Consider the following 72,089-nt stretch of genomic DNA (forward strand, 5'->3'; position numbering starts at 1 on the left):
ATATGTTTATGTACTTAAGATCGGATAAAACGGGGAAGTGAATTTGCGCGACAGCCGAGGTAAGTCACTGTTTTTGTTCCTTTTAACTTGATTTTTCTCCGTTTTTTGGCAATTGATGCCAAGAGGGAATATCAATTTGCATTTTGGTCGCGTGAATTTTCAAAATTTTTACTCATTAAAGACAAAAATTGAAGAGCCCCGACGGGGGGATTTTGCATTGCAAGTCCCCTAATGGTGGCTGCACGCTAGCGAGCCGTCTGTGTATGAGGAGAAATTAAAAAAAAAATAAAATGTTAAAAAACTCCTCGAAACAGACGGCTGCCAGCTGTCTAGTTTTTTCGTTGCGCTATTTTAACCCATTTTATGAACCGACCACCCGCCCTCTATTGATTATGCACGCTTAGTGAACGTGCGGTGAACGTGGTTCTTTTTTCATATACTTTTTTTCTTCACTTCCTACTTCTTTTCTTTTCCACTTTCTTCATTTTCTTTTCTTTTCCTCTTCTTCTTTCTCCTTCCTCTTCTTCTTCTTATTTTTTTGTCATCTCTTTTTATTATTCTTCTATGTCTCCTTTATTTTCTTCTTCTGTTTCCTTTTTCTTAATGTTATTATTTTCAGAATCATTATTATCATTTTAGTTTGTCATTTTTGAAAACTTTTTTTTTTATATCATCTGTGTCATTGTTATCATGCCCATTATTTTTTCTTTAGTTTTGTCATTAATTTTACTATTATTATCATAATTATCATTATTTTTAATGTTATTATTATTGTTATTATTATAACATCATCATCATCATGTTATTAATGTTATTATCGTATTAAATTCAGTCATTCACGCTCTTTTTTTTTAAATCAATTGATCTAAATTTTTTTTGCACATTTACTCAAATAAACACACGCATCAAATCAACCACCCACACTCACACACACTCATGCATACACAGGGGCTCACTAGTTTGCTGTAACTGTATTTTTTTCACTGTCTTCACACTCTCCCTTAATTTTTCTCTGTTTATATACATGTTCAACAACTGAGTAGTCGAATGTATTATTCCACATTCATAAAAGTGCTCTCATGCCATTTACAAATCCTCAAACAACATATCAATTGTCTCTGTCGCATAGCTTTCAAACACAATAAATGATTACTGAACACGATTTTGAAATTCAACTTTTATCTGATGTAGATATATTTCTTGAATTTATTTTTCTTTTTCTTTTTTTTTTTTCAATGGCAAGGGCACATATATACATCGTCTTTTCCAAACCTCCGGCTTGACCCCGTGCAGTACTTTTGATGGACCCAGTGTGTGCAACCCTTGCTGTCGCAAGCCACCCAGGAGAAGATCTCGACATGGTCTTGAGGAGGGTGAGGGGGTGTGTTTCTCCTGCACACACAGCATGGATTTTCATCTTCTTCATCATCTGTATTGTTGCTGGTCGGAAGATTAACGAAGAGGCGCCTGCTTGCTGCTGCTGATGATGATGGTCCTGCCTGACTGGTAGCTTTCTTCTGCTTCCCTTTAGACAGCTTCGCTGTGCTCCTCTCCTCCTCGGCCCTGATTAGCTTGAGAAAGATGTTGTTTTCTGTTATGCTAACTCCTGAAGCCCTGTAGTATTTCTTGCAGACTGCTCTTTTCTTCTGTGTTGCTTCAGGAGGAGATGGTGTTCTCGATGACAAGAACAGATCTGCTTCACTGGGTGCCTGGTTCGTCCTTCCTTGGGTTTCGCCCATGTCACCCATAGGACCAATCTGATGTATTTCTCCTGAAGAGGTAGTGGGTGACTTCGGTGTCACGAGTGTGCTCGTCCTCGATACTTCACCAATCTTTACTGCATTCAGGTCAAGTGGAAAGATCCCTGTCTTCCGGAATGCTGCCTTAAGATTATCTTCCTTGAGAGCTCGAAGGTATGCTGCTGAAGAGAGCCGAGCGATTTCATATCTCGTTATCACCTGTCCGGGGTTCTTCTGCATGTACAGGGCACACTCTTGATTATATGCTGATTTCATTGCAGAAAAACAGGCGACGTCAAGGGGTTGAGTGATGTGTGATGTGTGTGCTGGCAGCACAAAGAGAATGACTTGATTTGCCCTGGCGAAGTCAATGACCGTGGTGCTGATATGAGAGGTGTGGCCATCGTACATGAGCAAGACATATTCACCATCTTCTCTTGGAGGCAGGGATGGCACAAAGTGCTCCGTCAGGAACTTGGAGAAGACGGCTCCATTACTCCATCCTGTCTCCGTAAGTGTCATCTTTGACCCAGGTAGTGCACCATCCATCAACTCTGGCATCATCCTCTTGCCCTTGAAGACGTAGTATGGAGGAAGAGCCCTACCAGCAGCGTTACCACAAGCCAGGACTGTGGTAGTGGCAATCCGATGCGATGTTACCGAATTTGTTCTGGATCCTTGATCTACACAAACAACCTTCGGCGGCTTATGCTCCGCATTGATGTTGGTTTCATCAACATTGTAGATGTGGTATGGCTTGTCTCGGAGATTGTACCTGTCCATGACCTGACGGAGTTCCTCGAAGTATTTTGACAGAACAGCTTCCGTCGTTGATTTTGCCCTACTCATCTGAAGCTTGCTGGGTGCCACAAGACGAAGGTCTGGCCATCTTTGCCTAAAGAGACAATACCAAGTGTCTGATAGTAGTCTTCCCTTGGCCTTTTCCTCTCTTCTTCCAAGTTCATCTGCCATATTGGTAGCTAGATGAATAACCTGTAGAAAAATAAGCAAAAATTGCAAAGCATAAGAATAATGCATTCATTTTTATTTCAATTTATTCATACATCGCATATCTTTTATCAAATCATGGTTTAAAATATGATTGAAATAAAACGAAACTAATAAATTACCTGGGTTTTAGTCAGACCATAGCCATATGATGAGAGCTTGTGCAGATGCTCAACTAGAGCCCTCTCGTCCTCCTGGGTCAAAATAGAGCCCCTTCCAAGATCCATGCTTGATTTGGTTCTTCCCCGTAATCTGTCAAGTAATGTCGTCTTGGGGATTCCATACTTGAGCGCTGCCCTCCTTACGGAGACCCCTTTCTTGACCAAGGCTAGAGCTCTCTCAAAGTTTTGTCGAGGATAATTCCTTCGACGGATACGCTGGGGTTTTGCCTACACAAAAAGAAAAACATTGATAAATGATTAATATTCTGAGAGAAGTCTTTTGTAAATAATTATCATCCAATTAAAATATTTTATTCTATGAACAGCTGTTTTCGCTTTCATCAACTACTTCTATGATTGGAACGCATTCAACAGCATCTGTTCTCGGCACTTTCGTCACCCTGTTCTCGGCACATTCGTCACCCTTTTTCTCGGCACATTCGACGTCATCCATCCTATTTTCAACACGTTCGTCACCCACATTCCTTTCTCTAATACAATCAAACTTTTCTTTCTTCTCTTATTTAATTTGTAAATGTTCGATTAATATCATCTATCTTTATTATTATCAATTATATATATCATCATCACCATCATCATCAGATATCATTATCATCATCGTCATCATCATTTATCTCTTCTTTGAGACGCCTCATAACGTGTATGAAATATATGGCATATGAGCGTAGCTGGCGACATACAGACAGCCGTATGACGTCATCATTAAATTCGGAGATTCTGTCGGCTGCGGAACATTTTGCGACAAAAAATGGACGGAAATGTGTTCTAAACGCCTCAATTGCGGATTTACATGTAAGTTCATCGAAAATAACAACATAATAATCGCATATTTTAATAATTCCATAAATTTCTTACCTGTTTCCTCCTCATTTTGCTTGATCAAGTGAGTCTCGTTCGATCAGGTCGCGCATTGCTCGTAGTCCCACGCGTACTTAAATTATACGCATAGGAAACCATGGTAAGAAAGTGGTCGGTTTCAAAAGAGGTGGTCGATATGTAGTGGAGTCACCATATGTGAGGCGTACTCATAGACAAAATTTGTGATAAAAAATGTAAAAGTAAGAGAGTTTGACTTACCAGTCTTTCCCCCCGAACCAAACGTTGATCTTCCTTCCGTTGTTGCTGGAATTTATCTTGGACTCAACGATATCTTGTCAATTATTCGAGGACTCTTCGGTAAATCGTCAGAATGTATGATGAAATTTGTCATGATCCTCAGCAGCGCATAGACTTCTACGTAGAGGATGTAACGCGCCCTCTTGTGCTCAATTAAAGAAAGCTAACGGAAGCGACCACACCACTGTCCTCTACAAAGCTGTATAAAAATGCTTTTCACCACAGATACCTGTTTCCGGTGATGCTTCTATTTCGGAAATCCAAGATCCAGCGATAGTAGTCTCTTTCTCCCCTGACACACAATATTTTATTTTTATTATTTTATACATCAGAATAATTTTAGCGCCATCAGCTTAGTTTATTCTATAATGAACTGTATCTTGTCGTATGCTGAAAGGAAATATGATGCCTTTTTTTTTTTGGGGGGGGGGGTTATTGCTTCTTTTCTCGATCCCCGATGCCTCTCTTTTATTGAGTACTATCATTGTAAGGGTTAATTATTAATATTATTATTTTGGTTTTCTATTATTTTTCATATTATTATGGAATATTCATCATCATATCACTTTTGTAAGCCAACATTTTGTACCATCCTGAAATTAATATGGGTAAAGGCTGAAATGTGAAAAGAATGGAAGGGGCAAGAAACTCAAGACAAAGTGATAAAACAGAACATAATTACGTTCCAATTCTTTTTAATGAGTTTCTTTTATTTATCCAGGATGGGGAGCACATCAGGCTCGTGCCCACCCCCTCGAAAGCCATAGAACACATTTATTTTGTATCCATTTTGTTTGATAATTTGTACTGTTAATTTCATTTGATTGTAATCCTTTATGTTTGGATTTGAAATCAATTAAATTAACTTGAAACTTTCCCGCCCTCCCCTTGAAAATTGTGATCTACCCCTAAATAGGCCTTTGTGGTAAGTGATTTTTTATTTTATTTATTTCTTAATGAAAATCCTTTAGGTTAGGATTTTAAATCAATGAAAACAAACTTGAAACTTCATACTGTATAGCGAGGAGCTGTTATCATAATAAATAAATAACTAAATCAAATAAATCAAAATCAAATCATAATTGTGAAATTATTCGTTACATAAATCTCCTTCACGGGGGGGGGGGGGAGCTTGTTATTTTTTTCTGTAAAAGAAACCACCCCCTCCCCCTTTGTAAAATCCTGGATTCTCCCCTGATTAGACCCACAGTAAAGTTTGTTATTCTGAATTTCTGTTACATAATAATTTGGAAATTAATGCCTAACTTTGTGAAAAGTATTTCTATCGTCAGGTTCATTAATTAGAAAAGAATAAGGGGCTTTTTCATCAAGAGTCCCATAACAGAAAATTAACAAAATCGAAACAACTGAATTTCTCCTTAATTTTTTTTTATTTCTTACAAAAATGTCTTATTTCATTCCACTTTCACAACTACTAGTATCACTTTTGACTTTGTATAAACATGAAACAAAATTGCAAATTTGTCTTGATTGAGGCTATCAAGACTTCCTTACCAGAATTCATTACAAGCAAAGTTTCGTCGAAACATCAATGGTCAGTGGTCCAAACGGGTTGATGAGCCTCTATGGTTTCGTGAGTTCTTTTTTCTTTTTCGATTTGTCACTGTCGAACACAATAGAAGTAATGGAGGCAGTTGGATGAGGTTCACGTTGAGAAATCGGTGAGTTTTTATTCATTTTTTATATCATATTTATTAATTTAAAGTCATATCTGTCAAAATAACAGTTTACATCAACGGATCAGTTCAAGTATGAACCGATTCGCGATGCTTTGGGCAACAGATGGGGGGAAAATGACCAATGTATATTTTAACAATAGAGAGGTATACAGCCGAGAACGAGGTTATATTATAACCTCGTTCGTAGGATGAGTGGGTAAGCCCACTCATTCAATGAACAAGGGTGTCTGAAGCCACACTGAAAAGTGTCAGCATAAAACAGGCTAATTTAGGGGAAAATATGGCACATTTTTTCGGGGAAGTTCAGGCTACTAGAAAAATGTGATCTGAATTGATTATTAACTTGTGTTTGGCATATATGGAAAGAGAAAATTCAGGGGCTTCTTTTGACAGTAAGTAGGCAGGACAACAAGAATTTCAAAATGTGTTTGTTGTCGAGAGAATGATATCAAAATATTCCTTAATATCTAATTTATCATGTGAAACCACTTAAAACTTACGTAAAATTCATTTAAACTGTAAAAAAAAGCAAATTCATAGCACCAACATGGTCCGAAAAAGCCATAGACATCGCGGTACCTTTTTAATACACTGTACGTACTATCGATAGTTGAAACGATCACGATGTGCTCGCTAAATGCGCGCGCCCATCGGCGTCTGCTAGCCGTCATCTGCTGTGACTCTCCAATAGCCCCGCATGTGCAATGTTTTGTAAGATCGTCCCATATGCTGTTTTTCATGTTAGTACATACATGCGTGCACGTTATTTGCGGACGCAGATCATGTACGCATCTCCGTCGTCTGCTACGGCTCTCTTTATCAGTCCCAAGTGTGAAATATGTGTACATGGTGTATGTTCATTTGGTCTACATGCAGTTTGCCCACTTGTCATTTAGTCTAATGCCAAATGGGCTAAACCTATTTGGTCTACTGAATTGCCATTTGGTCTACACTACACTTGGTCTAATTCTCATTTAGCGAAATGTCCAGTTGGTCTAATTTCAGCATAACCTACATAATTACAATTTTTTTACTTTGTCAAATACCGGTACATAAAATTGGCTTTATATCATGCAGTTCCAGTGTGAAATATGTATATATTCGTTTGGTCTACATGCAGTTTGCCCACTTCTCATTTAGTCTAATGCCAAATGGGCTAAACCCATTTGGTCTACACTTGGTCTAATCCTCATTTTGCGAAATGTCCAGTTGGTCTAATTTCAGCATGACCTACTTAATTATATTTTTTTTACTTATATATATTTTTTTAGTCTTTATACCAAATGGGCTTGACCATTTGGTCTATAAATTTTTTTTAATTGCCATTTGGTCTACACTTTGTGTAATTAACATTTGGTCTACACTACACTTGATCTAATTTTGAGTCCAGTCCAGGGTCTAATTTCAACATGACCTACATCATTATGATTTTGTACTTTGTGAAAAATTTTTTTTCTTTATATAATTTCATTTCACCTTATAGTCTTAGCATTGGTTTCAAATAAATAATACTTGAACAGTGGCAAAGTCATGATAATGGAGCCAAAAGTTTTGAAAGGTCCATATATGGTGTATCAGGTAAAGTTATAAAGTTGTAAGCAGGAGAAGCAAACAACAAAAAATGTTGAAGCGGGGGGGGGGGGGGGGGGGGCGGTGTTCATTAATTTCCTTTTATTTTCCAATGCCAGATCAATCTTTGTTTTTGCTTGTCATTTTTTTTTAATGATATGTTCTGTTCACTCTACAATTTTTACTAATGATCTTTTTTTTTTGGCTTATCATTTTTTTCAGACACATTCGCACCCGAACGGACTCTACAATTAAGGGAAGAGAAGGAATTATTGAACCTCTTGAGAGAATATACTGGTCAAGGGCTGTAATAGTATACAGGGGCACTTCCTGAGAGAAAGTTAATTTTATTCTAATTATGTGTTTTCAGGATATCTAATATATAGTACTATTGAAATGGCGGTGAAAATTATTGCCCCTGCTGATGAGATTTTTCAGCTGCACCCCTCCTTTATTTTAGTGAATAAGGTGTGGCACTGCCCTATATGGCTATATGATTCATTTTGAATTTTAATGGGCTCCAAAATGCAGTAATTTATAAATTATAGCATAATCTTATTTCGATAAAGCCTTTGACATAAACAAAGCATATTTAAAACAGATTTAGTTATTGCATATCAGAATGTTATGTTTGCCTGATGTTTTCTCAATAACTCTAAGCTGTTATTAATGAATTCTTTCTAGAAACAAAAATAAGCAATTTATTCAAACATGTCAGTTTCATTTTGTAGACATATGCATTGAATTTACCAATTCAGTATAAGGTACGTATGCCATCTTTCACAAATGTTGATTTTAATCACTGGTGGATCTGGGGGAGGGCACATCTGGCTCACCCCCCCCCCCCCTTAGAGAGCCTCAGTCGAGATTTGTAATGAAAATATGCAATTTTCACCAAAGTATGCCCCCCCCCCCGGAAAGCAAGGCCCTTTTTTGCTTGACAAATTTTCATCATGAAAATGTGCCCCCCCCCCCCCAGGATAAATCCTGGATCCACCCCTGGTTTTTATTAAGTTTACATGTATTTTCATTTTGAAAAAAAAGGTTTCCTAGAGATTTATAAACAGCATGATTTACACTGAGCGTGTCATACACTTCTGTGCAGAAGAATATTATCTTGAGAAATTTGGTTATTAAATTATGGAAAATATCTTTTGCAAATGAAATTACTTGATTGCAATTATTTCTTACATTGTATTGTCATTTTACTTGATAGAAATTCATTATTTTTTATAACCATGACAGTGTTCTAATTTCATATTTGCTAAATTGTAATAATTCTTTTGATCTTCCTTCATCTTCATGAAAGTATGAATTCTAGTCATCTGCTTCAAAGTCTGCCCAATACAATGGTTACAAAGGGCCTAAGCATCACTTGTCATTTTTTGATAAGTAGTTAAGTCAGTAGTCAAGTAAGGGGTCAGACAGTTTGGCTGTATTATATTTGTTTAATTATCTTACTAGTGTCAATTTACTAAACTTTTGCTGTTTGTGATTGAACCCCCAAATTGCTCGATAGTACCATTATGTTGGACAGACGTTAATATTGACTAGAGGACTATTATTACTTTCCAAACCAACCTGAAGATAATATGATACTTCACGTAGTACAGGGGTATATTGTCTCCCTTCCATTGTTGTGATGTATGGGCTGGGTAATATCATCTAACTTGTCCTGGAATAATCATTCTCTGCAACAAGTTCCACTTCAGCGACTCTCAGTTGAACATCATCATTCCTGGCATTGGCGGCGGAAGCCAAAAATTTTAGGGGGGAACCACTTTTTGACAAAAAAAAAAAAAAAAATAGTGACCAAAAATCTTAGGGGGGGGGGACACAGGAAACAAAAGTGAAAATTGACAAGCCAAAAAAAAAAAAAAAAAAAAGGTTATCAACAAAAAATTGAGGGGGGGGGTCGTCCCCTCCCCACCTAAAATTTAGTGGGATACGTCCCCCCCCCCCACTTCCACCGCCTATGATTCCAGGTGCTTGGAGATCTTCGAAAGGCATGCTATAACATCCACTTAAGTTCCAGTTCCTTTCATGTTTTTTCCTCATCTTAGTGAGCATCTCCAAGTGTTCATATTTTTAGTGTCCTTTTTTAGATTTACCAAACTCAGTTTTATTACCTGATAAATGAAATTACAAAATTCTATCCCAAAAATTGAACACTTTGATCAAGTTTGGTTACTTAAACTTAATGTTAAATAAACTGAAAATATGTAATAAAAGGCAAAATAATAATGATGAAAAAAATACCGGTAATAAAAACAAAAGTTACTCAAATTCACTCAAAACCATACACTTATCTACTCTCCTCAAAAATCAGTTCTCACTTTTAGGTATTGATCATTCATTCAGTCAATGAAATAATAAAAAGAGACAGGAGATCCTCATCAAAATAAACACAAACACAGTGTCTCACACACACACTACACATTAATAGTAAAATCAGTTTGTATCTTTCGTGGGATTTGTTTTTATGTAAATCTGGATTCTTCTTGGTAGTAGCTAGGCCTTAGGTCGCTCTGACTTGAACTTAAAACTTCCAATCTCAAGAAGGCAAGATATATCTCGGGAGATAGTCATCATCAAGATGTTTAGGAGTTCAACCTGGTGGTGAGGTTATTCATGATGGCATCTGGTATTCTGGCAGAAAGAATCAGAAATATAAAATGCATAAATACAATTGTTTATTTTTTTCAATACAAATTAAATTACCTGAGTCATTCAAGATAGTGGGTATTTTTTTAGGGGGGGGGGTGATGGCATGACAAGTTTTTAGTCAAAATTATTTTTATCTTCATTTATCTTTTTTTTCCCACTTTGTATTACCATTTATTCAAAAATTGCAATAAACATATCAATAAATGAGTTTTTAATCTAGTTGGCAAAAGAAAAACCAGTGCAAAAGTAAAGCCAGTATTGGCAGTAAAACACTGACACCACGGCACTGACACTGACAGTGAATGTTCATTTTCCAGTGCATGCACATCACTGCCCCATCATCTTCACTCGTTTTCAGAAAATATTTAGTTATTTCTCAAATATGACCATGATTATCTTATTCATGTCATTACTCTGGTGTTTATTCATGATTTTAAATTCAGGAAATCATTCAGCAAACGAAGAAAACAAAGCATTTCTTGACTGTGATTCCGTGTGATTCAAGTTCAATTCCATTTCTGTGTGTATCACAGGTACGCACGTACGTGACGTAATCTTAATCTCTATTATGATGTAAATTAATCATCCCGCGCGCGATTAAAATGGCTCGAAATTCGACCAAATTCAAGGGCAGCTCAGTTTGCAAACCTCACTGAGAAGGGCTTCCCCAGCCCTTGCGATTCCCCGCGCTGCAATTTCACTGCAATACACAGAAAGGAAATCAACTCAAGTTTCACAATCAACGGAAAATCCGGAACCCTTCGAGACCCATTTTACAAGAAATACAACTAAATAAGGTAAGAATTGAAAGCAACTCAAGACATTTTCGACTTACCAACACTTTCATGTTTATTTTCGGAAGATTTTCATGGAATTTGGGGCACGAAAATGGTATCGGTAGCTCGCGAAAGTCCTGTGCAATACGATGACATATTTTTCATCGCACGGGAGGACAATCACAAAGAGAAAATATCATATACATCCGCGCTAACAGGGGCTTAATTTTGACGATATCGCATCGCTATGCGATTGCAATGATTGACACGCGAACGAAGCTTGCGTACAAATTTTGAGCACTTCCGCGACAGCGCCATCTAGTGACTACGGCCGTGCCTACAGTAAGGACAAGTTTATATGATCATTTTAAATAAGGATTTAGACTTTTAGAGATAAATTGCAAACCCTTATTTTTGTGTGTGTTGAGATTGCCATTTCTCCATGCGTTTTCTATGGGAAAATGAAATTTCTGTTTTGCACAATTTTTTTCACTTTGTCGCAATTTTTCATTGTGATCTGGTTTCCAAATCTTTATAAAAATCATACCATCAGATAGAGCATAAAAAATCCTATTGGACTCTTTATGGACAAGTTTTTGGCATAAATAATAAATTTATAACAGCTCTCGGAAGCTAAAAATTTGGATTTGTGTGTGTCCATTTCTTAACTACACAGTCTATGGCAGAGAAATGCTGAAAATTAACCTAATTTCATTCTTCTTTTTTGCAGCCAATAATTTGATTTTTTTTCAAAAATGTTACATTTCTGTCAGTCTGAAGGTCATTTCTCTTCAAATTCACAAAGAAAATGTGATATTTTCTTGAAATAAGAAAAATAATTTTTTTCTCCAGACATATGATATATGGGTAAGCCCTGATTTTTTTATTGAAAATATAATCTATGTAACTTAGTCTTAAGTTAGACCAAAAATTATATTTAAGAAGTAAAGAACTCTCGTCTTGACTTTGGGAAAAATATGCTTATATTTACACTGCTAGGTACGCTACTCTAGCGCGAGAGGGCGCGATTTTCGCGTCATCATTTTCGCGTACGAAAATGGCGACAAGCTGCTTCGGCAGCCGGTGCGAGCAATAACTGCAAGCCCTATTTGAGTCTCCTGTCTAGGATGGTAAACGTATATCAATGGGAATGAAAACGATGACATCATCTTCCCAATGCATTCAGCTATACTGCACGGTTAGCTCTTGCGACGGAGGATCGAGATCGGAACAAAAATTGCACTAAAACAGTCTGTAAGTACAGTTTATGCATCAAATCATCATTATATGTTATTTTCATGGAATTATCAGACATATTACGCTAAAAATACATATGCTACTCGAAAATAGAAGTCGTTAGCTTTCATTTCTTACCTCATTCATGGCAGCATTTCTTGCCACCATTTGCCACGGCCGAATGTTAAACGCCCTTGCTATTTGTTTCGTGGGATTTTTTTTTAAGTTTGGCGACGCATTTCGCGGGCTAATTTATGGCGGCTGCTAGGGTTTTTGGTTGCCCGCGGTGTGTAGTCCTGCGCATTGGAATTTGTGTAGCAGACCGTCTACCGTGATATGTCTGGTAATTCTTTGATTAAAAAAAACTTTTTCTTTTTTATAAATTAGGAATTGAAAATCAGACACAAATGTAGAAATCAGAAATATATCCCACACTGACACACATTCATTTTGATTGAATAAAATATTGAGAAAAAAAACGGCAAAATGACGCAACAACTTTCTGAATCTTCTCGAACCTAATTTTAGCCTTTACTTTAGGTAATTTACTTTAGTCTTGATTTATTATTTGATGATTATATTCTGTTGAAAATTCATGTAACATGATTTCTTTTGGCCTAATCAAACTTTACATTTTTATTATTTTAAAAATGAATGGCCTAAATCTTATTTAATTCATTATCATTTTAATTTTCTTTTGTTTTCATATTTTTATTTTCATTCAGATTAATTTCTTATCTCCATTTGAGCATGGCAATACTTACTGATCTGAAGTCGAGGGGCCCAACAATGAACAGACTTGCGCTGAGCCGTCGAATATCTGTGGTTCCAAGAAAGCGTGATGGAAATGCCGCCTTAAAAAAACCAACCCCACCTCTGCCTCTGGGCTTTGTTCTTGGCGATCCTGCATTCCATTCAGACTGCAACTTTAAGCAGGAATTGTTCTACCAACTACTTAATTATTCACAAATGTGAATTGCAGCTTTTAAATGGACAAGAAAGAAACAATTGATTTATCTCACCCCCCCCCCCAACTGTCTTCTAACATTTTCTATCACCCCAAACTAACACTTTTTTTCTTGTATGTCTGTTTAAATATTTTTATTTAGACTTTATGTAATTTTTTCATGATTTATTTGGCACATGCAGTAGAGAAGAGAAGGAACATAGTGTTAAAAAAGGATACACATACAGATCTGAATATTAAAATAAATTTAAAAAAGAAATGACAAATCCACACTGACACATGAAAGTATTCATTTTATTTTTTTTCCTTGTTGGCATTGGTTACATTAATTAACTCCACATAAAAATATAAATTGAATATTTTAACAGTATTAATGAAGTTGCTCAATGAAATTTAAAATTAGGTATTCTCATTGGAGGTAATGGTTGATACAGATGGGTGGGTGGACCTGCAGCCACTAGCGTACCTATGGGGGGGCAGACTGCCCCCCCCCCGACGAGTCACAACCCATGCAAGGGACGTATCCCTGCCCCCCCCTGATGAGCCACCGGTGGCCCCCTCCTTTGAAGTTTAAGACCTTTTTTTTGCTTGTAATTTTTTTTCTGGTGCGAAATGTACTTAATAACCTGTTGAGGACCTTTTTTTTTTTTTTTTGCTTGTAATTTTTTTTTCTGGTACGAAATCCTTTATTTGTGGTTGAAGACTTTTTTGCTTGTCAAATTTTTGGGCAGACGATTTTGCCCCCCCCCTGTGGAAAATCCTAGGTACGCTACTGCCTGCAGCTCTATTGTTTTATTAGATTTTCATTTTTTTATTGCTGGGGGGGGTATTATGTAGAGATGAGGCAAGATTCAATGTACAGCTCAATATGATGCATGTAAAGTGATTTATTAAACTTTTGAAATATCAATTAAGAACTGGAATGATCAATGATATGAATATAAGAAATATATTAAATGCATGTAAAGTGATTTATTAAACTTTTGAAATATCAATTAAGAACTGGAATGATGAATGTTATGAATATAAGAAATCTATTATATGCTAGTTCATCACAACTTTAGCTGGATCTTGCTGCAGAAAGTGCATCGTGTAGTTCTACAAATATCTCGGGTGAGAGGCAGTTTGGCAGAGCGGATGCAATGCTTCATAGGGCCCCTAACATTTCTGTGGTAAGGTCGAATCCAAACTGATGTTTTCATCAAATGATACAGCCTCCTGGCTACAAAAATTTCCTGTAGATGAAAGAGAAAACAAAATAATGAATGCAATGAAATTGGGAAAAAGTGAGGCTAGAGGAGCAAAAACAAAAGCAAATGGTTGTAAAGTTAGTACAGGAGAGGAACAAAATGAGAAGAAAGGAACTCACAGAAAAGGAAACAAAACAGAGAGACAAACTTGAGACTAGCTCCTTTAAAAAAAGTTCTGTATGGTGTACTATGGATCTGTAAAAATATTTCAAAATTATGTAAAGTTTCAAGGATTGAGCATGCATAGGAAATCACGTAAAGGCAAGGATATCAAGTCACGAATAAAAACAAAAAATGAGGGGGGAAAATGGGAATTACATCACCCCCCCACCCCACCTCTCTCAAAAAAAAAAAAAAAAAACGACTTTAATAACTTGTCAAAACTCTATCTAGTATCAGCTTATGTTATTATCCTTTTTGTTATTGTTAGGGATCGAGAGAAAGGATGAACGCGGGGGGGGGGGGGGGGGGGGTGCATTTTTCGGTTTCATACTTTCAAGCATCAGTGTACTGAAGGGGAAAATGTAACATAGGACTACAAAAAATTGCGGTGGACAGACAAGAAACAAGAAATGATGATTAAAATGAAAGAAAAAATTCTCGTTCTCAAAACAACTTGAAAAAAGAAAGATGCAAAACCAAATGTTATCAACTCACTTACATATTATATTTGAAATCCATCCCAATGGTCTTCCATGTCGTAATTGTGCACTGTAATTCAGATAATCTAGTTAAAACATGTGAAATTAACTTTAAGTCTCAAATCAATCGTCTTGCACACTGTGCCTTGCAAAACAACAACAAAATACTCCGATATATGCGTATCATGAACACACATGCATATTTATGAGCGCCGCGAAAATGACCATTCACAAATGATGCGCACTTACGCTTCGTCACCATGCCGCGAGAAGCGTTTATGCGCGATGTAAAATCTCCGCCCCGAATTGGCAATCCCCGAATGCGCATGCGGGGTGGTGATTGATACTCGATGGTCGACAATTCGTTCGGAATGGATAATACTTAGAAATCTTTTTTTTTTTTAATCATAACTTGAGTTATTCTTCATCATATGTCTTAATCAATGCATCATCGTAATGGGTGACACATTGTCTTTATGTTGAGGTAAGTTTCAACAGATTTGGATGAAGATTTGAATTATCAGTGGCGTACCTAACACTGCTATTACTATCTTTTATCATGAAAAGATAATGTTGCTCGTTACGTAATCGTTGGGCCGATGGGCAAGCCAGACAATTAAAACCATGCGTAATCTACCTAGAGCTGAGGGCCTGTTTCATAAAGACCTGCAACTGTTGCCATTATGGCAACTACCATGGAAACCTTGATTCTGATTGGCTGCTGAGCCCTGTTACCATGGTAGTTGCCATTTATGGTTACAACAGTTGCAAGTCCAATATAAAATGGGCCCTGGACTGCTACACTACTAGAACCATCACCTGTGGTCAGAGGTAGCTTACTCAGCCCAGTAGTGATGTATTCAGTATTTTTAAGGGGTTAGCTCATCTGCTGAAGGTTAATATTTTAGGGAATTTTTCCATGTCAGGAAAACTTGTGAAAAGTTTGTACTTGGTTATTTGCTATATTGTCCCTCCAAAAAAAGTAATCCAAGAGGAGTTTTTATTAGAGGTTGGTTGGAGAGAATGGTAAGTTTAGAATGAATGGTGTATTTTGGGGAAGTAGATCTCTGCGGGCTAGCCAACAGTCAGTTGTCAGAGGGGAGAGTTCATTCCATTAATGTAGAGTTCATATAAAAAGATTAATTTGCAAGGAGTCCAAAGTTGTATGTTGCTGTTGGAAATGTATTGTAGCCTACGTTCTCTTCAACCTACGGCTTGTGTGTGTGATGTGATCAGCTACAGCCTGGTTAAACAAATATCAACTGCAGTACTTGGTTGCACTATACAAATGGGCCTATTAGTAGGATGTAAATAAATGCACTCTCAGAGCTGTGGTGCCTTCTTCTAGTCCTTCAGAATGGCAATGAGGTTAGCACCTTTTCCACATATCCTGGATACCCATCCCCGTTTAGCTTCCAGTATTGTCTCAGATGTAGAATTAATAGCAGTTATAATAAGATTTTTTTAATGCTAAACAGATGGAAAAAAAAACAGTCAAGTGTCAACCTTATTTTGAGTGTAAGGGTTCCATGGTGCTTTACAATGGACAAATACAGTTCTTTAATGAACAGAGTGCACAAGTTAAAATTCCTCCTAATGAAGTTCAGGACTCTAGTTGCATCTAGATTCATTCAAAGGTTGGTGGACTTTGGGAATCTACTCTCTGATGGTTCGTTCCATGTTCGTTCAATGACTAACATTTTTTTAATGAGAAAACAGACATTTTTCAAACTGTTGATTTCAAATTTTGCCAATTCATAGTTTCATCATTCATTCATTAGCAGACTAATGCTGTCTCTGGCTCTATTTCACTTACATTTACACTGCTAAAGAAAAACCCAAACCAGCAAAAGATAACTTGTTACTTCAAGTATCTAGGGGAGTTGAGCAGCAGGTGAAAAGGGCCAGTCTTTTTATTTTGCTCCATTGACCTTTTCATGTGGACAAATGGGAGGTCCATGTTCTTAAAAAAACATTTGGGGGGAGGGGGTCACTTGTGCTAATGAAATGACTGTTGTTTGATGTTGTTTAATCCTTATTTTTGAAATCCTGTTCTGCAGGTTTTGAGTCTTTGGCAGACTTGATCTCCAGGTAATAGTCATGTGCCGGATTTACTTTAACGACCCTTGCATTAGAAATGCTACACTTGTTATTAGCATGGAATACAAAAAAAATGTATCTGCTCTTGAATTGCAAGTTGTATGAATTATCGACTGGTGTAACTTGGATGACCCAAACTTAAAGTACCTCTGTTTTCCTGGCATTTGCTCTCAGGCTGTATCAATTGGCATTCATCAGTGTTCTTAATCTGCAAGTAAAAGTCATTAGCTGGTCATACGTTAATGAGCTTCACTCACTTCGACTCTCAGCATGTTTGTATCTTATCTTGAATCGCCAATTGCCTTGATCTACAAGTAAGAGTCTTTAATATTGCATTTGCTCTCAGGCACCTCTTTATCAAATTGGGATTCATCAGTGTCCTTGATCTGCAAGAAAGAGTAATTGGCTGGTCGTACTTTAATGAGCCTAACTTTAGAAGTGCTTCTGTTGTAATCACATTGTTTAAGGGAACAATATGAAGGAGGATACTCAAAATTACTTCATATTAAGAGAGACCATTACAAAGTCTTCTCTATTGGCAGCAGGTTGAAAGGCCTGGTCTTTGTGTTATGCACTGTTGATTTGTTCTTTTGGACAATTTGGGGGTCCATGTTTGGGATTGATGAGTTTTTCTCTGAATTTTCTCCTTGTCTGCTGTTGCTGAGGTTAATCTTTGATGGATCAAAGGCAGGGCTAGATGCTGGCTCCTTGTACTTCAATTCATTTATATTTAGATATTCCAATATTAATATACAAAGATAATATGGGAAGTGCATCAAGAAGTTTGCATATATGTCAAGCAAGGTGCTGCCTTTTCAACGAAAAACAAAACAACATTACAAAACGAATTGGTTACACAGAACATACAACACATAATACACTGATTACAACAAAAAACGATTACAATGTACAATAATAGAATACTACTTTTAAATGTGTGTCCCAGTCTTGGATCCATCTTATTATGCTGGACTTGAAATGCCATTTTAAAGGATCTACAAGAGGTTCAAGATCCTTGATCTTAGGTGTTCTTGCAATGTTTGTGGTCAAAGTTGAACACTTTGACTCAAATACAGTACTCATGATCTCATAGGAAACAGATTTTAATTCTGGAATATCATTGTTTATCTGGGGAGGTTAAGCAACAGGGGCCCGTTGCAGAAAGAGTTGAATTAAACGCAACTCTAAAAATCATGTGCAACTTGATTTTCAACCAATCAACAGCGCGCATTTTGGACTTGCGATTGATTTTTTGACTTGCGTTTAAACGCAACTCTTTCTGCAACGGACCCCTGATCCTTTACTGGCTGTGGTTTGCAAAGGCTTATTTATAAGCTGATTTGATAGGGATCAGTCACACATAATTGGTTACCCTAAAGACTGGGAAAAAATACTTAGGCCCGTATTCTGAAGTTGGGTTTAACTTAGACCATGGTCTAACTCCGTGCTAAAATTATGTGAAGCCAAACATTTCAAAATTTTGTTTACAGTGAATGCTTCTCATTTTAAGTGTGCTCTTCACTAATTATCTAATGCCTTCCCAGGCAGTTAAAATGTTTTGGGAGTCAAATGAGCTGATACATTGAACCTCTACTGTTGGAGATTAAGTAACAACTGACTTTCCATAGTTAAACCACAACTTAAAACCAGAGTTTAAATTAAACCCAACTTCAGAATACGGGCCTTAGTGAACTTTTGGTTGATACAACATAGCTCTTGAGTCACAAGAAATTCAGATATCTGCTACTTCGAGTAGCAGAGCTGCCAGAGTTACAACGTCCACTTGATTTTAAAGATATCAAGAACATTTTTTGTTTTCTAGACATAATCCATATATAATTGCCAATGTGATTAGCTGTCATTTTAAGTGGCATTGAGCAAGATATTCTTTTTCCTTCGATGTTTTTGTACTGCAGGTGATACATCAGTAATGGCTGCAGTTTATGGGCCTGGGGATATCAAACCAAATAAGGCTCTCATGGACAAGGCAACAGTAACAGTTACATACAAACCAAAAGTAGGAATGGCAGGTAAAGAAATTTCTCAATCAATTTTTTTCCTTTTTTTTTTCTTTTCCAACTAATGCTTTGGTCACATTTCATTGTCAATACTTAATAAAATGTTTTACAATATTACATTCAATTTTGCGTGCATTGTAAATGAATACAGTTTTCAGCACATTTCTTCATTTTCACTGTATCTTTGTTCATTATATTTCTTTTACACATCCTAGGAGAAATGTAGTACATACTGCTATTGACTGATTAGTGGTTTCCTCATCATCTATACTTCAATCATACATTATTGTTAAGAGATCATAACATTTTTTTGGAAAGTTAAGGCTACGTGGAGATCATGTAGTGGCCTTGTATTACATATGCAGTAGGAAGGAGTAACCTGTGAAAGGGGCCTTTTTTGCACGAAGCCTGCAAGTGGACTTTCATTGCTAATCATCGCATTTCATCAAAAATCACCACCAGAAAGTTATGAAAAGCTGCATAGCTGGATTATAGCTAGATTCTGGCTAAAAGATGCAGTATAGCCTTTTGACAAGGTGCTCAATATATACTTTCAACAGACCCCAGCCATCTTATTTATAATCTCAAATACATTAATTATTACTCATCATGATCGTATGATGTGGTTTTTTTTTTCATCAGGTGTAAGAGAGAAAGCCTTGGAGAGGATGATCAGGAATACCTGTGAGACGGTCCTCTTGACCACACTCTTCCCACGTTCTTCTGTTGATATCATCATCCAGGAGATCCAAGATGCAGGGGCTGTATCCTTAAATTGACACACATGGGTCATGATCTGAACTCCAGTAGAATTTAAACTCTCATTTAACGATGGGTAGCCAATTGTGACACAAATCTCTAACAGTACAGGGTCAATTTACCAGCTCATCTCTTACTCAAATAATTGATAATTTTCTTAAAAGAATAACTGAAATAATTTCAATTACCATTAAAGAATGGGAAAAGAGCACAGTAAACAAAAGAATTGTACAATGTAAACAAATTTTGCACATTTAATTTCAAACTTGACTTAAGAATACAGAACATTGTGCACTATACAAATACCCTATTATTGTTATTTTAAGGTAATGTGTTTTTTAAACACATGTGGACAAGGCTACCTTTCTAGTGGCTTTAATTGCATGAACATAGAACTTGAAAACAAGGTTCCTGTAATGCTTCCAAGATTGGTCCATCTGTTCATTACTAGCCTGCTTTCCATCTATTTTGCAGGATCACAATGATTTTTATAAACTTTTTGGATAATAGATTATTTGAAACCGTATTCAATTGGATCAGATTAATTGGTATTTCATTTCTTCACAACATACATTTCTTTAAATTTGCTTTTGATTTAATCTCCACAAACAATGTATCTACTTTTCCTTAGGGCATTTTCATGGAAACTGACGTGACACGGCACAATTTTACACACCTTTCATTGTGTGTATCTCTAAAACAACAAATGATGGGAGTTTGCTTTTGATAGAGTTAATAAAGTGAACCTTGCTGTATACTTTGATACTAAGTTTTTCATTGTAACCACATTTGTAACGCATCAGCAAGCAAAAATGTGTCGGTAACTGACGTTACACAAAAAGGACATGCAATTTCAGGGTGTTCAGTAAAATTGAAAGATCTCATGTCCCTGAGTAGATAGAGTAATAATTTGAATATGTGAATATACCTTTGTTACTAGGTTAAGACGTGTCAAAATATTAAATAATTTGCTTTTGTCTTTTGGGGGCTATGATAATTTTTCCACGACCATGCTGGTAACTGACATTACACTTAATTTGCCAGGGCTTCACATGAAAGTGAGCTTGATGTGGAAGTATACGTGAGTTTCTAGGAACATTTCAATAAAAAAAACTTTTTCGTTTTCTTAATTAATTTTCTTTGATTTGAATATTTTATTATTACTTGTCGGTAACTGACATTACACATGAACATCTACCAGTGCTATATGATTTTCAAAGGCATAATTCTCTTGGTACTTATATGTAAGGCTTTTTAAAATCATAAAAGTTTCATAATACTTCACATTTTTAATTGTCAAAAGATAAGAAATGTATGTTTTACTTACTCGGGGGGGGGGGGTCATAGCAGCTACATGTATTCCTATAGTAATTCAATTTTGTATTGACTGTACACATGGATTTTTCTGACTTTACACTCATTTATATTCATCAGTTTTATATTGACTTTTTAAACCTTTTCCATCTCCAGCCTCCCCCTCCCCTCAAAAAAGGCGAAATGAATAAGGGTCTCCTATGCAGCCATGCAGTGTTATTGATTTCTATTCTGGTCAGTGCAAGCAATGCTTGTTCATATCTGTCGGATTTCATTTCTCTTCATAATTTGTTTAATCATTCTCTTTGCTAATTTCTTTTTTAAGCTGTCAACAAAAAATAAACTCCAGCTTCTAAACTGAAACTGAACTATTTGTAAATTAGAAAAAAAAAACACAGTTTTAGTAGATCCATGCAACATTAATCAGAACTGTCAAATTTCACTTTTCAGCTATACTTGTAAACCAAAAACAAAAATTGTATCACACATCCACACTACTAACAGGTATAAAAACCAGGAATTTACTTTTAGCCCGGCAATGCTCAAAAGAATCCTAGAAACTAATAAACGGGCCCTGGAAACCCCCATTCATAAAAGCTTATCAAATGTTGCAGATTTAGGTAATAGGTTGGGAAAAGTACCCCCTCCCCCGAAAAACGAAGAAAAAAAATTGTCTGATACAAACAATTAGGTACTTGGTAAGTGCATGTACATACGCAAAACAATTTCATAGTAATTTTTTTTTGCACGATGGGAATGCAACTTCCTTCATAATTTTATATAGTATTCCTTGTGAACTATACCTTTTAAAAGTCAATAGCAAGCTCCTTCTGGTGTGACTTTTAAACTAAGTGAAAGACTACTGTATAACAAGTATACAATATTTCTTCACCATAAAATTGACCACACATTTGCATTTCACTACTGGTAACCAACGTTTTATCATGGTAACTGACATTACATCTCGGTAGCTGACATTACATTTTCCTCTTGGTAACTGACGTTACACATATTTAATGGTACCCTATGGCTTGATTGTTAATTGGTAATCTTTAATTTTGGTGTAGAAGGGAGGGGTGTTACCTAGAGAGGAAATCTACCAAGTTTCATATACCCGTAATATATCCTCTTTTCTGGGAAATGAGAAAAAAGAGTTCATGTTTTTTGGTAACTGACATTACATACCATATCACATACTTCATCAATGTTTGTTTATCAGATAAATGAATTACTGGTGTCTCTTTCTATGGGATTTTAAAAAGTGTTATAATAGCAAGCTAAATCACAGGCGAAAACATGGTCAAACCTATTCTTTAAAAATCTGTCAAAACAAAATATGTATCAATATACTATTTTTAACACTAATTTGTATCCTTACTTTGGCAGCCATTTTGAAATGAAAATTAAATGGCTGCCAGAATCGGAAAAAAAATTTGTCCCAGAAACTACAGGTCTTGTATTATTAAAAAACATAAAGCATTTGACATGAATATCAACTTGATTTTTTTGCCTCTGTGTCCATCTGTGGTGAAAATGCCCCGTACTGTATCTTTCAAAATACAAAATTATCAAAATGTTCCCTATTTTCATTTTGGGAATTAAAAGGTTAAGAAGTTTGAATTACTCAGATTTATAAGTCTTGGAAATTAACATTTTTTTTTGTAAAATCAGGGAACTTTTACAATTTAGATACCAAGATTTGAATACTGTATTTTTCTTGACTTTGAATAATCTTTAGCTGTTAGCATGTTGTATCAACGCAGCTTGCTTGGCCATGATCAACGCAGGCATCCCCATGAAATGTACTGTCGCAGCTTCCTGTTGCATGATGGGTAAAGATGAGGACCTTGTGGTTGATCCAACCAAGGAACAGGCAAAGGTATGTCTGATTATTCCATTTGATTTGATGTTATAATACACATTTTCAATAGGTTCTAGCATGGGGCTCAATGGGTTGTACCAAAAATATATATATACAGCAGGCAGATTGCCTTGTTGAAAATTATGATAAAGTGAAGTGACATGAATGCAACTATTCTGGGCGCAAATTGGTTACATTTACATCGCTGAGAACATCTAGTCTGCAGGCATACCCTTGGTTTTCGCAATTTGCACAGTGCATAATGCAGAGTCTGAAATAGTGAGTCTAGATTCACTATGTACTGTGGCTGACTGACAGAGGCTTTGGCGTCTAGTCTTAACTCTAGACCTGTTATTGGTTAGAGCATAACATCATTGTCTTTATTCATTCCCGCACATGTTAGTATGACTGCATATGTTAGCATTCATCTCACCTATGTTACAGCTCTAACAACCTGTACTGACCGCCTAGATAAGTTGTTACACTAACAATGCGCTAACAGAGGCCCTGTTACAACCGGTAATGTGGCAGCAATACCTAATGTTACAACAATACATTATTTACACATTGAAATAAATGTTTTGACTTCACAATCCGAAAGATGTGACTGGGATAATTGTTAGCGCTCTGCTAGGCTAACAATGTTTCTGTGTTGCCGGATCTGGCCATTTCGAAAACCTTTCTAGTAAATGTAACCCCCACTTTTTTTGTTTCCATTTCCTTTATTTTCTTTGCTGCACTATGAACATCTACTCATGATGGATACTGGCACATTAAAAAATATTCGTAGCTTTTGACAATTGTGACCCTTGATTGTAATTTTTTTTTGGTACTTTCATGATGTTCATTAATTAGTACAAATAGCACAGAAAGTCCAACGTTGCTCAGATTAACTTGTAACAATGTAATTTTATCATGAATCAAGTTATCATTATGCCTAATCCATACAATATAGGCAAAAAATGATTTTGTGCTACATGTAATTTTCTATAAGAAATTAATTCTTTTTGTAGCTTGTGACAATAATATACATTTTCCTCCATATGTTCATCGTCTTTTTAGCTCATCCGGCCCGAAGGGCAAGATGAGCTTATGCCGTGGCGTGGCGTCCGTCGTCTGTCGTCCGTCCACAATTTCAAAATGCTACTTCTTCGCCATTTCAAGTCCGATTTCAATTCTGTTTGCTTTATATGATAGCACTAGGTGGGGGATTCAAAATTTCTACACAGAATTTTGAAATTCATTAAATATGCTAATTTATGCACATTTTTCAAAATTCACAAAAAATGCTTCTACTTTATTTGTTGACCGATTTTGAATCTTTTGCTTCCATCTGGTAGAGCTTCATGAGGTTCACCATACTTCTACACAGAATTTTGAAATTTTGACCAGAGCAATATTTATGCTAATTTATGCGAAATTAATTTATGCAAATTTTTAAAAATTCACATAAAATGCTTCTACTTTATTTGTTGACCGATTTAGATTTTTTTTCTTCCATCTGGTAGAGCTTCATGAGGTTCACCAGACTTCTACACAGAATTTCAAAATTTTGTCTAGAACAATTTTTAGGCTAATTTATGCGAAATTAATTAATTCATATTTTTAAAAATTCACATAAAATGCTTTTTCTTCTTTAATTGTTGACCGATTTGTTCTTCCATCTGGTAGAACTTCATGAGGTTCACCATACTTTTACACAGAATTTTGAAATTTTCAGTAGAAAATTATTTATGCTAATTTATGCAAAATTAATTCATAAATCACAGAAAATGCCTCTTCTTTATTTGTTGACCGATTTTGATTTTTTTTCTTGCATCTGGTCGAAATTCATGAGGTTAACCAAACTTGTACACAAAATTTTGTAATTTTGTCTGGAAAATTATTTATGCTAATTTATGCAAAATTTATTCATAAATCACAAAAAATGTTTTTTCTTCTTCATATGTTGATCAATTTCAATTTTGTTTGCTTAATATGATAGCTCAAGGTTGTGATACAAAATTTCAACACAGAATTTTGAAATTGATTAAATATGCTAATTTATTCATATATTTTTAAAACTCACAAAAATTACTTATTTATTTGTTGATTGATTTTGATTATTTTTGTTCCATCTGAGAGCTACATGAGGTTCACCAAGGTTCTACACGGAGTTAAGAAATTTTGACTAGAAAGTTATTTACGCTTAATTTATATGAAATTTATTCATAGATCACAAAAAATGCTTCTATGTCATTTCTTCATCAATTTCAATTCTACAGTGCGTATAAAAAAAAACGGGACAGATTTGAAAAGTCTATAAAATTTTTGTTTCAAATTATGATCTCTATATTTTGGTGTCAATAGGTGCTCTGAAGTCTTATCCTTCAAATGCCAGTAAAATAATTTAGTTTTGTTCATGCTTGAGCGAACACGGAATGTTTTTGTCTGGGGTTAAAAAAGAGACTTGCGCCAAAATGGCATAAAATGATAAATATGATGGTCAGACTTCTTGCTAATCAGAAGACTTCCTCTTAACCTTTTCATTATCTTTGCCATAATTTTCGAATTATGCGGTCAAAATGTATTTCCAAATCTTCTTATTTGCTTGAATAGTTCTGTTGTTCCTTTTTAATATGTTCTCTTTTAGCTTTGAATATCCTTCTTTAGGCAAGAATTTTTTTTATTTAAGCCGAAGTATGGGAGAGCGTGTGTTTTTTTCAATTACTTTCATTGTGTGCTACAAAGGTTATGGTGCCATTGTACAGCACTTGGCATACTGATGGGTGGGGGCTCGGGGTGATCCCCCCCCCCCAAATAAAAAAAATCATGACCAAGAATAAAAAGTGGAAAGGAAAATAACAGAAAACATAGAAATTGAAATATGATATCATTTATTGAATATTATGTCAAAATCACAAAATTTGATATTTTAATAAAAAAGTGGAAATTTTTGCTTGCTCGCTTCACAACCTTTTAATACAATTTACCCGATCTGCCATATCTTGCTCCTTCAAAATTGACTCAACACCATTGCCATTGAAAGACATGAATCCTTTCCTGTTTGTCCTGTCAAGCACATTATTAAACTTGGTGAAGGATTCAATAACCCCTTGAAAATAGGATTCATGTCTTTTATAGGTACCATAAAATAAATTGTTTCTCATACCAGTAATAAAAGGATTTGAATAATTACACATTCTCCCAATTAATAATGCAAATCTTCTTACTTGGGTTGACAAAAAGTCTTCTTTTCTTATTAAGGAAAATTAAAAGGTAAAAGAAGTTTAAATGAAAAACAAAATAATTGAGGTAAATAAATAATTTTGTAAGTGAAATTTGACAGCATAATTCGAAAATTATGGCAAAGAAAATGAAAAGATTAAGAGCAAGTGTGCTGATTAGCCAATCATCAAATTTCTAATTTCTGCCATTTTGGCGCAAGCCTCTTTTTGAACCCCCAACAAAAACGTCCCGTGTTCGCTCAAGCATGAACAAAATTTATTTTTTTTAATGGCATTTCAAAGATAAGACAGAGCATCTATTAACATAAAAATATAATTTGAAACAAATTTTTTATAGACTTTTCAAAACTGTCCCGTTTTTTTAATACGCACTGTATATCCTCAATTTCCGCACCAATATAATTCACTACAGTGTCAACTGGGCTGAAATTAAAATTGTGTTAAATTTCGTTACGAGATGCCGGATGAGCTCCACATCATTGATGTGCTAGTTTATTCATCCAAAGCTGTTGACCTCTGACCCGAAATGTTTGCTGAATCTTGTTGCCGAGCCTTGTTGTGCCTTGTCTAATCAAAACCTTAAGAACCAAATACAAACAATCTTTCCCAAGTAAATTTAATAAAAGATGAAACATTACAGAGGATTGTATCACAAGATGTCTGCTCATATTTGTTTCTTGATTATGCAGTTTCAAAAAACTATTTCATTATTTGTAGTAGAATTCTGTGTTATGCAAGTTTGGCATTATCGGTAACATTGAGATGTAAAAAAAAAACCTTTGCTCCATTAATCTTATTTGTAAATAAATCAGGGAATAAACAGTGTGATGTTTTCATTGTTCTTATTGTGTGAAAATCTCTTATTTGCATTTTAAAGGTAGATTTTAGCTATGGCAACCTTTGCAAAATGAATTCAAACAGAAGCCAAGAAAATGACAATTAAGTGTACGTGTACCTTATTTTCAACATGCTAGGTTTTCAGCTAGTTAAAATTATTTCGCAAAATATTGCTTTCTCAAACTATACCAGAACGTACTTTTAGTAGATCTAGAGCTATGTTATGATGATATAATAATTCACCTTGTTTATTTTCAAAGACTTTTGATCCGGCCCTTGAAATTGTTTGCTGACTGCGTCTACTCTAACTTAACTCTGGGGTTTAATTTCATTATTTCTGGATTCTTTCTAATTTTGTCAGTATTTTCATCTCATTCTTATAGGATGCTGATTGCATATTAACAGCGGCCATTGACAGTTCATCACATAACCTCATCACATCTAGCATGCAAGGCAGCTGCACTGTGGAACAAGTGAGTGTTCTAAAAGTTGATTTTTAAAGCTGTTTATAAAATTATGCATAACCTTACAAAAGATTGGAGTGTGGTAAGCCAAGTCAGTGGCGTAACAGGGGGGGGGGGGCAAGCTGCCCCCCCCCCCTGGCGGATTTCACCGGAAAAATTAAAAAAAACGGGGGAAAAAGAAAAGGAAGGGGGAAGGAAAGGGGAAAGGGAAGGGGAAAGGGAAGGAGGAAAGGGAAAAATCAAAAGAAAACGAAGAAATTATCATTTTTTTTAATGGAAAAGGAAGGAAAGCGGGAAAAGGAACGAAAGAAGAACATTTGAGAAAGAATAAATCATTCCGAAATAGGCCTATGGAAAGCAATAGCATGATGGGAAATAAATTTAAAGATAACAAAATGGCAAACAATAGCGGGAAATGAAGGTAGAATGGAATTAGTCAAAAGCTAACTTGGAATACAAAGAAGAACAAGAAAAAAAAACTCTTAAAAACACGACAGGGCTGCCGAGGATTGAAGATAAAGAGCGGGAAGAAAGATGGATTGCATGCATACAACATTGTGCTATAAGCTTGCTAAATTTTATGCAAAAAAGCTACCAGGGCTTTGCCCCAGACCCGACGCAGTAGGGGCTCTTCATCTATAGGCCTAACATTCAAATGGCTCTATAACGCCCCCCCTCCCCCTGTAGGGACCCTTCCTACATTAAGCTTTTCATTTAATCATCACTGGCGTACAGGCATGGGGGGGTCTTGGTTCCACACCCAATGGGAAATAAAAGAAATTATAGGAGACAAAGTAATGAAACGAATGGAAACAATGAAATGTGTTATTTGCTGAATATAATGGAAAATCTATCACATAATTAGAATTTGATTTCAATAGGCAATTAATTTTTTACCAGCTCGCTTTGCTCGCTGGCGACTTTTTACAAATTTTCCCACATCGCTATGTTTTGCCTTCTCAAAATATTTGGTTCATTACGCAACTGGGTTGAATAAATGTGTTGTGTAAAAGCTATATCCTGTATATACCCGCGATTTGATTAAAAATAGCGACAATCTGCGAGGTTTAAATGGCTCTGATATAAAAAAGTTCCGGGGGCTCCGCCTAGGACCCCAACCGCATAGCACTGCCGTATGTGAGTATGGTAGGGTTGGGCCATTGCCCCAAAAAGTTCTGCAAACAAGAAAAAGGAGGAAAGAAAAGCAAAGGAAAAGTGTAGGACTATGATTTTATTTACTGAATATAAAGTCAAAAATATCTCAAAGTTAGATTTTCTAGAAAAGGTGATTTTTCTCTCGCTCGCTTTGCTCGCTCGGGATTTATATTAAGTGGCTTTTTAGCACATGCGCCATACTGCACCCCTCGTTTTTGTCTCACCTGCATAGCAGAGTGAGACTATAGGCGCCGCTTTTCCGACGGCGACGGCGGCGGCGGCGGCGACGGCGGCGACGGCGGCGGCGGCGGCGACGGCGACGGCGGCGTCAACACCAAATCTTAACCTGAGGTTAAGTTTTTGAAATGACAGCATAACTTAGAAAGTATATGGACCTAGTTCATGAAACTTGGCCATAAGGTTAATCAAGTATTACTGAACATCCTGCCTGAGTTTCATGTCACATGACCAAGGTCAAAGGTCATTTAGGGTCAATGAACTTAGACCATGTTGGGGGAATCAACATCAAAATCTTAACCTAAGGTTAAGTTTTTGAAATGTCATCATAACTTAGAAAATATATGGACCTAGTTCATGAAACTTATACATAAGGTTAATCAAGTATCACTGAACATCCTGCATGAGTTTCACATCACATGACCAAGGTCAAAGGTCATTTAGGGTCAATGAACTTTGGCCGAATTGGGGGTATCTGTTGAATTACCATCATAACTTTGAAAGTTTATGGATCTGATTCATGAAACTTGGACATAATAGTAATCAAGTATTACTGAACATCCTGTGCAAGTTTCAGGTCACATGATCAAGGTCAAAGGTCATTTAGGGTCAATGAACTTTGGCCAAATTGGGGTATTTGTTGAATTACAGCCATAAATTTGAAAGTGTGTTGGTCTAGTTCATAAAACTTGGACATAATAGTAATCAAGTATCAGTGAACATCCTGTGCGAGTTTCAGGTCACATGATCAAGGTCAAAGGTCATGTAAGGTCAAAGAACTTTGGCCACGTTGGGGGTATTTGTTGAATTGCCATCATATCTCTATAAGTGTATTGGTCTAGTTCATAAAACATGGAAATAAGAGTAACCAAGTATCACTGGACATCTTGTGCGAGTTATAGTAGTTTTCAAAATCAGCACTGCTGCTATATTGAATCGCGTGATGCAGGTGAGACGGCCAGAGGCATTCCACTTGTTTGTTTTTTGTTTTACTCTTCACGCTACTGCCACAAAAAATCCTGTTCACAGTGGCATACAGACCACAAAAAAAGGAATGGAAAGAGAGAAGATTGAAATATATTATCTGGATATCATGTCAAAATCTATCACAAAATTGAATGTTTGTATTACAAATGTCAAAATTTTTGCTCGCTCGCTCGCAACATTTTTTTTAGAAAGATAAATTCTGCCCGATACGCAATATCTAGCCCTCTCAAAATCGTCGCCTCATTACACCATCACGCCTGTTCATACCATGATATGACCCACTCTCACTAGTACAAGGTTAGTATGCTATATGACCGGGAAATTTTTGGCTCTTGCTTCCCCTGGCCTCCGACCCCTGTTACGCTGCTGAGCCAAGTGTGTGTCTCCATATGCACAGCTGAAGTTGAAATTTGCAGATTTTGATTAGCATTTTCAGTATCAAGACAAATCAAAACGTAGTATGTTTTCTCTTAATTTTTTTTAATGCAATTTATTCATTAATTACTTTCATAGTATGTTGATACATGTATGGTATCAGCTCACATTTTGGAACTTCGCTCTCCAGTTATTTATAAATTCTTGCATCTATAGTTTTATAAACAACTTTATGAAACATATATGCCCAGAAATGTTATATCTCCAGTAAACCAAATGAAAATGGGACTATTGTACAACTGTCCTTGCATTGGCAAATGATGTTCTAAGAATTACAATTAATTTGGATATTAATTTAAACCTATTATTTTACTTCCATCTTTTCATCATGTAGAAGATGTATATGCTGTAAAATAGTGCTTAACAAAAATAATGATACATGTATATAGCATTTATGAGGTGCTGATTTTCTAGTTGCCTATTCAATGGCGCACAATATACATGTATTACCCCGGCTTTAGCTCCAGCTGCTAAAGGTGGTTGGTGCATTCAAGGAATCAGTTCTGCTAGGTACCCATTCACCTTACCTGGGTCGAGTGCAGCACGATGTGGGTAAATTTATTACTGAAGGAAAACACGCCATGGCTGGGATTCGAACTCACGTCTCTCTGATTGATAGACGAGAGTCATAACCACTAGACCACAACGCTTCTCCTCTAATGATAGAGGATGGTTGCTTGTGGATGCATCATCAATTTCACATAAGAAGTATGCTATTTAATTTCTGAACATTCAAATATTTTTCTTTCAAATTTCAAATTTTAATTGGTAGATTCTATTTCTTTGAGAAATCTCTGTCTTCTGCAATGCAAGCACAGCAAGCAAGACCTTCATTCCATGTAGAATGTTTGGCTGCATTTTTTATGCACAGTGCTTATTTTAACATTCAATAATCCAAATGTGAAGGCAATTTGGTTTTCTTTTTTTTTTTTTTTTTTTTTATGTCTGTAAAAAAATGACCTCCTGATTTCGAATTTGACATTGCTTCACTATTTTTTCTTTTATTCTTTGTCACTTCCCATCTGCCGTAGTATCACAAGCTGATGTCAGTGAGCCAGAAAGCATGTGACAAGGTATTCGATTTCTACCGAGAAGCGATGACAAGGACATTATCCAAACCTTGATGAATGCACAGGATAACTGAAATAGTTCATTGCCAGTCCTAAGACATTTTCTGACAAGAATCAAGGATTTGTGAATCTACAAGATTTGGATAAGAAAGCTTTTATGTGATCAGTTTCTGCATCCGGAAAACTTTTCCAACCTAGTTTGTATCATGTATCTTGACTTTGCTAGAGAGCATGATTGTGCCAAGACAAAGATCGGTAATATCCAGATTTTTTTTAATTTTATTGGATTAATCAAGACGGATTCATTGGAGAGCATTGTCAGAGATTCATCAAGGCTGTTCTCGAGGTCAAAATTTTCTCACCGTCTTGTCCATCTTTATCACAGCATTTCTCAAAATAGTTTTGGGAATCATTTTTATGCAAAAGTGCGTTTTTAAATCACAGTCTAAGTCTGAGCAGTTCCTCAGGTTAAGATTAAGTCCACAATAAGTCATCAGGCAAGTATCTCTGTCATAGGTATGTTTCTTTTTTAATAAAGCTAGATATTATGGTTATGGAATGGTATTGTACCTTGGTCTTCATGTATGAAGTCAATGACTATTTTAACAATTACTTCCTTACATATGAAAAAAAATTGATGTTTTCTGCTTTGCAAATGCCTACACGTTGTTTTTATGTTAATTTTTTTTCTTTAATACCATTTCTCGTGGTTAAATTGGATTGTAATAGTCCCTTTAAATGTACATCACACACACAGCCATCAACGTTTATTTCTCTTTTAAACTCATACTGCCCCCCAGTCCCCCGCCCTTCTTTTTTTTTCTCTCAACTTCTTCATGCAGTTTGAAAGGGTCTTTTAGCTGACCAAACTAGAATGAAAACAGATTAGGTTGAGACCAATGTGTATATTGAAGTATTTACATTTATTATCTGTTGAACATCAGTTCCTATGAATTTCTCAAGGAATCAATGATAAATACATTTATAAATCTAACTTAATAATTCCATTTGTATTGTTTCTTTAATGTGTGCAGTGATTGGTTAGATCTACACCACATCGCAATGTGTAGCTGCACAATAGAATGCTACCATGAGAGTGAAAACTGTGTTTATTTCTTCATGCTTTAATTGGGAATCCTAAATGACAAGATGTACCTGTTTTTGTTATGGAATTCTGCATTTTGGAGAAAACATCATTTTCATATAATTAAATTGTGAGGTTTACCAATGATTCTTTCCCATTTGGTGACCATTCCGTTTGCTAAATGAGATAAGCCCTTGGCATACCAAGGAATGGAGTGTCTAAATCCATATCAAATTTTGAAAAAAAGTAGAATTTTCTGTTTAGATGTTTGTTAGAATTGACAATTTTAATCAACCAAAGAATGATTGCAACTTTATAGAAATCAAAATGATTGAGGGTCTGATTAAGCACTTAAGAAAGGGTCACCAATTGTTTTGTGTAACATTACAAATAGCCTTATAAGGCACCACCACTCATAGCACCATGGCCAATCAAGTTCATTGTTGCATGTGGGTCTATCTCATACAGTTGGGGCATGAATTGTGTCATTTCAGCATAACTCAAGACTGATCGTACTGTAGGCCTATATTTATTGTTTGTAGGCTTTACATTTGTATTTAAGGCGTATAGTTTACTGGAAATTAGGTGCCATTTAGACTAATTTTCCATGAAGTTATTGAGCAAAACATAGAATGATGCTTTTACAGGTACACGGTGTCCATGTAGCTTTGGGATATTTTCTTTTGGTCCTGAAAGTCAAATTTTTGCAATTAGGTTGACCAACATTTGATACAATATGCACATTTACTTGTTAAATCAGGTAGCTAAACACTGCAGATTTTCTTTGCATATAATTATATTTTCAAGAGAAAATTTCAAAATTGTCACTACATGGACATCATGACAATTTTAAAATTTTCATTTGAAACTACACTGAATGCATAGGAAATCTGAGGTATTTAGCTAACTGACTTAACAAGTAAAATGTACGTATTGTTTCAAGTTTTAGTCAGCCTAATGAATTTTTAGGACAAAATGTAAATATCCTGATGCTACATGGACTCTGTGTACACTACACAGCATTATATACTCTTTGCTTAATAACTTCATGGAAAATTAGTCTAAATGGCCCCAAATTTCCAGTAAAATGTATGGTCTTTACAAATGTAAAGCCTACAAACAAACATATAGTATAATAAGTATTGAGTTATGCTGAAATGTCACAATTTGTGCCTCAACTTCATGGAAAGACCCATGTGTAATTTGTTGAAAACACTGACTGGAACCATTCAGAATTATTCTTACATACCTATATGAAATTCAAAGCAATTAAACCTTTGTGTCAAGGGGCTCATGGAGGACCATGGGCAAGTCTGTCATTTATTTCACTGATAAGCAAAGTGCATACATGTTAATGTTAAACTGAATCACACCCCACTTCACCTTTGCCCAACCTAGAGAATTCAACCTAAACCCACCCTCCTTACCCTCTACTTGTTTCAAGTCTTCTTCTGCTAGCCCACAATGTTGAGCTACCCAGTATGATCTCAAAACTTAGTTTTAGTCATCTTCAGCCCTATCATCACACTCAGACTATACTATTGTTACACCACTGCAATTGCTTGCCAGTGCACTTCTTTTCCAAACTTGGCATATATGAAACGTCCACAGTCTTCTTCCAGTGCATTAAATGAATTAGCACCATGTATCATTCTCACCGTTGCTTTGTCTTGCATCTACATACACAATAGTCTTTTGCTTGGGTAATGATAAAGCAACACATTTGTGTTATGTTTATTGTTGTTTGGAATCATTGAATTTGAATCGAAATTGAAGAAGAAAACTACATAAGTACATGTAAAATGAAATTTATATCATACAAACAATTTATAAATTAAGGCAGAAAGACAGAGGACAAATGTTGTGGCTTGAAGATGTGGCGCTGATGAAAATCCATTGTATGCTACGATTCCTGTCAGCCACTCGGCAGACTTTTTCTGTGTTCTGGTTCTTTCTGGATCGTCAAAATCTACATGATGAAGTCCAAAGCGCTGGCTGTAACCTGAAGTCCACTCAAAGTTGTCCATGAGTGACCAAGCAAAATACCCAGCAAGATTAACGCCATCCAACTTTTGAGCTATTAAAGACAAATAACAATGAGAAGGATAGTGTAAAGACAAAGATTTTCAGCATTTTGAATTGTAGAGGGCAGGCAACTAAATTCTAATGCAAAGAAGCAAGGCTGTTGGCACATTCTTGTATATCCATGAAATCTATTAGACATTAAGACTGAAGCATAATGGAACATGATTTTGTTCAGGGTATTATCACTACAATTTAAACATTCTTAAAAATGTTTTCATTTTAGAGGTTTGCAACAATTTATAGAGAAGTTGGGAAAATGATGCAATCAATACTACCAAGGTCGGATGCCACATTAATGGCTACATTTCTATCCCTACACACACAAAATGAGACAGATTCTATGTGCTCTCAGTTATACATTAAAAGTGCTTGATATGACAATTTCAGATCCTCTTAAAATTTTGATAAAGTTTACAACATCCAAGTCCTTTGGAAGCACATAAAGACATTAAATCATGCACTAGACAAGAACTTTATTATTATCATCATCATGTTAAACTATTAAATGTTTCTGAGAAAACCTCAAATGTCTCATCAGATTCTATATTAATGGATATGTTGAAAAGCTGAAGTTCCAAACGACATCTTTCGGAGAGATGGTACAGATTCAAACTTAGACCACTATGGAAAGCCATCTAGAACATAAATTGTCATCTATAAGTCTGCACTGCCCCCTTGAGAGCTCTTTGCTCTGACATGCATTTACAAATTCTAAATGATGAAATGTGTCCTTGTTTTTAGACTGATTTGATATAGATACACTTCAAGTTTGGGATAGAATCTTCTCATAGGGTATACCTTTTAAAGCTTCATTGATGTAAGCATTGTAGAATTTTATCCTTGTGTCATCGTCAAGGTTGAATTCATCCGGGTTGTCGTCACTGACACCATTTTCAGTTATGTAGATGGGGACGTTGTACTCATTCTTGATCCAGTTTAGGAGACCTCTCAAACCCCATGGAACCGGTTTGAGCCAGTCAGAACCAGACGTTGGCCAATTGTCCAGTTGGTAGCGATATACATCCTGCAGGGGCAAGAGGATAGGAAGATACCTTTTATTGAATTGGTACTGACTAAAATGAGTTGAGACTTTGTTGTATATTTAGTTGATCCTCGAATATGATGATCACTTAAACATATTAAAATTCTACACATATAATTCTGGTATGATGACCAGATTCTTTGGTAATCTTGGGCCTGTTTCAGAAAGTGTTTTAATGCAACTAAAGAATAATCAAGCAATGTCCCGAATTCTTAAACATATTAATTTTATTCCAACTCTTTCTGCTATATATCTCTGTTCCTGTTATCAAGGCAAATGACACTTACTATGCCAAAAACTTACAAAGACGTGACTTCAGAATCTCACCTGGTCTCCCTCATAATTGGGATCTCCTGCAGGTTCAGGTCGATTTCTGCATATCTGTGTGGTGTAGCTGTTCAGCCCAAAGAAGTCTCCTGTACCCTTGATGTACTGTTTCTCCTCCTCTGTGAACTCTGGAAGACGAGACTTGGAGAGACCCTGCTCCATACTCTTGTTACCGACCTGCCACTTCATCACATCTGGATAGTCACCGTTTATCAAAATCGGGTGCGCGAACCTTTAAAAGAATTAATGACAAGGAGTTGAATACGATTTTAATGATTCAATCATGCGGTCAAGATCTACCAAAAACGAACCCCAGGGGACTGTTTTATGAAAGAACTTGTTGGATGTTTTATCTGACAAATGACAAAGTGTGATTTCATCTGACAGTTACCATAGTGTGCTTCTCAGCCAATCGAAATCAAGGAAAGTTGTAAGACCTGACAACTTTTCAAATGTTGATGAAATGATCTCCTAGACCTATTTTCCAAAAATAAGAGATATTCTTTTTTTTAGAAGTTTGCAGTGTTGTATATGAATGGTGTTCATAATGAACACAATTTTGGGATGAAGAGAGCTTTTGTATAGGTACATGGTTATGCTTTACTTCAGAACAAAGTACTCTGGCATGGCAAATTTTGTCTCAAAAGAGAGAAAATGATGAAACATCACAGTAATACTTTGGGTTACAAATTTCTCACAAAATATGTAGGGGGGGGGTGATGAATCAATCCCATTCTCTTTAGGTTTAGGGAAGAGATAAAAATCTGGACAAGTAATGGTGGGATGATTTCTTCATTCTACCAAACACTGGCCTTGTTAAAGTAAAGTCTATCAGGATCATGAGATAGGTCACTTGTTAAATTTTGAAATGGGGGTATAAGTGCCGTATCCAGGATTATAAAGACCAGTAGCAAAAAGTATCCAAGGTGGGTTTTATCTATGTATACATACCATCCTGCAGTGAATTGCATGTATCTGTCAGCTGCTGCTACATCCACTGCTTTATCTGGAAACTCGGGGTATCCGTAGTCGGTACTGAGGGTAATGGAGATCTGGCCACCATACTGGGAATAGCTATCTTTGTAGGTGTGGTAAGCTTTGGCATGGGCTTTGATGATAGTGTGGGTGGCTCGGTAAGCACCGTAGCCAGGATTATAAAGACCGGGAGCAAAGACGCCTATTCCATAACCGAGCCATGACACCACATACGGTTCGTTGAATGTAATCCAGATTTTAACCTAAAAATAGACCATGAGAAATTAGGTGTTAAACTGCTTGAGGGAGAAGAATGTGATCAGTCGATTTACAAGTTTTCTTACTAATTTCTAATTGAAACCCTTGTTTCAGAGAGGGCAAGACTGCTAAAAAGATTTCTTAAAAACCCTGAACCTTATATTCTCTCGATCTTCCAATGATCTCTGGGGACTTTCATGATTCCCTGCATGATCCAAGAATGATCCCTCAGCAATCTTCATGATCATCATGGTATTTTTTTTCTCTCGTTTATCAGTCTTGTGCCAGGCTTGTCTTACTAGACGAATTGCACATTTCTTTGAGAAGAACACTAAACGATCATTCGAGATCAATACAAGATAATTAGAAAACTTGAGATAAAAAATCACTTGGGAGATTGTAGAGAAGCCAGAAATTTCATGAAAGTCCTCCGAAAACAGTCGAAAGATCGAGTCAATGGTCTATCCTTGGTTGGGTCCCTCAAGGATTGTGAAAATAATGTAGGCCTACTTTTAACTCCTTGGAGCTCCAACACATAGGTAGATAAAGTTATATCCACTTTCATGATCAATAAGATACCAAAAGGTGAAATATCTCTGTGTTAAAAGGGGTTGTAATGTCGCAATATCACCAATGAGAAGCTCGAATGGGAACAAGGATATAATGGCTGCATTGTTGATAAGAGGACCAGAATTGGGCATATTTAACTGTTTCATCTATATGTTGCTAGTGGACATGTGAACTGTATTATCTTATTTGAGGAAGCATCCAAAAAGGTTAAAAAATATAGGGGAATGTATTTTTTTTTTTGGGGGGGGATGAGGAAAATACCTTGGGAGTAATAGAAGTTCCAAGAAGAGCTAGAATTGACATTTTGACAGGAAGAAGATGAGTACTTTGGAATAACAGTCTGTGGAAATTGGAAGACGGTTTGAAAGACCAAGGCGCTGTACATCGAGAAATCGTATTTGATTTGTTGAACAGCATAATAGTCTATAAGTAAATTTATATTGATTTGATATATTTAAGTACAGTTAAAGTAATCTACAGTAGATGTGTACTTGTTATACAGAGCCAGACTGTCACTGTGAGCACATGGGGCATTGCCATAAGCAGAATATTTACTCTGACAGTACTATGAGGATTAGAATCACAATTGTGATATCAGTTTTGACCTTGGGAGTACAACTTAGTCTTTACTTTCAGCCTCACATTATTTGAATTGCTTTTTGTCTGGCCTGCATAGCAGAGCGAGACTATAGGCGCCACTTTTCCGACGGCGGCAGCGGCGTCAACATTGAAATCTTAACCAAGGTTTAGTTTTTGAAATGTCATAACTTCGAAAGAATACGGACCTAGTTCATGAAACTTCGACATCAAGGTGATAGTGCATCACTGAAAATCCTGCCTGAGTTTTAGGTCACATGACCAAGGTCAAAGGTCACTTAGGGTCAACAAACTTTGACCATGTTGGGGGTATTTGTAGAATTGTCATAACTTTTAAATTGTATGGATCTAGTTCATGAAACTTTAAACTTAAGAGCAATTAAGTATCCTTGAACATCCTGTGTGAGTTTCAGGTCACATAACTAAGGTTAAAGGTCATTTAGGGTCAACAAACTTTGATAATGTTGGGGGTATTTGTGGAATTGTTACATAACTTTGAAATTTTATGGATCTAGTTCATGAAACTTAGACATAAGAGCAATTATGTATCCCTAAACATCGTGTGCGAGTTTCAGGTCATTTAGGGTCAATAAACTTAGGCCGTGGTGGGGGTGTTTGTTGAATTGGCATCATAACTTAGAAAGATTATGGATCTACACAATGTATTTCATGAAACATAGTCTTAAGGGTAATCAAGTATGATTGATTGTTTTAGGTCACAGGATCATGGTCAAAGATCATGTTGGGTCAATGGACATAGTATTTTATTTTCATATGAGTGTTTTCTTTTGTGAATAATTATTTAATAGCTGTTTTCAAAGTCAGCACTGCTGCTATATCGGATCGCGAAATGCAGGCGAGACTGCTAGAGGCGTTCCACTTGTTAATTATTAATATTTAGTTGAATGTTATTTTGGCCTCGAGTACCCCTTTATTGGTAAGATAAGACTGAACAGAGATAATTTGCTAATCAGGAAGTAAACATTTAAGTATATATTAAAGTCTCTATAATTATAAGCCTAATGTTTTACTTCCAAACTTGTATTGTTACAAATTGCAATCATACTGTAGTTTTCGTTCCCCTTTTTAGATTTATACTTCCTTCCCTCTCCCAGTCTTCCTCTCCCCTTCCCTCTGCTTTAACTCTTTTCCCCTTCATTCCCCATCCCCTCTCCTCTGCACCCACAATGGCATGATGAAACAGAAGCCCCATCCATCGTTCTCCTGGTTTGGGATTACAATAAACTTTTCAATTCGCACTCCCGGCGGAGCCCTACTTCCATACCGACCACCGGTCCTACCAAAAAACAATGGAATGTCTTTCTGTGTCTACTTACCTTAGAAGCATAATTGGAGAAGCACAGATTGGCGTAGTCGTTGAACAAATCGGCAAGAGTTTCGTTTTCCCATCCACCATAAACATCCTGGAGTGCTTGAGGAAGGTCCCAGTGGTAGAGTGTCACCACCGGTACAATGTCGTTGGCAACGAGTTCGTCAATGAGATTGGTATAGTAATCCAAGCCAGCCTGGTTAATGCCGCCAGCAAGCGTGCCCTGGGGCAAGACCCTTGGCCACGAGATGGAAAAGCGGTAATGGGTCAATCCAATGGCCTTGACCATCTGAACGTCTTCGGCGTATTTATGGTAACTGTCACAGGCGACATCGCCGTTCTGATAGGCATAGATCCGACCGTCGTGGGCAAATTTATCCCAGATGCTCTCGCCCTTGCCGTCCTCGTTCCACCCGCCTTCGACCTGGTAGGCAGAGGTGGCCGAACCCCATGCAAAGCCATCTGGAAATTTCCCTGTGATTAAAGTGTCGCGGTCAGGATCTGTGAAGTAATCGGGGTACGAGAACTTTCCGCTGGTCAGATGCAGATATACTGTCAGTATGATGAAAATACTTTTTATTTCTTTGTTCTGAGCAGCCATGTTCAATCATCACCACATTAATAATAAATTAAATATAAATCCTGGAATAGACATAGAATGGACTTGATATGGCATGTAATGATGTATTTCAGGGATCGTCAGCCTTTTATAGCTCATTAGGTTACATAATGATAAACAGTGTTGACATTGTGGAGGGGAGTATCCCGAGTAAACATCTACCTTGATCATACCTAGCCGACATCTTCAAAACAAACAGGCATTCTAGAATGCCGTCAAATAGCAACTCATATGATATGCAAGCAGTATTTGTGACATAATCTTGAAAACGACAATTGTTTTTGTTGTTGTAATTTAGTTGAACGTATATAAGTCTTGTCACAAAAAAGTTGATGCGCTATCCGCTCTATCGAGCTTTAATTCTTCCATGCGCTTATCGGCTACGTTTGTGTTGGTTATTTTTTCCATAGTACAACATAAATTTAAAATACCAAAACAAAAAAACTGGACAAGAAGAAGCTTAATCCAAACGCAAACTTTCAAACTAAAGTGACCACCATATGCTTTAATTTCAATTTAATAAGAAACTACTCTCGCGATCAGCTATATTGCCTGGCTCACTCTCTTGTAGACCTGTAACATTTCACTAATTCGCCTCCCCAAGAAGAAATCCATGTAAACCGGCAAAATAGATTTCCCGCAAAATACATAAAACGTACCATGATTTATTTAGGCCTATTGCTCTTTCCCCCTCGTTCTCGTAAGTTTATAAAGATTTAGCCTACGTATTCACACACACCCTCTCACACACACTAGAAGACCTGCTCCTGTGTGCGTGATATAGGTTTCACCAATGCCATATTTCGATTTTCTCACAGGGACGGGGATAAACGATTGGTAATAATTCAGAAGTAATCATAGCATGGGAAAACACGTGAGATCTTCCTACATTACATAAATCCAATGATAATAAAGTTTGTCTTTCTTTTCTAAACAAGCCGCGAGGATTCAACGCGCTTGTTTGTTTGGTTTGTTTACTGATTAGAATAAAATCCCGTAGATCTGATCAATACTTTGTTATTTACACCAATGTACTACATTTTATTTATCGTCATCATATAAAATATAAAAAATTCACAATAACGTGGAAATCGATAAATTTACTATGTTTAGGTTGTAGCAGATGTGTAACATTCTTGGATAGTGTTTCATAAAGCTGTTCGTAAGTTTAAAGCGACTTTAAGAACGACTGATGAACCTTCCTTATGTGCTTTATAATCACCAACGAACATTTAATGGTGAATATCATTTACCACAAGAAAGGATCAACAGTCGTTGCTAAAGTCGTTCTTAGCGTACGAACAGCTTTATGAAATGTCCCCCTGAACTGTCAGAATTCGCTGTAGAAAACGCCCATGCACGTATTCTTTGGGTGCTTTTTCCGAGTCATGGCCCCCTGGTAGGGGAAAGGGGTGCCAAAAAGGGGAGAGAAAATAGAAAAGGTCAATGGAGGGGGTATTGAAAAAAGGAATGGAGAAAATGAAAAAGAAGAAGAAAGGGAGGAGAGGGGGAAAATTTGGAGAGAAAGAATATGAGAAAGAAAAATTAGGAAAGGAGAGAGAGGGGGGGAATCGGAGGTAACCCTTAAATCGAGAGGGGCGCAAAATGTGGTCTTTTAATTAGGGGCGCTATATATTGATCATAAACTTGAGGGGTGCCATATTCACCCGAAAGTAAAGGAACGATGAATTGCATGGTTTTGAAATAAGTGGCTCCAAATAAACTTAATATAGGAGGAACCAATTTGTTGTTAAACTCGGGGGCACCATGGACTTAAAATTACGGGGCGCCAAAATGATCCGTAAGTATAAGGAGGCGCCAAAATGAAGGTGCTAAAATTGACCTAAAACTCGGGGCGCCAAATTTGTCTTAAACTATCGCCATGTTGATTTTTAACTAGACGGGGCCAACATGATCCCAAATTAAGGAGGCGCCAAATTGTTTTCAAAATCTTAAAGGGGAGCCCAAATAGGGGGCGTCAAGTTGAACTTAAGTTAGGGGACGCCAATTCAATCTTAAACTCGAGAGGGTGTCAAAGTGGTCTTAAACTTAGGGGGAGCCAAATTGATCTTAAACCCGGGGGCGCCTTATTGATTTAAAGTAAAAGTGCGCCAAATTTGTTCTAAAATTGTGTGCGCCAAATTAAACTTAAGTAAGGGGGCATCAAATTTACCTCAAATCTGGGTTGCCAAATTTACCTTAAGTTAGGGACGCCAATTCGTCCTTAAACTCGGAGAGGGCGCCAAAATTTTCTTAAATTACCGGGGGCACATTATCAACCTTCACGTTATTTGCGCGATATTTATCTTGAATTTGGGACATTCAAATTTACCCATAAGTGAGTAGGTACCTTATTGCTTAAAATTAGGGGCCCTAATTTGACCTAAAATAGGCGCCAAATTGACCTTAAGTCAAGGGGTGCCATTGTCTTAGAATTCGGGGCGCCAACTTATCCTAAACACGACGCCACCTACTCTTGTATTCCGACACCCTCTGACTGCACATTTCGGGCACCCAATTTTCCCCTTCACATTTGTACAGACAGCATTTTCATTTGGTGATTGGTCTTTTTTAAATGTATTTTCATCTCTGTATGTATTTTTCGTTATAGGAGAGGTGTGTTCGAATTCCGCTTATTCTATCGAATATTCGTTAGTGGCAATCTTTCATCGCGCAAATAACGACAATTTTTCTTATAAAAAATATATAAATGTCTTTAACGGGATAATTCTAAAATAAGCAAAAGTTAAGTTTGTGATCTCTGATAATCTGTGGTGTTTATTTTGATTGAAGGATAGTGAAAAGTTCTCAATATTGAAGTGACGTTCAAATTGTCTTGGTACCAATGCTTGTGGATTAACAGCGTTGAACTTTTTTATCCTTATGGAAGCGTAAAGTGCCAAACTACAGAAGCCTTTAAGTGCCAACCACATCACGAGATAAGACAAGAAAACAGATTAAGTGACGAGAAGACGGGTTGTTGGAACTCGACAGGTTGACTTGTTTGGGCTAGAAGACAATGTTATGAGTTGTTGAAACTTAGCAACTCGACTTGTTTGAGGAAAGATGACAAAAATACAAGTTGATGAATTTCTTCAAGTCGACTTGCCTAGTTCTAACTATTCGTCACCTAGTCTTCTTTCCCAAACAATCGACTTTTCAAGTTTCAATAACTCGTCATTTTGTCTTCTTTTCCAAAAACAAGTTGACTTGGCGATTTCCAACAGCTCGTCGTATCGTCATTAAACTCGTTTTCTAGTTTTCTTATCTCGTCATCTGGCTGGCAGTTATAAGCTTCCGTACAAACAGATGACGATATGAGGAGAAAAAAGAAGGGTTAAAAGACAAAAAAGGCTAGTTGATGGAACTCGGCAGATCGACTTGTTTCGGACAAGATGAAGAGTTGTTGAAACTGACAAAGTAGACTGGTTTGGAACAAGAGGACGAGTTGTTGACATGTAATGGCATTATTTAGTCGATTTGTCTTCATTTCACAAACAAATTCACTCTCCCAGTTCCAACGTGTTGTCATTTTATCTTCTTGTCCCAAACAAGTGACAAGTCGACCTGCCGAATTCCAACAGATCGCCTAGCTTTTATTCTTGCCTCATCTGGTTGACACTGATACGCTTCCGTAAATGATGGTTAAGACCGACGGGGATGGGTACAATCGATGATGAATTAAAATATTTTTATAATACCTATGTTCGTGGAAAACTCAATGAAATCTATTTGAACGGGCGCTTCGAATAGCTCAATTATAGCACTTGTATTCTTTAAACAATAATATCATGTGAATGAGCCCGCTATATTGCCAACTCTGTTGATTCAAATGACACTATCCCCAATTTGCATTCTTTTACATGTTGAGCTCAATCTTCATCTATTTCGTTATCCACCCCCTCCTCTTTCTCTCTGTCTCCCTCTCCTACAATATTGGTTTAGTTTCTCCTCAAACAATCACAAAATATCTTTTAATTGACCAACAGATCTGTAAGGAACATGACCAGTCAAACGTATAGTATATAGTTATTTGTAGTGACATTTTTATGCATTTTCTTACGAAATTGATGATAGATACCAAGTGATCATTGTATTTTATCATGAAACTTATCTTGCTATGGTAATCATAGTTTACTTGCATCATTTCCAGACTTACCAAATATACTTGTAGCTTATTAAATCATTTACCATGCTCACAGCCAGTGGGATATGACAAACCCCTCCCCATCTTTAGATTAATGTTATCAATCGAAAGAATATTTGAAAAATTAAAGGTGAACGCACAGCTCATAGCTTCGTAAACAACAAGTCCAGTTTAAGAGGCATTCTCATTGACTAACAGCAGGACTGGTATATTGGTATTTGAGGGCTCACCCTATCCCCAAACGAAAATCAATTAAATCGGTGAGACTACATCATGTTAACATTATGCCATCGTCTAAACTGTACTAGTTGTGAATCCGAAAGCCTTTCAAAAAAGCATATCGAGTACTACTCATCATAAGAGTAATTAGGCCTAATCAGCATTTTCAACAACAAAATGTCCTCGAGTTTACTTTGAATGGACTTTAAATCTACACAGAGCTCTATTAATGATATGGCTGCATGACAATGAATCCATTGTGCATTATTATGATGGATGTGTATTATGTCGAGGAGGAAGAAAATCCCAGATTCTTGATATTTCATAATCACATAATGTGACATAAATTTTATGAACAGAAGGTGGCGATTTACTCCAAATGTACCTTGTCTACAGTTACCCAGTGGGGTGACACGACGTCATTTCCTCCTGTGAGAAATGCCCCGGGCTAGCTTAATTTCGTCTAAGATGCAGGGTTGGGGTTAGGGCTGCATGCAATATGGTTTTATTTTAGGTTTAGTGTTAGGTTCAGGGTAGAGTATATTGTTAAACCCAGGGTTGAAGTTGGTCGTTTGATTAGTGTGAGGAATTTACAGCAGAGCAATTATTGCCAGAGCAAATGTCATGGAATCAAGTGGTGGGTGATGCGGCACGAATGCGTACGAATTCATGAATTCCATTTTCAAAGACCCGACTATTGTTTCATGTGATGAAGCAACAAGTCAGTTATATTCTCTGACTATATATATTTCTGCGCCAATCAGATGTGTAGATTTCAGTAGATTACAAGAGTTGTCGGTGAAAATTAGCGACTATTTGTTTCTTGAAAAGCTCCCCGGTGGCAGGAACGCCGGGTCGTTGTTGCCCTAGCTGTTTCGTATATAACATCATTTGCTACTTCTTGACAATAAGTGGAATAAAGTGTGATCTATCTTCTAAATAATGAATATCATCATTTCATGATCAACGATCGATTCCTATCGGGCGAATGTCGTTATAGGTGCCACAATCGCTTTCGAAATCAGGACTGAACGTACGTTCGGACAGTAAGAAAATGTAATCACTACAAATTATAGACTCAATCCACCCTGCCAGTTATATTTATACCATTATACCTATAGTTTTCTACCTATTGTCTCAGTTCGTTAGTTCCTTTCCCCCTTTTATAAATAAGTGTGGAAACAGTGGAAAAATTACAGAGAAACTCGATTAAAATTATCACAAAAACAATTTATAAATCAAGGCAGAAAGACAGATGACGAGCGGTGTAGCTTGAAGGTGTTGCGCTGATGAAAATCCATTGTACGCTACGATTCCTGTCAGCCACTCTGCAGATTTTTTCTGCGTTCGGCGTCGATCAGGATCCTCAAAATCAACGTAATGAAGTCCGAAGCGCTGACTGTAACCGGAAGTCCACTCAAAGTTGTCCATGAGTGACCAAGCAAAATAGCCAACGAGGTTCACACCATCATACATTTGAGCTTTATAGGGCAGAAAAGGATAAAGAGTGTTATTCAAATATAGCAAAATGATCAAGAAAATGAGTGTGTACGTGACTATAAAAAAAGAATATTGATGATACAACAGATTTAGTTTATATGCTAAAGAAAAGATCAGTTGACACAATCTACTTCTCCAAATCAACATACATGTAGAACATATCAGATCCTGAAGTGAAATACCGATGTCCCATATTGATGTATACTCCCTTTCTTTAGACAATGATTTCAAGTTCGGTGTTGACCTTTTGGTGTTTGTGTTAGGTCAATTTTAACATGATTATAACGCCAAACATAACATGAAGATGGTCCCGAAAAGTCACTCACTAGTTATTGAGAAGTCAATAATGTGATCTGGATCAGTTTTACAAAATCTGAATAAGTTTTAGAGCTGGGGGAAGCAATACAAATTTCAACACCAACACCAAGGCCAACACCGGACTTGAATTCCCCCAATGGATTCAAATAATTATTAAGGGTCAATCTAAAAATGAGACTGGAGGAACGCTTGATTTGGCCGATTTGATTACTTTCAGCTGGGTCCCTTATTTACACTTGGGAATTTTGAGAGTAGGGGAATGCCATGCAGAGACTTATTGGTTAAATAAGTGCATAAAGGGGGGTCAAATAAAGGGGTAGTTTTTAAAGACTGGTCAATGGTCAATCGCAGGGTCAAACGTATTTAGGATATGCTTTTTTCTAAAGCTTTTTTTTTTAAGACTAGCCAAACGTGTTTAGGGTATTTTTTTCCCCCAAAGCTTTTTCCCGGGGTCATATGGCGACAACTTGTTTAGGGGCCAAAATGTGTAAATAAAGCCCGCGAAAAACTTGTTTAGGTGGTTATTTTGCACACAGGGGATGTTTGAAAAATAATTTGGCTACGCGTGTGTACAGTAATACATTTGACTGCCCCCCCCCCCCCTCCGGGGGATAGAATGATGGTTGATATCGCCAACTTCTATTATAGTTGAGACTGCAATCAGTCGTAATCACCACAATACAGGACCATGGAGTAAATAATTGAAATAAGTTATTTTACTTTCCACAAGCTCTACATTTGATGGTCAGAAATTTATGTGATCTCATATGAAATCGATATTATCTAATTGCCACTGATGAATCACAAGTAGAACTCAATAAACCTACCTTTAAGGGCTTCATTAAGGTAAGCTTGGTAGAATGTGACCCTTGCATCGTCTTCAAGGTTGAACTCATCCGGGGTAGAAACACCATTCTCAGTGATGTAGATGTCGATATCATCATACTCATTCTTGACCCAGTTTAGGAGACCTCTCAAACCCCAAGGAACTGGTCGGAGCCATTCAGAAGCAGACGTCGGCCAATTTTCCGGTTGGTTTCGCTCCACATCCTGCAGAGGTAATACATTGTAATATAAATGAATTGACTTTCATGACGAAGTGATGTGCGCTGGGTTTCTAGCTGAATTCAGAACGTAGTAGGCCTATGATTTATGTTAAAATGATCCTTGAGTCACACTTTGGCCCGAATTCACAACAACGGTGGTTTTTAAAACCATCGGTTGAACCTATGGTTTATGCAGATTGTCTGTATAATACAATCGTATCATCTGCATAAAGAAGTGTAAATAAATCTAAACATATTCTCTTCGTCAGTAAAAACAAGTTCATTAACAGCTAAAGAAAGAGAATCAAGGCTTGGGTACCTCTGAGATAAAAAAAAAAAAAAGTCATTTAAAAACAACGAAAACAATTTAGGCGACAAATTTTCACCCTGTTTTACAACTATTTTTGTTTTGAAAAAAATCTGATTTAAATTGTCACATGAAACGTAGGACTTCGACTTTTTATAAATGTCTTTAATTACACGCAGCAATTTCCATTAATTCCATGTTGAATTAATTTCAACCATAATGATGATCTATCATCAAATCATTTTTTTATAATCAACAAAAGCTGTGTACACTCTTTTCCTTCTCTAAAAATACCAGTCAATAATGGCGTGTAATGAAAATTTTTTATCCATGGTGGAATAACTACTCTTAAAATCAGTTTGTTCTTCACCGAGCAAGCTTTGAGAATAATGAAAATGGTTATTCAATCATTTAACACCGCTGTGAATAGCTTTCCAACGCAACTTAATAATGCGATCCCCCTATAAATGTCTACACCAGCGAGTCTCAACCGGTGGGCCGCGAATTAGCTCTCTCCGGTGGGCCGCGAAAAGTTCCAGAGGAATAAAAAAAATAGGGAAAATGTATTATTTCATGTCCGAAAATGTTTTGTTTGATCGGTCTTTGTGTGTCAAACAAAGCTGGGGCACGCTTTGATCATGCAATGCATGTTTCGATAAACATGCACATGATGGTTTCGATCTAACTTTGATGTGAACCTCTCAGGCCTCATGTGCATGCATATTTTGTTTGCAGTTAATTGTCGCCCTCTGCGAATGCAGTCAGTTCTCAAACTCTCTATTTCGAATGTGCTTGAGCTTTATATTCAAATTTCACGAAACATCAAATAGACGACCGTGTTTTAGAGCGAAAGGGTGAGGGAGGAAACACATCTACTGTTGGAAAGTCTCAGAAGGAAACTGTAAGAAAATATTACCCTGAATACATTAAGTTTGAATTCATCATGACTGGCAGTCATGATGCTGTTTCAATTGCTTAATTACTTCCGATATATCAATCACCCTGTCCAATTCCTATGTTGAAAAATCTTTATACAGATATGTTACAGAATCATTATTGCTTGATGTTACGTTACCACTACCTAAACTTTTGAAATGAACAAAAAAAATTGTCTATTCATGATGCATAGACTGTACTTTACAATGATGACCAATCATAATGTTACGGTGTGAAAAAAGAGAAAATTTAAATAGGTTGAAATGTACAAAACTATGTATGGCTACTTTCACAGTCATAATCTAAAGCTTAAAGCATAACTCCACAACCTCCACGGTGATACCTTATACTTGGGCCTCTAAAATCAAACACAAAGTCATGAAGGAATTAATGTTTAATTATTGAATTTCATTTTTATGCTAGTTTTTCTGATTTCTTTGGTAAAAGTCCCTTCTAACATGGATCAATACAAGAAATCTACAAAACCTGACATCCGAATCTCACCTGGTCACCCTCATAATTGGGATCTCCTGATGTAACTTTATGTTTGCACACGGTCGTAGTGTAGCTGTTCAGCCCAAAGAAGTCTCCTGTACCCTTGATGTACTGTTTCTCCTCCTCAGTGAACTCTGGAAGACGAGACTCGGGAAGACCTTGCTCCTGACTCTTGTTACCGACCTGCCACTTCATCACATCTGGATAGTCACCGTTCTTCAATATTGGGTGCGCGAACCTTCAAAATGACATAAAAAGGTATCATTAAGTCTTCAAGGAGACAAAATTTTGAAATTGAATATTGAGAATGGTTTATGAATTATTTACCAAGACTTAACTCTTTACGAATAATATTGATGTATCAAATAAGCTAGTGCTAAGACAAGCTTTGATTAGAAGAGGAAAGCGGAAGATGGAGAGAATATTAAAAATCGTAAGATTAATAAAACAACCGTTTCCACATTCTAACAAACACTGATTGGATGTGTTTCATCGGGCAATTTACGCCTCAAGATATTGCATCTCGTAATTACCACCGCACTCTAAAAAATATTGGGTAAAAATGCTCCATGAGGGTAATTGTGTATCCAACCAACATTGGGCATTTCTTTTGGGCATTTTTATTTATCCAGTGTGATGACAATTTTGCTAATTTTAAAATAATTGCTGCTTATTTTTTAACCTTATTGGACAATATGCTTCCCGCATTGGGTAAAACACTGCCCCAAATTGGTTTGATACGTAATTACCCTCGTGCTGGTAAAAATTTTGCCCAATATTTTTAACAGTGCGTGAATGCTAATTCATGAAGGCTATAGCGCCATGTGATCCAAATAAAGGAATGTGTATACGGGTCTGAGGATAGAAACTCCACCTAATAGTTCAAACAGGCAAAATTGTGGACTGTGACTGGATACATACCATCCTGCTGTGAACTGCATGTATCTTACAGCAGCTCCGATGTCCTCTTCATTCTCAGGGTCTTTTGGTTGTCCAAAGTCGGTACTAAGGGTGATGGAGACCTTGCCACCATATTGAGAAAAGTAGTTATTTTTGTAGGTGTTGTATGCTTTTGCATGGGCCTTGATGATAGTATGGGCTGCACGGTATGGAGCGTATCCAGGGCTGACTATACCAGGGGCGAAGACGCCTATCCCATAACCGAGCCATGTCACCACATAGGGTTCGTTGAACGTAATCCAGATATTAACCTAATAAAAAAGATAATTAGTTGGATTAATTATTAAGAGTATGATGAGCTGAAAATGTACAATTCCTGCCAAATGCATTATCAAGTCTATTTTATTTTTATTTGTTTTATCAAGAAGATTGAGATTTTCTACCGGCGCCCGCCTCAAGCATCCGGGGGTTCTCCAGATTGTTCCTCTGGAATCTCTCGATCTAGAAGCTCTCGGTGAGCACTCTTGGAAATCTCTGGAATTTCCCTAGAAGCTATCTGAGAGCTCTCTGTGAGCACGTTTGGAGATCTCTGGAATCTCTTTAGAAGCTCCCTGAGAGCTCTCTGTGAGAACTCTTGGAGATCTCTGGAATTTCTCTAGAAGCTCTCTGAGAGCTCTATAATAGGGGCTCTGTGTGAGCAATTTTTGAGATATCTGAAATTTCTCTAGAAGCTCTCTGAGAGCTCTGTGAGCACTCTTAGAGATCTCTGCAATCTTCCTAGAAGCTATCTGATATTTCTACAAGAGCTCTCTGTAAACTCTGTGAGTACTCTTGGAGATCTGTGGAATCCCTCTAGAAGCTCCCTACAATTCCTGCCAAATGCATTATCAAGTCTATTTTATTTTTATTTGTTTTATCAAGAAGATTGAGATTTTCTATACCGGCGCCAGCCTCAAGCATCCACGGTTTCTCCAGAGTGTTCCTCTACGAGCTCACTGGAAGCTTTCTAGAATCTCTCGATCTAGAAGCTCTGTGAGCACACTTGGAAATTTCTGGAACTTCCCTAGAAGCTCTCTGAGAGCTATCTGTGAGCACGTTTGGAGATCTCTGGAATTTCCCTAGAAGCTCTCTGAGAGCTCTCTGTGAGCACGTTTGGAGGTCTCTGGAATCTCTCTAGAAGCTCTCTGAGAGTTCTCTGTGAGAACTCTTGGAGATCTCTGGAATTTCTCTAGAAGCTCCCTGAGAGCTCTGGGAGCACTCTTGGGAATCTCTGGAATAGAGGCTCCCTGAGTGCTCTATAGGAACTATTTTTGAGCACTCTTGGAGATCTCTGAAATCTTCCTAGAAGCTATCTGATATTTCTACAAGACCTCTCTGTAAACTCCGTGTGACTACTCTTGGAGATCTGTGGAATATCTCTAGAAGCTCCCTTGGAGCTCTATGAGAGTTCTCTGGAAGATCTCCCCGGAATCTCACCGGAAGAATAAGTTACCACGACGTGAGACCGTGACGAAAGACAAGAATTTAATCAAATAAATGAATAAAATGGGGTAAATATGAAGAAGAGTAAAGAAGGAGGACATGGGTCACTGCTATATACGGTAGGCTGTTTTAAGAACATTATTTTAGCACAACTTAATAGGATTTAGTTGTGCTAAAATAATGTTCTAAATTAGTAGGGGAAAAATATAATTGAGGAAGGTGTTGGAAGGAGGAGAACCCTGTGATGTCGGCAACTTACATGGAGAGGGGTGAAAGATCCGGGAAGGGCACTCTGGAGAAGGCTTTATTGCCTGATTGTAACAATAATTAATTTAAAAATTGACAGATGAAGATTATCGGTCAAAGAGTAAGAGGAAAATAGTACAGAAGGGTTTTAATTTTTTTTTTAAAGGAAAAATATAACATCTTTATCACTGAAGCAGAGGCGGGGAAATGTGGCTAGCAATATATAAGTTGAACCGACTGATTTAGTCGGGATATAGCCTATATCTTCAGTCAGTGTTTTACCAATTTTATGAGGCCTATAAATTCAGAGCCTGATAAATCTCGACATGAACTTTATAGGCCTATAATATGTGGCGTAGTGGCACAAATGCATTTCTCCTGATCAAACCACGGATATTTTTTTTTACTTTGACCAGCGTTTCTCTCCCTTCTATCGAATTCAATTACACTCCCTATATTCCTTCCACTTAATTACTTTTTATTTCTTATTTTTTATCACTTCTACAAAACCATGGGCGGATGCCCACAATGCTCCATTTCTTATGTCATGTGTGGAGTGCCGCCTTGTTTCTTATGAATATATTTTTAAATTCTGGTATTTTACTTTGGGAAAAACTATTTTAGCTCTGGTGACATTGCTTCTTTTTGTGGCGTACTTGCGTTTGGAGGTAGAGCTCTCTTTATAGTGCAACATTATAGAGAATTTATTTCTGTCATATCAAAACAACCAGATGTTAAAGCAAATTTGATAAAACATATTACGTTATAATCGATTGTCTATCTACTGAAGCTTCTTGGTATTTTGTGGGGGGGGGGGTAGGAACAAAGTTTTGTTTTTCTTTCTATCACAGCCCTCGTATATAATATTCTTACCTTAGAAGCATATTCAGCGAAGCACAAATTGGCATAGTCGTTGAACAAGTCGGCCAGAGTGTCATTCTCCCATCCACCGTAATCATCCTGGAGTACCTGAGGAAGGTCCCAGTGGTAGAGGGTGACCACGGGTTCGATGTCGTTGGCAATGAGCTCGTCGATCAGATCGGTATAGTAATCTAAGCCAGCCTGGTTAATGCCGCCAGCAAGCGTGCCCTGGGGCAAGATCCTTGGCCACGAGATGGAGAAGCGGTAATGGGTCAGTCCGATGGCTTTAACCAGCTGGACGTCTTCGGTGTACTTATGGTAACTGTCGCAGGCGACGTCGCCGGTTTGGTTATTATAGATCCGGCCTTCGTGAGAGAAGGTATCCCAGATGCTCTCGCCTTTGCCGTCCTCGTTCCAACCTCCTTCGACCTGATAGGCGGAGGTGGCCGAACCCCAGGCAAAGCCATCCGGAAACTGCCCAGAGATTAAAGTGTCGCGTTCAGGATCGTCGAAGACATCAGGGTACGAGAACTCCCCGCTGGTTAGATGCAGATATACTGTCAATATGATGAAAACGCTATTGATTTCTTTCTTATGGACAGCCATGATTATAAGACGAAATTGACCACAAATCTGTTAAAGCATATATATGCCCTATGGTGAAATATGCCCCGAGCGGACTTAGTATTGGATATGAATGTCTTTCAGAGATCTTTGGACTTTTGTAACTCTTGGGGTTGCAAATCATAAGATAAAATAGTATTGACATTGAGGAGGGGGAGTATCCCGAATAAACATAATCCATCAACTTGTATGCCTATCAAACAAAATCTATTCTGAGGGAGTATCTACTTTGTATATAGACTCGGTATTTCTGAACATGAAGGGGGAGTGAATACGTCTTTGAAAATATCCTTTTAAACAAATGAAGTCAGTGTGAAATAAATGGACCGGTGTATATGCAAGACCGGAAATCTCTCCCCGAAGGTAGGGGGGACCAGGGCCGGATCCAGCTCACGCCAATAGCCGGGGGGCCGAAATTTTTTTTCACCCATATTCTCCCCGATCGGCCGCTCAAAGTTGATTTTTGTTTGTTTCTTTGAAGGGGTTGTCCCAGTGGCGTAATGAGCCAAAAAAATTTGAGGGTGCTCGATGCGGTGTATGACGTAAAATCAATAAGTTGCGAGCGTGCGAAGCGAGTGAGCAAAAATTTCAACATTTTTATTACAAAATCCAAAGTTTGTGATAGATTTTGACATGACGTTTGGAAAATAATAGACCTATATTTCACCCTTATCCCTATCCTTTTCTCTTTTTTTGGTCGTAAAAAATTGGGGGGGGGGGCAAAACGCCGATGTCCTAACAGTAATTTCTTAGCTTTATTCTTATCAAACAACATAAAAAAGTGTAATAATCTCATAAGCCCTATTTAAATAGTGCGAGCGCGAAGCGCGAGCTGAAAAATTTTGACATTCCGGTCCAAAAAAATCTAAGCACTTTTTGTAATCATTATCGGTATAGCTAGGTATAAAACTAAACAATTTATGCGAGCGCGAAGCGCGAGCGGAAAAATTGAGATTTCAGACCTAAGAAAGGGACACTCTATTCATGTTTTGTAAATCATGAAAAAAGATGGGAAATTTGGTATTTTCCTACATTGCGAGTAGAAAATTTTTGATATTCTGATCTGAAACTGGATAATTTTAGCACGTTTTTTGAATAAAGATCAAGCTGCGTATCTTAATAAACATGTGCGCGCGTGTTTTATAGTTAGGCAGAATCTGGGCATTCTAAATACATTTCATTTTTTTTTATGAAAATCAATAATGCGAGCGCGAAGCGCGAGCGGAAAATACTTGATATTCCGGTTTGGAAAGGGTGAATTTAAGCACCATCTAAAGCACTGTGTAGGGAAATTGTGAAGTGGATATGGATAGCACTTAATAAATGATGCGAGTGCGAAGCGCGAGCTGATATTTTTTTTACTATTTTGACCTGAGACCTGGACATTCTATAGGCCTAAGGACATTTTGTCATCATATGAAAATGATGACTATCCTATTTCTCTTCCTAAGCGCGAAATGAAACTTGTCGATATTCCTTTCTGAAAAGGGGACAATTTTGTTATTAGGAATTCATGAAAATTTTATCTATCGTATTTATTAATGTTATAAGCATAATGAGTGAGTGAAATTTGTTGACATTGAGGCCTGAAAACTGGATATTTTAAGCACCTTTGTAATCATGAATAAGATTTATGAGTTGATATATTTTCAACAATAATGCTAGCGCAAATCGCGAGACGAAATTCTTGATAAACTGTCATAAAAGGGGGATTTTAAGTAATTTGTTATAGAATTAATATATAAAGAATCTTATGGAATAAACAAAGACAACATGTAGGCCTACTTGGCAAATCAAATCATGCGAGCGCACAGCGCAAAAAGCTGCAAATTATATATACACAATAAACAGACATTTTACAGAGCACTTAAAAAAAATCAATGTGTAAATTAAAGAAAATAATGAAAGCTCGATGTCCGAGCTAAAATATGCATTGTAAATTTTAAAAACTGATATTTAAGCTACATATCAGCCTATTGAGCAAGATATGTATTTCATCGAACAGGCTATGCGAGCGCAAAGCGCGAGCAAAAATTTAATATAATGACATGAAATATATTTTCAAATCATTTTCCAAGTCTTCCCTTAACCTCATTTTATTTACTCGTCTCCCTCTTATTTTTCCTCTTTTTTCCCTCTTTTTCCCCTTCTTTTTCTTTTTTCTCTCTTTCCCCCTTTTTTCCATTTTTGTTTTGCTATACGCCAATAGGAGGGGGGGCCAAAAGGTAAGGTCATCTCCTCCAAAATACTTGTATTATTTCGATTTTTAATGATGTATTTCTTTCCATCATAAAATACCAAAAATAGTAGGGGGACAATTGATATTGTGTCCCCCTTACTATTTTGGGTAGGGGGACGCGTCCCCCTGTCCCCCCTGGGATTTCCGCCCATGGGTGTATGAAGAGCAAATAAAAAAGATAATGAAATGCATCTGCTCTTTCTAGTCTAAACGAAGGAGTAAAAGGAGTAGTTTTCTTGTTATGAAGGGACAAAGTAAACTGATGAAACTTTAAGTGCCCTATTCTTTAGACCCATCTTTCTGTTCTGAGTCCTCTCTAATAGGTCCTCTGGGAAAGAGAAAGAATCATATTCCATATAGTTTTTTTTTATATCATAGAGCAGAAGCCTATAAAAAACTAGCAAAGTGAAAAGGTTGTCTGGTCGGCAAGATAATCAAGGGTAATCCTAAAGAAAAATAAAGTTAAAAAAAATATAGTTGGAATCATGTCTCTTTGGGGATCACCCCCTTTCAGTCATCACTTTTAACCCAAATGGTGTGTCTTTTTCTAAGAATAATATATGTAGAGGTTGAATAATAGTTATTTGATGTTAGCACTATAGGGTTTACATGTACGTAATGCCATAAATTCAATAATAATAAAGTTTGTCTTTCAGTCTTTCGTAAAACCTAGTACGAGGAGTTGATATGGTTGGTTTGTTACTGGTCAGAGTCAATCCCTGATAGCGTAAGGATTGTTCTGTGATCGTCCTAAATGCAATTCGGGACCCTAATCTCAGTAGAAGGTGGACAACAGGGGCTGCAACAGTATACTCTGAAAGGTGGTGGGCAAGACGAATCCCCTCCTCCAGATAGAGTTATACATCACAGGGGTAACACGATCAATACCTTTCTTTTATGTTCTTTTCCTTCTATCTTTCCTTTTCATCCTCTTTTTCTTCCTTCCCTTCATTTTTTCTACTATATAATACTTGAGAAAAAAATTATAATAACAGGATCGGTCGCCGCCCTGTCACCTCTTGTAGCACCGCCCCACAGTGGGCCGGGGCGAAACAAAAGTGCGCCAAAAGTCATTTTGGGCAATTTCAGTTTTTTTATTTTTGTCAAGCCCAGCTGAAAGACAACACTTTGAAGAATACTTCAGCAAAATATTTCATTCTGGAATTTGCATGAAGGTTGTTAATTTCCTACCTCAAATCGTAAAATGTCACATTTTGCGAAATGCCGCGTATATGACAACTTAGTTAAAAAACGAGTCATTTCACAGGAGGTTTTTCATGTAGGAATCTGAAATGGCACCCACATAATTCTGATATATTCTTTTTTTTTCGTGTGAAAGGGTTCAAAGTAGATAAAAGACACATTTCAGGAGGTTTATAGGATAATCATTCCTCGAAATAGGCTGATAATCCATGTTTTTTGCAATTACATTAGAAACGTTTGGATTTCCGTGGATTTCAGTTTAGATTCTATCATCATTATTTTGCCAGATGTCTAAGCTTTAAGTCGATACCAAATTTAGCTGCCCGATTTTGTCCGTTTTCATGTTAGAGCTGATTTTACTTGACACAACACCCCCAAAACATGTTAAAAACGGTCATTTTTATACCGCGCAGTCATCGCATGCAGCGCACAGTGTGGGGTGTACATTGCCGTTTATTTGTGCATGGCGAGGACGATTCCCCTTCCATTCCATGAAAATTACATGAATTCCGGGCATAATGCAAACAAAATAAAGGTTGATAACGCATAAGGGCTACCCGCCCCTCTTCCAGAGATAAAAGTTACTTGTAGAATAATTTCAGCAAAAAACCCTCCTCATAGTAAAACATTTGTGGTGTTATATACTCTGCGTTTTACCCAAGTCTACACCGCTTGATAAAGACCGGTTAGTAATATTTTTCAAATTATTAATTTTCTTTTTAATCTAATGATCATTTTGATGCCATACAATTATTTTCAGGATCTCATACACACTTTTAAGGCATGTGAGAAGCATAAACCAACATTCACTCTGGTCAAATCTTAAAGTAACACATAACACAAAGTTTATTTTTTATACTGCACATTGTTTAGCGTAATTTGTATTTTCACAGATAGGTTTTAAGTAGCCAATCATAATTTGGTATCAAAGTGACGTCATATCGGCTTTAAATTATAATTATGTTCAGTCGATTCTACGCCCAAAATTACCCTGAATCAACATGTTAAAGTAAAAACATAACACGGAATATTATAATTATTGTGGCGCACTTTCAACTCATTCTGGCCCACTGTGCGCCCCTGATGGATTCTCGGAAGAGGTTTGAATGGTACCATGGCATAAACACCATGGACTATGCATACTTTTGTAAATAATAATGCTTATTTTATCCCGTACACTATAGAAAAATCAAATTAAATGAAAAGTAGGCTTACATATACTTTTTATGACGAAATCAGGGCGAAGGGGTAGTATATTCAGAGTGTATGCATTTTGAAATAGAATATTTGGTGCATTATTTTAGGGAAAACTTGAACAAATACATGTTTAGGGTTTCTGAATTATAAAGATGATTAGGGTCCATTTTGAAAGCCAGTGGGTGTCCAATTCGTGACAGCCCCCCCACACACACACACACACTCCGTCATAACGTATACAATCGGAACCAAACAAACCAAGAACTTGAAAACGGGTCTAAGAAGAATGGAAACCATAAAGCATGCGCAATATTGGAAACATTAATATGTACACAAAAGGGCGTTGGCGTTATAAGTAAAATATTGACGGGTCAGAACATGGCGAATGGGTGCATTCACTTATTTTCTTTACAGCCCCTTTACTCTGCCGACTGTCTAGTAATTATATTTAGTGAATTTAAATAAATAGGGAGGGTGGGCTTTTATAAGCACGAGAGCCTAGCTGACACTGCTCGTCGGACCTTCATTTACATAATTTCAATGTATAACCAAATATACTTCACTTGACACTAAAATGTACTTTCACGATATTGTAAAGTACTTGATTGGTATACATAATTAAGCGTTTTTGTTTTCGTTTTTTTTATAGATTTTTCAGTTTAGTTACTGTTCAATTCATAGTGCTCTTTAATTGTTTATAAAATAATTATTTTACACACCCTTTAAAAAAAAAAATCTCGAACAGAAAGATATGACATACTTTTCTTCTTATTTTAACGTTACTTGTTCTTAAGAAATATTCATGATGTACTTTCGACTTAGTTGAAGAATATTCTAACTCCATTCAACAATTGAAATAATTTCTTACTCTCGTGCAATATCTTAACTTGAATTAAAATTACTAAATTGAAGCAAGTCATAAAATTAATATTATACTTCAAAAATCAAGCAATATCAAATACACTTAATTTGTTAAATTAGTAAGACTTTATTATGTAACAATCTTTCTTTCCTTCCATGGTTTAACGGAAATATTTCGTTTAAAAAGTGAAATTTACATAAAAAGGCAAGGGAAATTACAATCGGTGTCCACATAATTCATATTTCCCCCTTTTCCTGTCGTTTATCGGTCGTAGATTATTTTAGGGGCAACTACCCCCCAAGACCCCTCCCCCACCCATTGTGTATGTCAGCTGGTTTTCGGGAAACGTTGTTCCCTGTGAATTTGTTGCCCCGCAACGTTCAGTGCTTGAATTATGTCATGGAAATCGGTAGACTTTAAACCGTCAAATTGTGATAAGTGGTACTTATTATTCCTGATTGCTAAGACAGCATGTTCGTGAGCATTCATGTAATAGGTCCGATGCCCTCTCCGATAGAACATGTTGAGCTAGGGTAAATGCCATTAATGCCTTACCAAAGGGCACTTGCGCACTGATGAAACAAAATAATCGAGACCCTCTCTCTTCCAATATTGAACTTTTTAGAGAGGGGAGTGTTTACCTTTTCTATCGAAAAGCTATCATTCCAGGATGAAAGAGGTTGTGCCTTTTCGTTGTGAGGGCAATACTCTAAAAACAAAATTATGTGGTTGGGCGGGGTCCTTTCGACTTCCCATGTCGCAAACAGCTTCATGGGCACAGGTTTGCCCGTAGCATTCCATGCTTTCTATTAGCAATCCGGTTTTAAAAAAAAAATCACCACCATGGTTACAGTCGTCAGCTGGGTATGCAACCGTTGTCTGTTCAATATAGTCAGAATTTGATTTGATTTAGATTTGAATTTTGATCTGATTTCTGCATTCATGATGAATATGCAACATAACATATACAAGGGTGATACATATTTAACAAAACAATAATTTAATCGTCATGATATAAGCAAATGAAACATAAAATTAACAATGGTGCATTATTCACTTGACAGGAAAAAACTGACTTCAGAATACGGGCCTGATAGTTTAAAAACGAGCATATGGACCCCATATTTTAACACCCCTACACCTTCGCAATGCATTCCTCTACAATTTTGCCGAATTTGATGAAAATGACATGGATTTTGAATAAAGTGCAGCTTTAACTCTACTTTTTTTCACGTCTTTTGAAGATTTTTTTTAAAGTTTATGCACCATTCTCGTCAACTCTAAATAGATATAGTTTGCCAACTAAAAGATATTCTCCTACTTTGGTATCTACTTAGTTACATATCCTGAAAGTTTGATGCGATATCGACAGAGTAAAGATGATTTAAAGTCATTTGGTGAATTCGTGAGGTCTAAGAGAGGCATAATTCAATTGCGCAACATTCCATATCATACAAATACAGTGACTTTGAAGTCCCGGAGAAAAAAATTAAGCACATGAACCTATATTATTTTTTGCATTTTCATAATGCATAGATACCAAAATAACTCTCTGCAAAATTTTGTGAAAATGACATGGACTTCATTTTAACTGCGGAACGTCCTATGCGGTTTTTTTTTTTGGTCACGCATGTGTACAGCAGTATATTTGACTGCCCCCCGGGTTTAAAGATAGAATTGAGTTTAACAGAACCATAATTTGCCCAGACGACATAACAATATAATATATAAGGGAGGACTAACAAATTGTATGATAAGAATAAAGTTTTATGAGGAAGAATGAATTTTAACTTTGATCCCAATACTTTTTGAAACGCACATTGTAACATGAAATGTGTTGATTCCAAGTCAAATACTCATCTTTGATAACATCTACAAATTAAGAATGATTTTTCTGTTCTAGTGGGGTACCGTCAATATTAATGTAAATCGGTGTGTTAGTGTTATGGGAATGGTGTCTGAAATATATAAAATGTGTATTTATTTGTATTTAGGGAAAGTTTATTGGCTTTAAACCAGTTTGATACTTTATTAATTTCACGATTTACGATATTGTCTAATGAATGAAGGTCTTTATGAGCGTAAAATATATTGGTGTCGTCGGCAAATAAAACGTACAAAATAGAGGGGGTCTTAATAATGTCTTTAACAAAGAGTGAAAATTAAAGTGGACCTAAAATGGAACCTTGAGGGGCATCTCACCGAACTAAAAAAAGAAAAGTGACATAGTGCCTCTGATTATTTTAGTAGTCTTTGAACTATTAGAGAGATTGACTTCGTAGTCCATAATGGTTTAGTTTGGAGAGTAAAATATCGTGGTTAAGTGTGTCAAATGCTTTACTAAGATCGCAAAAATGTAAATTACGTGTTCTTTGTTTGCTATGGCATTTGTTATTTTGTCATAATTTGAAGTGATGCTAAGTCTGTTGAATATTTTTTCCTGAAACCATATTTATTAGAATTTAGAATATTGTATTTGTTGGTAAATTTATAAAGCCTTGTGGAAACTATTTATTCTTGAACTTTGAATATTGTTGGAAATAGTAAGGAAATGGGACGGTAATTTTTTTTTTTTAACATTGACTAGAGAACGAGACATTTCAAGCGCCAAGTACTAGAATCCTCATGAGTATGATATGTACCTGATGACACGGGCAGTGCGTGCGCGAAGCGCGAGTGGAATTTTATTTAGATTAAGTGACCTGGAAGGTTTAAAATATTGCCAATCCTCCTCTTCTCATTTTCTTCAGTTTTCTTCCTCTTCTTTTTTGTATTTCGCTCTTTCCTTTTTCTTCTTTCCTCCTTTTTTCTCTCTTGTTTCCCCATTTCGACAGGGGCGCTTTGCCCCACTGAATCCGCCTATGTCTTTATATTACCCTTCCCTCGCTATATGTGTTACTGGATGACACTACAGCTCTTAGGCTCCCATGTTGAATATTGCTACCCCCCTCCCCCCCCCCCTCCACAAATGCATGTTAATTCTCTCCTTTCACGCCCATGCACCCTTTCAGTCCATCTTTTCCTTTTCTTTTCTTTCTTTCTTTCTCTCTCTCTCTCTTTCTTTCTTTTCTTCTTTGCGTCCTTCCTTCCTCCCCCTTTTGATAGCTCTTTTGTTTTAATTCTGAAACTTTCATGTAGGGGTGAGCTAGCCTCTTAATTATGTTCATATCTGTGTTAGAATTTTGTCAACGATTAGGATATCAGGAATTTTATTTTTCATTGAGTAAAAGGTTGATTTCTTTTTTTGGACCGAATGTTTTAAATTCACCAAAAGTTTAATCTCTTAATTTGTCTTTGTCTTCAAGTAATATTTTTCGTCACCAATGCTATTTTAGATTTTCTAAAAAATAAAAAAAAATTAAAAAAAATCCCCAAATTTCCAAAATGTGGTGACGGAGATTATCAAACGGAACGCCGGCTTATTTGCCTGTTGGTAACGTGAGATGGCGACATTGCATTTAGATCCATATTATGTTCAGATATTCTCATAATATGTTTTGTGGATTTTTAAATTTTCATTCACTAACTTGTGTGATTCTGAGTTTTGTCGCCCTGATATGAAGATGATTTCATTAATTTTGTTTTATATTACTTTGTATTTTGTTTGAATGGAAATGAAATAAGGAACGAAATTTAACTGAATTGCAGTAAATAACAAAATGGTGATATTTCTTTTATATGATTAGAAACAACAAATAGTGGAATTACATGTACTGAATTAAAAAAAATGGGGTAAGAGGGGAAGGCAAAAGATAATTTTTGTGGGGGAGAGGCGCATTTACTAGGCTTCAGATTTCAATTTTTGGGGGCAACTAAGGGGGTGGGGTGGCCACGCTCCTGACTGGGGCCGGGACAAGTGACGCCCATGCTCTCTCCCCGACTCTGGTGATGTGCATTATGAGCTGATGATGTCATAAGCCATAAACTCATATATATTTATTTTTCTTTATTTTTATAATTTCTGAAGACATAAGAACAGGACATTCTGAGCACTCTTACATATATATATATATATATATATATATATATATATATATATATTTTTTTATATATATATATATGTATATATATATAATATATATATATAACTGAATAATTAATGCGAACTGGAAATTGTTATATAAAACCTGAAAAGTTTTGAAAACAGGACATTTAAGAATTTTTTGTTTTCTTAAAAAACATGATCTGCTGTACATCTCACTTAATAAAAATAGGAGCGCAAAGTGCAAGCTTAATTTTGTTAGGGTGCTGGCTCGAACGGAATCTTATTACCCTAGCACTATTTGTAATCATAAACATTATGTATAATCCACTAAACAATATCATGAAAATAATCTCGAAGCGCTAGCAGAACTAAATTGACTTGAAAATTAAATATTTTAAGCGCTTTTAAAGCGTTGAAAACTCAGTATGTTCCTCAATATGATCTAAACAGGCAATGAGAGTGCAATAAAGCACGAGTGGGTTTTTTTTTCCAAATATGGTAACTCATAAATGTTTGTATTTGACAATGCTTCCCCCGCCCTGCACTTTTGCCCTCCTTCTTCTTCATTTCTCTCATCTCCTCCCACTTTTCTTCTTCATTTCATTTGTGCCGCGAAAGAAGGGGGCAGCCGCTTCGCCCCTGGATCTGTCTGGATAAAATATGAGTATGAAGATCAGTGGTGTAATGAGCCAAATTTGAGCGGGCTAGATATGGTGTATTGCATAAAATTTATAAAAAGTTGGGAGCGAGTGATGCGAGCGAGCAAAAAATTTTACATTCACATATAAGAATCAAACTTTATGATATAGATTTAGACACGATATTCAGAAGATACTAATTTTGTCCTTCTTTCTTTCATTTTTTCTTTTTGTTTCTTGGTCGTGATTTTTTTTTTTGGGGGGGGGCAAGAGCCCCCAAGCCACCCCCCCCCCCCCCACATCTGCATGCCACTGGTGGAGATGCATGAATCAGAGCAGTGGGGTACCAGAGCCTCGATCGTGGGGCAGCCTCATAAAAGAACGCTATTTGGGAATACAAACTAAAAAAAACGTATCTATATAGGTTTTACCCATGGAGATTAGTATATAATTGAAATTTGGGGCTAGAATAGATCCTCCCCCCCCCCCTCCCGCGGAAAAAAAAAGAAGTCTGCTCGAGCTCGAGGAAAACTGGGGCCGATTGCACGAAAGGGTCTTTGGAAGGACCGTCTTTCGTGTAGCCCATTTTATATGATGCGCCATGTGAAACGCATTTCAAATAAATTATCTGCAAACATATTTTATTTGTCCGTTAAAATAAACAAAATATTTGTTTATAAAATGATGTATAACTCATGAAATTGTATAAAATTTGATTTAAAAGCAAGCTTATGAATTTTATTTGTTTATCATAAATTTCAGGAACACCCCGCTTATAGCGCATCATAAAAGATGGGCGACACGAAAGACGGTCCTTTGAAAGACCCTTTCGTGCAATCGGCCCCTGAACGTTTTTTTTTTCTCCAAATGACTCGTACTCACGTTAGCGCTACGGATATCTATCTCTACGTACCGTACGTGCGTGGAGTTAATGCGTGCTGCACTAGCACTGATGTAGCGGCCGCGCATAGATTTCCAGAAGCGGGACGTTCCTGATTCCGGGACGTTTCACCCGTTTTTGCGACTTTATTGTTTTCCTAAGGACTTTATACTACCATGAAGCCCTGAGAAGTTAGCTGGAATATATTACAATCGATTAGTCGGATTTAAAATGGCGGAGAAAGTGATTAAAGTTGGGAATGCTGCGGGCAAACCTGTGCCCATGAAGCTGTTCGCGACATGGGAAGTCGAAAGGACCTCGCCCAACTGTATCCCGAGGTAGGCTAACCGAATTACGCTGAGCTGTGTGAATACGAGGGCAGCCAGAGTCGGCAGACAGTAGCACTAGCAGGATACATGATGTACTAGATCTCACTAGATGGGTTTTGGTGTTGTTGTGAGGGAATAAATTTTCTTTAACTTTAACACAGATTTTGCTGTTGTGAATATATTGTAGAATTGTGATCGACATGTGTTCCGATAAACTTAAAGTTTAATTTGGGTACACTGCCGGGGGGGGGGGGGGGGGGGGGGGGCACCCAAGGGTTCATTACATGCCGCCGCGCACAGAAAATTCAAGCCATAGAAGTCGTGTTTTGTGGACCCAAGAAGTGAGATCCCAGCACGCGCGACCCACTAGTTAGAAATCCACTGCCAAACGCGGTTCGTGGTGCGAGTGCGAGTGCGAGTATACTAATACTAACCTCGCAATACGTGTGAGTGGGGGGGGGGGTACTTGACCCAAAAAATGGTAGGCCTGGCCCTAGGTATAGTATGTGCCACGGGCGAGACAAAAAACGGGGGCTTTGTAAAAAGGAGGGTCCTCGGAATGGGCTTTGGAACTACAAATGTTTGTGAAAACGGGGGTTCCTTGGAACGGGTCGCCTAGGCCCTAAGGGCTAAGCTACGTGTGAGTTGGTAGGCACCCCTATAATGGAACAGGCAAGTACATGTATGTGCATGCAACTAGTCCGGCGGCACGGGCGCCTGGTGCGCTCGCGCAGAGGCGATGGTCGGAAAGTGCTCTGCGGCTGGTTTTCACCAAAAATGTAGCTCATTGTGAATGTGATTGTAGCGGATCATTGCGGCCGGAACGAGGTAACGAAAAATATGCGAAGGAAGCTTTGGAACGGATTTCTTTCTTTTTTTATCTTGATAAGAAGAATATGCTATGCTTTGGAGCGGCTTTCTTTGTTATTTTTCTCAATAAGATAAAACTGCTATCCCTTGGAACAGAAATTTGAGTGTAAAAATGGGGGTCTTCTCCGCGGCACATACTGTACCCACCTAGTCTGCAGCCACAGACCCTGATTGGAACTTTGATCAACAAGTATACCTCCACGCAAAGACTAGCACATACAAAACTTGCTGTTCCATTGAAGGAGGGCCTTCAGTACACAAGGCATGAGTAGGCTGCACATTCAGACCCTTAACTCGAGTGAAGGGTTTGCCGAGCAGACTAGTACCCACAAGGCATTATATACTGAGTGCCTCCCCCCCCCCCCCCCCCGGGGGTAACTGACTAGATAGAATGAGACTGTCTGAGTGAGCTGAGACTGAGTGAGGACATGTACATTTAATACTCACTTTCTAACGTGTTTACTGTAGTATTAGACCTCATAAATAAAATATGCACTTAAACGAAATGTTACTTGTTATATGTCAGTATTTTGAAATAATTCCAGAGATCAGACTTTTTGTATAACAATGGTCCCCATTATGTAACAAATTGATAGTACCATAATTATTAAGTTTCCTTGATGTCTAGCAATGAGTTGATTTTTATTTTCTGTTGCTGTGTTTGATACATCTACAGTGATAAATATTATCCTTTAACTTTTCTATACAGTCTCCTGCAATGTGTTGAGATTGGTTAATGAACTTATTATGGGGTTTTAACAGAATTGACACTTGAGGTGCAATTAATTGATTAATCTTTTTTATATGTTGGATCATTTTTCTGAGATGTGATTATGGATCTTTATTTTTGAAAAAAAATTTGAGGAATCATCACTAGACAAATAATTGTTCAAAAATAAGGAGAGTACACTGTACTTTGAGGCTAACAGTTGGACATTAAGTCAACTATAAATTATGCCAATTATTATTTCATTAAAAGTAAAGAAAAATGTTAGGAATGATTGAAAATAATTGAATATGAAATCAAATTCATGGCTAGTTGAACCTACCTAGTAATTCAAAAACTTATGCTAATTTTGGTGTGAATTAAACTGGGCATTGTGGCATGCTCTAGTCCTGTAACCAAGCATCATCGGGGAAATTACAAACTGATGCAGAGATGAGAGGTTAATGTTCGAGCTGTTGTCACGTCTTGGATGGTGCTAAAAGGTCAGTCTCAGAGACTCAGACAAAAATGCTTTCTGATTGATGAACATGTATCTGCAAAAAGTTAATCAATCTCACACACACTGGCTGTTGAATATGCTTACAGTCAACTTCTGAATATTTTACTTATAATTGCCAGCCAACTTCTTTTCCACATATTTATTTGTTCTTTATTTCTTCGTTATTTGTTTCAGGTTGTGTAGCTTGCGGCTGACACGACTAGTGGTTCACAAAGCTTTAGAGAGTGATCTCAATTCAATAATAATAGCTGTCAGAATGCAAGTAAGTATTATGGACTGATCTTTTTTTAAAGGACAAGTCCACCCCAACAAAAACTTGATTTGAATAAAAAGAGAAAAATTCAACAAGCATAACACTGAAAATTTCATCAAAATTGGATGTAAAATAAGAAAGTTATGACATTTTAAAGTTTCGCTTCATTTCACAAAACAGTTATATGCACATCTCGGTCGGTATGCAAATGAGGGAACTGATGACATCACTCACTCACTATTTCTTTTGTATTTTATTATATGAAATACGAAATATTTTGATTTTCTCGTCATTGTCATGTGAAATGAAGTTTAATTCTTCCCTGAACACGTGGAATTCCATTATTTTAACATTTTGTGCTTCAGGCAAGAAGGTCCTAATCATCAAATTCGTAAAAATTGAAATATTGTGTAATTCAAACAATAAAAAACAAAAGAAATAGTGAGTGAGTGACATCATCTACTCTCTCATTTGGTTGTAACTGGCTCGTTCATATAACTATTTTGTTAAAAATAAGCGAAACTTTGAAATGTCATAACTTTCTTATTTTACATCCGATTTTGATGAAATTTTCAGCATTGTGCTTGTCTGATTTTTCTCTATTGATTCAAATCAACATTTTTCTGAGGTGGACTTGACCTTTTTTTAAGTAAAACTGTAGAAGTTCATATTTTTGTACATTAATACAGGAGGGGGGGGCTGTGTGTCTTTGGATCAGTCTGCTTGTAGAAGTAGTAAACTAGTATGTAGTAGCATCAGCAGAAGCTTTATGCCTCGTTAACACTTGCACACATTGTGGTACCCGCATTGCCCCGCATTGATGTGTGCCAGTGCAGGACCCTTTATTGCACGACTTGGGTGTATCAGTTCACGCATTGTCCCGACACGTTCATGACATGTTTCCGCATTGCTTGCTCATAGTTCATGCAGTTTTCGCGCATAGTTCACACACTGTCCTGACATGCTTTCAGCAAACTTATTGTCGACACCTATTCTGAGACGTATCTAGCACAAATTTAAATATTCCAATGTTCTGGTGTTGACACCCTCTACGTTCGTTGATTAGGACAACTTTAACTGATCACGTGGTCTGCACTAACAAATTTGCGCATATCATTCGCCAAATATGCATGAAGTATGCTTAGCCTTTGCACAAAATATGCGCAACCCTGTCGTGAACTGCGTGCCACTACCTCGGGGGTGTGCCTACTATTTTTTTGCACCGCAAGATTTCTATTTCGATGCCACGCAGTGGCGTGACTAGGTTGCGCATAGTTCACAAATTTGTAATGCGTGCCAGAATTTCCAACATTTTGGCATGCATTTCACGCACCTCTCCGCACGCATAGTCGCGCATTGGCCTGCATAAGTGCGTGCCCATGCGCAAACTATTTGGGAACCACAATGCATGCAAGTGTCAACCGAGCATTACATAGTACTACATGTACATGTAGTAGGAGGAGAGTACTAGCAGAATAGTATGTTGTAGACCGTCCATTAAAAGTACATGTAGGCCTGCACAGCATTATGTATTGATAACAAAACAAGTACATAGGGCCTACATGTACATATATAATGCCAGTGGAATAAGGCACTTGGCTATTGTTTCAAGTATCTCTTTTGTGCCTATTACAGTACAAAAGCCTTCAGATATGATTTCATTGATGAAGGGCACTTCGAGGATACTTTTTATTGATTGGTTTCAAGGTTACCTTCTGCACAATTGTGTTGGTATTTTGAGCATTTCTATTGTGATGCCAGAGAGGACTGTCAATATTTACCTGACATACAATTTGCAGGCAGGTTTTTATATTTTTGGTCTTCCAAATGCACTATTCACAACAGATTTGTGTCTGTACTTTATTATGCTCGTGAGGAACATGTAAATAATGGATTTTCTACCACAGATCAGTCTAGAATAAGCTTCTCAGACTTTTTGATGATATACATGTACCTTCTTCATTCTCTGTTGAAGGTAATATTAACTGGCAATTGGGTATTAATTAATGTATGTGCACATTGCTACTTGAAGTATCAAAATATTGATGCAAAATCTGGTGAATACTCAACACACTCACTTTGCAAAAAGTGTTTAGAGAAAGAAAAACAAAATCCATTGCTGTGTCGTCCAAGATCAAGAGCTGTATTCTATCATTGCCCTGACTTCCCTTCAATTACCCTTTATAAATGTAGACATGCTCTAGACAGCTTCTTGCTCTGTCTAAAGTACAATGCTCAAGTAGCAAGGGCCAGGGCTTTGTGAGGAGTGAATCACTGATATGGATTCATTGTTATTGTGAAGGATGAGTGATAGGCAAGAGGGTCACCATCAGGTCACCCATCCCTCTAGCCTCATTTACACATGTGTGCACAAATGTTAACTTGCAAGTTGCAGGGAATCCTGCTATATGTACAAATTGACATTTTGGATTCTCCTTTATTTTGTTTATTACATGTATGAATGTAAGAAATAGCTGAATCCCACATGTACTAGAACTACATGTAGTAGGATCCATGATAGTAGTGACTAGATGCCTTTGGAATTCCTTTGTGAAAGATGCAGCTATAAATTTGGCTTACATTGCTACCTGTAATGTACTGCAGATTTCTCCTCATTTATAATGTAGGCCTACCTTTTCTTGTACTTCCGTAAGTTCTCTTTACTTCTATGTTTTGCTCTCTTCTAAGCACCTTGAGCATTTAATCAAAATGGAAAAGACGTTATATAAATATTATGCATTATTATCATTGTGGATTCTTGGACAAGTTACTTTGAGAACATTTGCATAATATGTTTCATGTACATGTACATGTATGTGCTTTAACAGAACATGTAGTTTGTATGTTAAAAAATCATCTTTATTTCTTATTAGGACAACAAGAGTCTGATGAAAAATGGTTGATGACTAATAAGTTCAATGTTCATTTGAGGATTTAGAGGTACTATATTATTAGTGTGTATAGTACACAATAACATCAGCAAAACACAATACACTGTACATGTATCGTTCATAAAAAGTTTCAGTTATAACTTACCATTAAAAGTACCATCATGTTGTGTATAATGAATTTTGGTCATGAATCATATATTTTGTCATTCACTGCTTGACATAGTCACAGCAAGGCTGACCAGGTAAAGTAGTCTTCCTCTAAAAAATATCAAAATTCAAGGCCTATATGAATGATATTCTCTCCTGGAGGTTTGTGAGTTCTCTTTCTGACTCACTGATGCACCACCAGTTTTCCATATCAAGCATTTTGTATATATATAAATCTGTTCTTTTCTCTTTTCCCCATCAGAGTTCCAAGAGAACATTGCGGTCAAATGAAATTTTCTTGCAGCAAGGCAAAATTCTGGACACGGTCCTTGACTTGTCATTTTCATTACAGGTAACTTTAATTTTTGTAAGCATGTTTTGCAATTTACTTCATTTATATTTTTATTACTAACAGGTTCATATAATTGAAGTTTGCATATTTAGAGATACCTTAACAAAAGTCATATCCATTTTAAATCCAGCTGGTTCTGGAACGATTCCTATTAGATGTTGGACTATCAATAGTAGGCCTATGATTTGGATAATTTTTTGAAAACTCAGATCAGGTGTTTGAGGTATGTGTAGGAAAGGAATGTAAATTGTGCTTTCTGGTTTAAAGAAGGGAAGAGGGACCCGTATTAAGCAACCACTTCAAAATGGCTCAGATTTTTTTTTTAATACCTTATAATTCTGTGCACCCTGTAAACACTTTTATGTATGGTCATCCTCATCCCCAATTGTTGTTTCTCTTCTCGTTTCGCAGTATCCACATTTTCTGAAGCGTGATGGAAACAAGCTAAGAATTATGCTTCAGAGGCGGAAGCGTTACAAGAACAGGACGATACTAGGCTACAAGACGTTAGCAGTTGGACTTATCAATATGTCAGAGGTAAGATTTTTAACCACATAAAAAAGTGTCAGTAAAGATATTAGATAACAGACATGACATGTACTTGTAAAAGTGAAGTTTTAAAAACAAAGTGTAATATGTAGAAGTGTGGTGTTATCATAAATTTGGTTGAGTTAAATTAGCATTGTGACTATTGAATATTGAAGCGATGAAGAAAAAAATCCCCATTAGATCAATTTCATTTAGATGAGTAATTGATAGTGTAGTCCTAAATACGTACATGTAGGCCTATAATGGGAAGGAAAGTTGAAATCCTATCTTTGTAGATTAAAATTTGTCTCGTTTACAAACATGTTTATCGTTTGTGATAATTTTGTCATGTTTATTGTAAAAATTTACTTCGACTGAAAATTGTAAACCAAATTTGGGATGTCTCTTTTGAATCAAGTAAAAAAATAGATCACAATTCATATGTAAAGCGTAACCTAATGTACATGTACATGTACATGTTTGTGTGAATAGTTAAATATGAAATCTACATGTATGTGAAGATGCATGTATGTCAGTATGTGTACATGTATGTAGGTTGTGGTTGCAGGTAAAGGAATAGCTACAATGTACCGTACATGTATGCCATATGGTCAATATTTTGAGAGACATTTTTTTTGTCTAACCTCACCTGTTGACATTGACTAGAGGTATTCAAGGAACCTTGAAAGTGTTTTATCGGCACATATGTTTACATGTGTATGTAATATAAATCATGTGCCACAATGATTGGAAATTATTGCAGTTATGTATAAATGTACAATGAGTTGTTTGAATGCTTAATTTATCCACATTTCATTGGAGTGTGTACAGAATGCAGGAAGCTAGTACTTCATCATCATCTTCCAAGTACTTTTAATGAGTGTTCTAATAACAGCTTCAAATTAAATGTAATACATGGTTCATGTACAATGTACATGTACTTTGCTATATAAAGCCAATCATAAATCATATAATGAAAAGCAGCTACATGTACATGTCCTTTGAGAAGTGAAGGGAACAAGCTGACACAGCTTAAACAGGGGAGCGTTCATAAAAGGACTTGTCTGACTTTTTTTAAATCTGAAAAGTCTTGTTTTATCCGGCATTATGAAGTGCTTCTCAGCCAATCAAAATCAAGGAAAGTTGTCAGATCTGACAGTTTGTCGGACAGATTGTTGATGAGTGTGTGCAGTCAGTCCTCTGTAT

General features: G+C 36.8%; 4 protein-coding genes across 4 annotated transcripts in view; 2 read left to right on the top strand and 2 right to left on the bottom strand.

Moving 5' to 3' along the window:
* Positions 1-1,232: 1,232 nt before the first annotated feature.
* LOC135154644 (uncharacterized) lies at positions 1,233-3,799 on the bottom strand. The gene is made up of 3 exons (XM_064101458.1): positions 3,785-3,799; positions 2,870-3,136; positions 1,233-2,732 (listed from the first exon to the last, which is right to left on the bottom strand). Exons 1-3 carry the CDS (start codon positions 3,797-3,799, stop codon positions 1,233-1,235), a joined length of 1,782 nt encoding a protein of 593 aa, XP_063957528.1.
* A 15,038-nt stretch (positions 3,800-18,837) lies between these two features.
* Positions 18,838-31,874, top strand: LOC129265877 (exosome complex component RRP46-like). Its single transcript, XM_064102354.1, has 5 exons — positions 18,838-18,981; positions 19,612-19,733; positions 22,781-22,921; positions 27,351-27,440; positions 31,277-31,874. The coding sequence occupies exons 1-5, from the start codon at positions 18,882-18,884 to the stop codon at positions 31,367-31,369; spliced, it is 546 nt and encodes a 181-aa protein (XP_063958424.1). The 5' UTR covers positions 18,838-18,881; the 3' UTR covers positions 31,370-31,874.
* Positions 31,875-32,224: 350 nt separating this feature from the next.
* On the bottom strand, positions 32,225-53,356 carry LOC129265349 (lactase/phlorizin hydrolase-like). Its single transcript, XM_064102355.1, has 10 exons — positions 52,672-53,356; positions 50,092-50,381; positions 49,180-49,408; positions 47,214-47,436; positions 45,850-46,049; positions 39,591-40,076; positions 36,805-37,091; positions 35,854-36,085; positions 35,283-35,508; positions 32,225-34,476 (listed from the first exon to the last, which is right to left on the bottom strand). The coding sequence occupies exons 1-10, from the start codon at positions 53,263-53,265 to the stop codon at positions 34,214-34,216; spliced, it is 3,030 nt and encodes a 1,009-aa protein (XP_063958425.1). The 5' UTR covers positions 53,266-53,356; the 3' UTR covers positions 32,225-34,213.
* Positions 53,357-64,331: 10,975 nt separating this feature from the next.
* LOC129265346 (phosphofurin acidic cluster sorting protein 2-like) overlaps positions 64,332-72,089 on the top strand; it is a 9,776-nt gene continuing 2,018 nt past the window's right edge. Inside the window, exons 1-4 of the mRNA XM_054903351.2 lie at positions 64,332-64,625; positions 66,887-66,974; positions 70,266-70,355; positions 70,767-72,089. The exon at positions 70,767-72,089 is cut by the window's right edge and continues 2,018 nt beyond it. Of these exons, the coding sequence (XP_054759326.1) occupies positions 64,519-64,625; positions 66,887-66,974; positions 70,266-70,355; positions 70,767-70,913 (432 nt within the window). The 5' untranslated portion in view covers positions 64,332-64,518 and the 3' untranslated portion in view covers positions 70,914-72,089. The remainder of the gene's footprint in view (positions 64,626-66,886; positions 66,975-70,265; positions 70,356-70,766) is intronic.

This window comes from Lytechinus pictus, chromosome 7, assembly GCF_037042905.1.
Source record: "Lytechinus pictus isolate F3 Inbred chromosome 7, Lp3.0, whole genome shotgun sequence".
Taxonomy (NCBI): domain Eukaryota; kingdom Metazoa; phylum Echinodermata; class Echinoidea; order Temnopleuroida; family Toxopneustidae; genus Lytechinus; species Lytechinus pictus.

Coding starts and splice junctions, on each gene's coding strand:
- LOC135154644 (XM_064101458.1), bottom strand. Junction 2,733..2,869: donor ATGGTCTGACTAAAACCCAG/GTAATTTATTAG, acceptor ATTTTTCTACAG/GTTATTCATCTAGCTACCAA.
- LOC129265349 (XM_064102355.1), bottom strand. CDS start 53,265: ATGGCTGTCCATAAGAAAGAAATCAATAGCGTTTTCATCATATTGACA. Junction 47,437..49,179: donor CCAATTATGAGGGTGACCAG/GTGAGATTCGGA, acceptor TTACCTCTGCAG/GATGTGGAGCGAAACCAACC. Junction 37,092..39,590: donor TCTCCAATTATGCTTCTAAG/GTAAGTAGACAC, acceptor GTCTATTTTTAG/GTTAAAATCTGGATTACATT.
- LOC129265877 (XM_064102354.1), top strand. CDS start 18,882: ATGGCTGCAGTTTATGGGCCTGGGGATATCAAACCAAATAAGGCTCTC. Junction 18,982..19,611: donor ACCAAAAGTAGGAATGGCAG/GTAAAGAAATTT, acceptor TTTTTTCATCAG/GTGTAAGAGAGAAAGCCTTG. Junction 19,734..22,780: donor AGATCCAAGATGCAGGGGCT/GTATCCTTAAAT, acceptor AATAATCTTTAG/CTGTTAGCATGTTGTATCAA.